Genomic DNA, 71584 nt, shown 5'->3' with positions numbered 1-71584 from the left:
TACAATATTATCGTAACACACAAATTTACATTTGTTTTTCAACACTCTGACTGAAATAATAATAAAAAAAAAAATAGATTTAACTGTATATTATTTTTAAAAAATTAAATGTGTTGAAAATTAGATTTAATGGTATTAAAAAATCTTTCACCACTAGTGGCAGTACCAAAATTATATTGGGTACAATTATGAAAGTGAAAATACAAAGTTAGGTAGGAGGGGGAGGGGACCACTTAAAATGAAATGATAATTGTGTCCGTACGTAGGTAGACCATCTGGATTAACGGATGGACATCAGGCAATCACCTTTATAGGGTGTGTGATTAGTAGTGTTGAAATGAGGTGGCAAGAAATGTGGGTTATTGGAACCTATTCTTCTTGTCCACTCATTTCTCCTTCTGTCTTTATTCCCTTGAGAAACTGCGATGAAGTTGCCGTCATGTACTTCCATTTTCATCCATCACAATTGCCTTTATATACTTCCATGCACGTCCCATGCATATCATATGCATATATAAATACAAAACATATCATGCTCATGCCCCTCTCTCTCTCTCTCTCTCTCTGTCTCTCTATGTGTGTGTTTTAGCATATATATCTATTGTAATACTGTATGTGTGTGTGTGTGTGTGTGTTTTAGCATATATATATCTGTTGTAATACTGCTAAATAATTAAAAAGCTCGCATCTACAAACCAATGAATATTACTACACTTCATGAGTATGGCATGCAAGTGGAAACCACCTTAGAAAAATTGACAACGATTACACAAAAAGGTTCAGAGAAATATCCAACATCCGAAGTACGTAGGTGGCACTTTGCCGACAATTAAAAATGAGGACTAGCTTGTACAGAAATCAAAGGTTGTGTAGCTTTGTGCTACTTACTCGCCATATATGTAAGTGTATTTTTTGTTATGAAAATAAAAAAATAAATAAAAATTATGATCAATATGAGGTGCAATGAAGCTCTCCACTGAGCAAATAAATTCTTTCAATTTATTAAAAATATAATCGTTGTATAAGAGGCTGGTTCCATCCCATGCTATATATATGTGTGTGTGTGTGTATTTTTCTTCATCCTCTTCATTGATCAAATGATCGATCGAGCAATAAAATTAACTTTTGAGAAAGTTTGAACCATTAACTCAGAAGTCAAAACCCATGGAGATAGAGAATCTTTTGATGCATAGTAATGTAACAACGCCAACTCAAGTGAACCTTTTGCGTACATTTTCTTAAATATTAAAAGCAATATATATATATATATATACCCCAATGCATGCATATATATTCTATTCAAAGAGCGACTCAATCTATGTACACCCCCACAACAAATATAAGGAAGTTTCTGTTGCAATATATATACAAATTACAAACACGTACTTGAGTGTTTTCTTGTATATAAGAACAACAAAAGAAATGCAACCTATATACTATAAATTTCTACAGTCAAAATTGTTGCGTCTGCAGCCCATAACGCACGGAAAATGGGAACCACAGAAGCAGCTATTTTGATAGCAGATCGAAGTTCCTAAACGAAAATATACAAACTATAAATTAACAAAAAAAATAATAAGAATAGACACTTCGAAGAAGATCGATGATTTTGATGCAGGATGCATTTGCTTTGGGCCTATGATTCCCCTTCTATTTGTCAGTAGAGAAGATGAGCCTTTCTTGATGTTTTCTTTTTTCTCTCCTTGTTCTCCTTTCTTTTCCCTTCTTTCTTTATTTCTTCCAACGTGGGTTGTTGTACATGTACAGTTAGAAGAAAACATAGAAGAAGAACTGACCACAGAATATTGTTTCTTGGCCTCTAGCTGCTTGTTGAAAACAACTTCAGCAAGACTAGCTTCAAGTACTAATGCTGTATAATTGTTTATGTATATATGTCTTTTCATTTTCTTTTATTCTTTTTTTTTTTTTTTTTTTTTTTAAAAAAAAAATTTCACTCCTACCCATGATGATCCGGGTGGTTGTCAGGATCAGCCCAGAAGGTGGAGTACTTCAACCAGTCTGCCTCTTGTGGGTTTGTGATGGATGACTCCTGCAATAACAATGCAACCATATATATATGTGAATTTTATGTCTAATTAGCTAGGATTCAAAAGCACATCAATGAAAAACCACATCAAAGGAACTGCATGTCCCTTGTGCTTTTGTCTTTTATTAGGTATCTAGGAAGCCAAACACTATATATAAAAAAAGGTATCCGGTTGCTATCTTCCTTTTATTTGTAAGGAAAAAAATCATTACCAAAGAATGAGTATTAGTTTAAATGGTATGATCTCGGTAAATGGAGGTTTAGAGTTCGAACCCCTATTGTAAGGATGTGTATTTGTTTGAACTTTCACATGATTAAACTCACACTATAACTCACGTATTCTTGATCCAACTACCGAGGGCAAACTTAATTTCCCGAAAAATAATTAAAAACATTACTGAGGGCAAACTGACTATTTATTATTATTACTATTATTATTTTATTTTGAGAAGTTAAAGCAAACACACACCTATATCCACATGTCCCTAATTTTTGCAGACTTACTCTTCTTTGTAAACACAGCATTTTTGTGTTTCACTAATTCTTATGTTGTCTATGGTCATATGACATCATAAATATGAGAAAGGAAAATCTTTTTCTAATACCTTATAATTTTCTGTGTGTTATTAAAAGAAACCCTTTTAGGACGCTTCTATTATTAGCAACAAACTCAAATTGAATAGTAAATTAACCTTAAAAAATGTTTCAGCTCCATATATATATATATATATATATATATATATATATATATATATATATATCCCCCAACTTTTCTTGTTCAAAGGAACAGTAAAGAAAGTTCTGGTTACAACTTCCCACAGTTGACTGGATCTGGTTTCATATTTTGTGCTTTTTTAACTTTTAAAGAAATATATTTATATGGTCGGTAAAAATAAAAATAAAAAAGAAAAAATGTATCATAATTAGGGAAAGCACTTGTCCTATCATCATGTACCCTAAACTTTTTAACTATAGTAAAATGGTCCCTTTAATTTTAATAGCTTGTGTAAGAGAATTTAAAATTTCTATTCTAACTAATGTTCACAAACTATGACGGTTTTCTAATATGGAAAACAGAAAAGAAATAAAGAGAAAAAGAAAAGGCTTCTAGTGTTTCTCTCTTTAGTTTAAAATAATAGTAATAAAGTGGTATAAATTATCTTTGTTTACCCTAATTTCAAATGTCTTGTTACCTTTTCTTTTATCTATGCTTTATAAATAGTTAATTGATATCATGACACAGAAAGCTCATAAATTTCAGGGTCAAAAAGTTCATACTCACATCTTTGGTATGATCAGATGAAGTGCAGCCCATTATGAGTTCCTCCAAACCAGATGCAGACCTGCCTCCAAGTTTATGATGTTGCTGCTGCTGCTGCTGCTGTTGCTGCCCAAAAGCAACATAGTCATTTAAATTAGAACAAAAGAAAGCATAATCATTAACATGATCATGTTTTGTCTACAAAACAAGAATAAGAAAGTGAAACTATAATTTATTTGTTAGAACAAATGTTGTACGTTCATTCTAACTTTCTCCCACTTCACCGGTCATCAAATAATTAAGATCACAAGTGAAATTTCTTTTTAATCCTACTCGGCTAACTCACTCGAGCTATTCAATAAAGTGATTAAAACCATAAGTGATTCATCAGTAACTCCAGCAAATTCATCATGACATTGTGGTTTTAAGGTTGACTAGCTCTTGCATTGTTTAGATGGTTTACCTGCTGGAAGTTTTGGTTTTGGAGCATTAGTCTGGAGACATGGAAAGAGTCCTCATGATCAAGAATGATGGAGGTGTGATGGAGGGGTACTGGCGAAGAGATGATTGTAGATATAGGGTGTGAAGGCGTGTTGATGTGGAAGACCTGATGATGGTCATGGCTCATCTGATGTGGCCTTTGGAGCTCGCGGATGTCATGCTCTTCGCACGTGCCTGGTGCAATATTGGCCTCCCTTGAAGTTGAAACCTCTCCTATTATTCCCACCTGCAATCCACACCCATAAAACAGTTTAGCTACACACACACACATATATATATAAGCCAGTCCATTTTCAAGCCCTTTACTCTTTCCTTTTCTTTTTCTTTACCCTAGCTATTTCCCTAAAAATTATCGTTTGGCACAATAATTAGCTAGTTTGAAGGGACAGTGAGAATGCTTTGAAAATAGTATCAAAAGTTCCTACTTGGTAAGTTTTCTGAGAACAATTTTCTTTGAGAACTACTTTAGTGATAAACCAAGCAAGCCTAGATCTTTCTCGAAATTTATCTTTTCAAGGTATAGGCATACACTGGATACTAGTACTCTTATTATTTTATTATTTTTTGTTCCGGTAGATGAAGAACAAAGGACACATGACAGTTACCATCAAAGTGAGGTCTAAAGGTTCTCTTGCTGTGTGTGCAAGCAAGAAATATGAAAAAATAAAAGCAATTGTTGAACATTTTTTGTCATTCCCTTTTATCATATGTCACTCAAAACATGACTCGCCAACTGGAGCATATATATATAGCTACATATAGAACAGTAACAACATTTACCAAAAAAAGAATGGGAGATACAGCAAAATGAAATAAGTACGTACAAAGATTTTATTCATCAAATTTTGTTAAGTTATATAAATTAATAACCATAAATTTGTCATTTTAAAATTTTTTGAATATCAGCTACCTAGTGTTTGAATATGTAAAAAAAAGGATTGAATTAAGTTCATGTGCAGGAAATTAACATTGATGAATGGATGAACAAACAAGCATATGATATACCTCATCAAAGGTTTTCCTAAATGGGGCAATATTGCTAAAATTGTCATCCTTGAGTTGTTGAATATCAATGGCAGTACTGTAACTTGAAATAGCAGCACCAACCACAGCTGCACACAGTTCATCGCTCTGCTGGACAACTACTACTTCCTTGGAAGAACAGCTTGCGTTGCCGCTATCTCTTCTGCTATTAGGGTCACCAGTACTTCCTTCACCGACCACTGCAGTACTCCGGTCAGACCAGTTGCATTGCCTCGGCTGAGTTTGATAGAATATCTTTGATACCACAAGCTCTCCTTCTTTCTCTTCTTCATGTTGACCCAAGTGGTATTGGTGCATCACCCAATTGGTTTTTTCGGGTTTTCTATTCTTGCCAAAGTTTGTGTAGAGAACTAGGATTTTCTTACACCCTTTCTGTTTACCAATAACCATTACCGGCCTGGTCTTGCCGGTTTTGTGCCACCGGGTTTCTCCACCTTGCAAGTCACATTCGGTTTGAATTTTTCTTCTCTTTCTTGTACCAGTTGTGTAAGCTTTGGAAGGTCTGTGGAAGAAATGCCTACTCAAACCATCCCTTGTAACTCCTGAAAGAAAAAAGTTAATTGTTAACAAAAACCAAAGTTAGGTTCACTTAGGTGTAACAAATTGAGAGACAAAGAAGAGATAATTAATAAAAACAGACCCTAAAAGACCATGAAGTTAATTATATATATATCTCAGTTTTCAAATGTAGAGAGAAACATAGTAAAACCTAACTCATCAAATTAATTGAAGGTTGAACCAACTATTTTGAGAGAGAGATCTAGATAGGGAGAGAACAAATTAATTAATTAAATATATATTTACCTGGAAGTTTTTCAGGATGAGTGTAACAAATCCCATCTTCACCTTCAATAGTAGGAATGAACTCATCTATCAGAGGGTGAGATTTGGAGTCTTTAGCTTCTACCTTTGCTTCAAGATGTTCAATCAATTCTTGGTCTGTTGGATCAAATTTCACACCTGCAGGTAGACCTACCCAGTCCTGCAAAATCCAGTACTGAAATTCAATTTATAAAAATGAAATCAAATTTTAAGGGAAATTTTATATAAAAAAAAAAAAAAAAAAGAAGAAAGAAGAAACCCTTTAGTTTAAAAAATATTACTCACATAGAATTAAACAGCAAGCATAATTCTTATCTTGTTTGATTCTTCTTTTGTAAAAATCTTATTGTTGAAGCAAGGAATATTTTTTGTAAAAAAAAAATATCAAATCCGTACCGGCTTTCCTTCGAGCTTGTGTCCGCAGCCGGGGCACTGCTTGGATCCACACAGCTGATGCTCTTCAATCTTTGCATCAATGAGATCAGAGCTGCTGATTGAATTTGATCCCAACTGACTCTTATTCATGACTCTTTCAAACACACCTTCTTTCTATCAACTTAATTAATTCTGATATATCAAAATCCACTTCTCATATCACAATTAAGCTCTCTATTTTTGATGTTGAACTTTGATATCATGGATCGAATACACTTCTGCAAGAGTTCCCCCTCTATTTTGAAAGAGATCTGATGTTGTGTCAACTAAAGAGAAACAAAGATCAAACATAAATTGATGGGTATGTTTGGATGGTCAAAAAATCATGAATTTTTAATAATTTAAAAACAAATATACATCATTAAGGAGGATTTGGAAGTGAACAGATAATCATCTGGTTATAGAAACAGAAAAAACAACATAAAATTTTGAAAAGACATTTTATAAGTAAGAATAACCTTGTATTTTCTAGGAAATTAACTTGAATTTAAAACAAGAAATTGAAGAAAACCCCTATGAAATATATACTCAAAAGATGAAGTAGTATCCTCTAAGGAATTAAAACTGTCAAGTCCAAGAAGAAGAAGAAGAAGAAGAAGAAGAAGAAGAAGAAAAAGAGAAGAATCTGTGAGAGTAAGGGAATGAGCTATAAAACCTGCTTTAACCATGAAAATCACCAGAATTCCCTCTACTTTAACTGAAGCCAGAGAGATAAAGAAAAAGGTGCCTCATACCTTATATACTACTACACCTTTTAACTCTTTGTTAATTTAAGTAGCTAGAACAACATGTAGACGGTTTAGGGAGAGAGAGAGAGAAAACAGGATAGAGAAAGAAAGCAGTTGTTTCAAGTAGTCTTGACTAGTAAAGCAAAAGCTAAGAAACGGCCTTCAATTTGCAGCAGTTAGTGAGCCACAGACACACTCATCAAAAGCACAGCAACCCATCTGTATTATATATATCTAATTTTATCCAAACATATTATATATAATATATATAACTGTATTGTTTGCTTTCCCATAGTAAAAGGGATATATCAATATCAATAAAGTCACATGAAAATATTTGCCAAAGATTAAACCACAAAATTTTCAGCATATATATGTGTATATACATGACACATGACTAACCAATACCAATTAAAATAGGAAATTCTTACAATTAGGTTGAATTAGATGAGCACATTTATTTTTTACTCATTCTATTAATCCATGACCCCTTTAAAATTTGTTAATTAAAAATGGAGAGACTTACACACCATAATTAAAAATGAACGGATTTTGAGTTAATATATAAAAACAGAAGAAAGATGATAGGAACTCACATGGGTTTTGAGCTAGAGTGCTGATCATGATTCTTTTGCCATGAATATATGTAGAGAGAGAGATACAAGATGTATTGCTTGATATGCAAGGCAAATGAGCAGTGTACTTGATGGACCACCACCACTTCTTTCAATTAATTTTTATATTTTATATATCGACAAAAATCAACAAAACTTTCTACCCAAAAAATATATAGAAACAAAAAAACAAAACTTGAGAAAGAAGCATCACCAAATAAATTAAGCTAATCTAAACCAAATTCAGGACCAAAAATTAAATTTATATATTGTCAATATCTGGATGCATTAATTTATGTACGGGTCATTCTGGTTTCTCCTTTTGGTCTTGGCCTTTGTCTTTATTTACTAATTTTGGGACATCTAATGTATTTTGTATTCACACACATAAAATCACCGTAATGCACATATAATATACTATAATTAAGAAGCAGGACCACCAGTCAGTGTCGGCCCACCTTGGAGATCTTATATCCCAAAAGTAATCTCATCAGATGATGGTTAAGCATTTAGCTTTCTGCCATTCTTTTTTAAAAGACCAGAACAATTGATGAATGGTCCAAAAACATTTGTAGAAACAGATGACCATCATTGCTTAATGCTCATGTGTATGATATTTTCTTTTGGCAATTATGGAATATGATTCACAGAAATTAATTAATAATATATATATATATATATATATATATATATATATATATATATTTTCCTAGCCTAGGAGGACCATTTTATGTGCTACATATGACTTGAATCATATGTCCAAAAAGAATCAACTTGCTTCACTCTTTTTGTCCATAGTAACGAGAAAAACAAATTCGTTGAGAGTAGCCATTAGGGTTGGCTCATGACTAGTGCAGTCCCGGAGCCCACATACCCTAGCATTGTTTACATGGTCTGGATTATCCCACATGTGCAACTATTATTTTGGTATTTTGAGCACGGACTTAATTGTTGATGCATATTTTGAATTTTATATTTTATTTATTTGTTATTATTTATTAACATCAAACCTTTTGGTATCCCATTCTTCCTTTTATATGGCATACTAGCACTTACTAAAATGACAATAATGTTATTGAGCAAGGTAAATTAAGGGGGGGAAATGTGTCAATTTAAGGTACATTTCCTTCAATTTTATTTATTTATTATCAAATTAAAACTATATTTGAGGCAAATTATATGGGGACATATGTTTTAGTTTACAGATTTAACTAATGTTAGTTAGGTCTGGATTAATTGGTAATTTGCTGATACATTGGTCCAACGTATGCCCACAAACGGACAAGTTTTATATCATATCATATAATTTAGAAAGGACATTTGAAGGCCCCCGGAAATTTACCTTAGCATTCAATGCAATAATGTTAGTACTATTACTACTATATGGACAGGAACATTTCATTAAGCATTACAAAACGATAATTGCTTTGTACTTTAACAAATGTGACCATACTTGGACATGTTTTATTCCATTTGACCTACATTTATTGTAAGCTTGTGATAATCTCAAAATAGTTCATTTTCTAGGTAAATCTGGGTGCCCACATTTAAATATTTTGATAACCAACTAACTTATGCCAAGAATCTACCAGGAATAGATGCACAATATATGTGTGTGTGTGTGTGTGTATTATTGTATTATACTGTCAGAATACATCAATACATGTGGGACAAACAGTGTGTGAATGATATAAAATAAAGGAAAAGGAGCTGATGGAAATGGTTTATCTGTTCTATAAATATGGATACCTATACTATGCGTAATTTACAAATTGAATTTAGTTGATGATTAAAAATAAATAAATAAATAGGGAGGGGGAGTGAAGAAAGGCAAAGCAAACATAGGATAGGAAAAGTTGAAATCAATCAAAAGTGGGTGACGTAGAAGTTTGGATTTATAGGTATTGTCATGTGAGTTGGGTATGACTGAAATCCAGATGCTATTGGAGGAGGGGTTATCAGTATCACGAGGTTAGGTTCATCTAATTTTTGGCCCATTCTATCGCTCTGCTTTCTTCTCTTTTACTCCATTTTTTCAGTTTTGACTTGTGCTTCCATCCTTGTTTCTCCCCACTTCTATCCATAACAAGTCGAACCGAATTCTAATATAATTATAAATTTACGTATATTATATTTTTATATATTTTTTTCTTCTTTCTGTTATGTTTATAATTTTTCATTTATTTACATTTTAATAATTATTTTTTGTTTGCAAATGATTAATTCAACATGGGACAAACGAAGATCAACCCGATTTTCAGCTCCATTTTTCTAACTACTAAACTTCAATAATATAAACTCTTAAAAAAATATTTCACTTCCAGTACCTTATTATTTGCAACGAGCATCTACAGAGAAGCATATGAAGGCCTGGGCCCAAAGGTTAGCTTTATCATGTTCACGTTTAAGTTTCCGCCATTACCACAAACTTGATTTTAATTCCAATAAAAAAAAAGATGGCAAATGACACACAGTATATAAAAAATTCCTGAGTGACATGGAAAGTCAAAACAGGGTCCATTTTTCAGAACCAGAAAAAAACTGACACCATGAAAACAAAAGGGGGCAAGAATACAGTGATACAAGAATAAATAGAGCGTGTAGCTGCTGCAGCTCGCCAAAGGATAAACAAATTATTATCAAAACCGAAGCAACCAACTTCCTTATTTTCCACATCTACTGGGTGTAAGAAACTCGGAAACTTGCATATCCCCAAAGAATTAATGACAATGACAGGCAACGTGTTCAACCTGTTAGTTACACGTTCCAATTTCATTTTGAATGGAAGTTGCGACTCACTGCCTCATAGCTTGGGACAAAAACAACTGCCAGACATGAAAAAAGATGAGAGGAAAAAATTACCACCAAATGCTCATGAAATAAAATGCATTAAAGTATTCTCTAGAGGAAAATCGGAAACTACCATCTCCATAAGATGCCATCGTAAGGGGGGAAGAAATAAGCTTTTGTGAAATGGAAGTGATGTCCTTTAACGTAACTTCATCCACAGCCTTCAGGAAATGCTCCACAGGTTTCCTGAGAATATGAAATGACAAGCACTTGAACAAAGAAAAAGGTAAAAAAAATGGGCCAAGCTCTCGGTACAACAAAAGCTGTTACACAAGTAACATCAGGGATTGGTACTTATACCAAGTTTCAAATGTACTATAAAATGAAAATAACTGTAAGGAATGAAAGTTGTGATGCTCTGAACAATCAGTCACATTACACTTGGAAGAACCATATATAGGCCAACTAAGCCAGAGAATGTTCTACTGGGGAAAAAATATAAAATAAAAAGAATCACATTTCTAATTTCCAAAATACAGAAACTTTATATCTTTAAATCTCTGATTTTCTATCCATTACAACCATTGCAATCATGATTTATGTTGATCCAATTAAAGTGGCCAACAATCTCTTCCATCTTTCTGATCAAAGCCAAATCATAATTCCATTATTAATTGTCACCAGAAACTGCAAGAAATACTATATCTAAAACGAACTTCCAGATGGCAGTTTAATATCTAACAGCGATAATTGTTAAATAATAGAATCTGAATCCATTGTATGAAATGACAAGGAAATTATAATCAAACACGCAATTTGTGATGTGAATGTATCATTCGTCTCTCTGGCCTGGGTAGGAATTCTCAAGTGGCAGGCATTTTGGCTAATGAAAAATGGTGTTAGCCTTAATCCATCCTATATGTTTTTGCATTCATAGCTCTGTTGATTTTTCTCAAATGATATTTCTCCTGGAAATGACTTGTTTTTGGCAGATCGCAGGGATTGTTTGAGTTTGGACCAGCATCTTTTGTCTGTGATTTTTGCAAGATCCCCCTTACTGTAAATGGTTAAACAATTGAACTAGATAGTGTATGACCTCTCTCCAATATCATATACTCTTAACTACAGATTCCATTAAAGAAGTTTTCAGCAAGCTGTATTATTGGAGCTAATTAAAGATTTGAATAACTAAAATCCGTATTTTACTTATCAATACATTTTACTTATAGGATTTTTTAACGCTTTTCAATACATTTTACTTATCAAAAAAAAAAAAAAAAATCCGGATTTGAAGTAGCATTTAGGAGACCCATTCCAATTATGATCGATCAGACCTATTTATATAATCTATTATCCCCTTTAATCTGGTTCAGTTCCCATACAAGATCATCATCCTTGCCCTTTTCCCCCAAAAGAATGGGGTCGGCTACATGAATTCTCATTTTCCATTCTATTCTATCATTTAATTACTTCATCCCATACATTTACCGGCGAAATGCATCTTCAAAAGTGTTACTCGGATGAAAAAATACTTAAAAGAAAACATTAAAAAGTTTTTGGTAGATTACGTGTCGTTCCACGTGTTAAAACATGTTCTATTTTTAATAGAAGAACTGAAAAGAAAGAATGGGAACATGTCACCTTCAGATCTTTCCAAGGGAAGCAAGGCAATAATGCATTTGAATTGTAATTATTGTAATAATGAATGGGTGGTAGTGGTACTATTTGAATGAAACATCGTTTAGTTGAAACACACCGAAATGTTTCTGATTGTTCTATCAAATGCTTTAAAAAATTAAAGGAAATGGAAAAATAGAAGGGTAATTTTGAGTGATATCAGAATGTTAGTGCAAGAAAAGGGAAAAAATGGATGCATACGTTGCAACAGAAAGAAAATTTGAAATGGGTGAACAAAGCTTCAAAAAAGAAAGTAAATATGTAGGAATATATACTAATAAAAGGTCTGAAAAATTGTTGGAAAGATTCTATTGGAAATTATTTGAAATTAAATCAAAAGCCATTTTTTCCCGTTTGCTTAGATAACTAAATGAGTTAGTAAATGCCTTCTTATATCTTGAGATGAGACCAGGTCATACACCTCACCACTAGATCAGATCACTCACTGACTGAAAAATTAATATATTCCTCAATCCTACATTGTAAAAATATAGTTTTGAATTTTTTTTTTTTTTTTTTTTTGGTTTTAAAAAAAAAAATTAAAAATATGAATCTATTATATGACAACTATGCACATAACGAGAAAGCAATTCCAGCAGCATATGTGTTCTTGAAAATGCATTTCATGTCTATATCTCAAGTGAAAGAGCAGGCCCACAATCAGCATCAAAATACACAAAATGTTTTGTTCAAATTTTGCAGTTCAAATATAATTTACCTAGTACCCAGATATAGAGATACAATTAAATATCTCAGATTCATGCAGACAAACAAATGCCCTATAAGATTGTTGTTTGAAGATGCATACTGTTATATAAATGCAATCAAATAGTCGACAAAGAAAGATAAATACTCCCTCTGTCCCAAAATAGTTGGGTAAGGAGTACTCATTACTCAAGCCTTACCTCTCGCCATATGTCAATACTTGTCTACCAATATCTTCCGATGCAACCATCTGCAAGATACACCTCAACAGTGAGCACGTTGGATAAATATGCTTGATGCGGAAAAAAGAACACAGTTCTGAATAGAAAAACCAATGCAAATCAAAGTTCGCAAAATGGAGGAAATTTGCATACTCTGGATTCCAGGTTCATAAGAATCGCAGACCTCGTCGACTGTTTGGCACGATCTAGCTGTACCTGGTCAACTGCAGGGCATAAAAAGGAAGGGAAAAAGAGGGAATCAGAGTTGGGAGTGATGAGAAGCTTGAACCCGTAACAAACTATTGAGTACAATGAAATTACTAGCTACTCTTGTTTTAAGTTTTGTAAATACCACGATTCATCTTGGGTGAATAATTGAATAACTATAGAAATATGCAGAAAGGTTTAGGATGAGGAATCCCCAAAAAACAAATAGAAAAAGGACGGGTAAAAAGGCAAACCTTGTCCAGGTGTTGCGACTGCAATAAGTTCTTTAACTGCTAAATCAATGGCTTTTGCTACAAAATCAGAGCCCTGAATCCAGAAATTTTGAGCATCCTCAGTTTTAAAGGGCATTATTATACAAACAGAACAAAAAATAAGATCCAAAGTAAGCAAATATCTTTCAAAATGATTGCAAGCCTATGATACAGCTTCCTGTGCCAAGATATATCCCAAGCTTTATAGGATTAAATTTTCTTTGTAAAGCTCCAAAAAAGACAATAGATAAAGAGGTGTAAAGTGTTTATCTTAACATAAAAACTTGAGGAATCATCACCATGATCTCCACTTATACACCCAATTTAATCAAGTATTTGCCTTCCACAGTTAGCGTCATATAAATCAAGAAACTGTCAGAAAGCAAAAATATTTAGTCAATTTGACAGATTTTGCCTTTGACAAATGCAACAGGCTGCTCGAGCTGAATTTTATTTCAATTTTTTATTTGTTTAAGGTACAGATCATGTTTGTGATCAACTAGAAGTCCAAATATACAGCACTAACAGGAGGAAAAAGAAACAGAATTGCAGACGTGGAGTATGTGTACTTGTTTTCAGAATTTCTTTTATAGTGCTGGTACATTAACCTGTTTCATTTTGCTTCATCATCCTTCTAAATACTCATGATTCAGTCAAGCAACTCGAGCATGTAAGGGGCATAGCATTACCCATAAATGTGATTCATAACTAAAGTCTCACACCCCAGACAACGAATTCATTTGTGACTGTTGAAGCAAATGACAGAGGCAATAGTTCAACATGTAAAGATTTGTAAAATTAAAGGTTTTTTAATACATGAGAGAACTTTTGTTTTAAAAAAAAAAAAAAAACATATCTATCCAAATTATAGGAGTTCAAAAGAGTTGGCTTACAGTGGTAGCTTGAATTCCGAATATTCCAGTGTTATTGTAAATGCTGTTGAATGCAGAAAATGAAAGAATTTGTGGATACTCATTCAAGACGCGTAGATCTGCTTTGCACAAATATTTAAATCTAGGTCAGAAAACCAGGAAAAAGAAAGCAGACAAAATATAACTGAAACATGAGTGAGAAGACTGGAGATAAAGAATGATAATATTTAAGATGTGTTATGACAATAAAAATTAATGATAACATAGGTATGCAACTGTGTCCTATAAATACAATAACAACTAATTATGTTTCTGTACTATGAAGTAATATATAGACATGGATTTGTAAGTATATCAAACCGTGAGTACATTCTTGATTACCATGTATATGTACAACTTACATAGCCGTGAGTACATTCCTTTTCCAGGACCTCCAGCAGAGAAAGACCCGCCTCCTCCCATTAGCATCTGCAATAAATTATTATTATTATTATTACTTCCTCAGTAGGCACTATGATAAAAGGCCCTAGAAGGAAAGTGATGTGGCAAAGGAACCAGAAATATATGCAATCCTATTTATTTATTAATGTATTTAAAAAAGGAGCAAAGATTTGAAGCAAATAGAATCAACATAGAATCCTGATAAAAGAATAAAATACCTGAAGAACAGTCAATGTCATAGCTTCCTTGTCCTTATGCCAGCCACCGGGAGCTTCAAAGGCAAGGGCAAAGTGTGTTTTCTGCAACATAGGAAAAAATAAAAATAAAATAAAAATTCAGAAATTCAGACCAACAAAACCCTAAAAAGGCGTAGAATGGAGAATGAAAAGGTTTTACACTGAATTGCTACATACCCCTGGATCAGCTTGACAACGAAAATCACCACCAACGTAGGCTGATTTTGGCTCCCCGGGACGAGGCACACTCGGCAGGTCAGACAGAAGGGGTTCCGCAATTTTTAACAGCTCCTCGTGTTCAACACCAGAAGCCGCAAGTACCATCCGAGGAGCAGTATAGTTTTCCTGAAATTATTATAGAAAGCTGCAGTAAATTAATGGAAAACACCCAGAAAAGAAACTAAAACATAATAATAACAAAAGTTTCTTTGGGCAGTAATTGCAATTATACTATGAGAACACCTAAAGTATAAATATAAAGATCCTTTAAACTCACAGCAACAAATTCCTCCAAAATTGTACTATTCAATCTGTTTATTGCAGACTCGGGTGCCAAAACAGGATTTGCCAATGCACCGGAATAACCAGCAGAGTGAAGTGCCTCTAACAGCAAGCCTTGAGGATTGTTGGAAACTTCTGCAATCTCAGATTTCACCTTTTGAAGCTGTAGAAGGGAGAATATCACCTCAATACAGGGGTACAAACTTACATGGCATGACGATGATAGCAGATGCATAACAAGATAAAAAGGATACCTGTTCGTTGACTTCCCAATCCAGGAACACAGGGTTCCTCACAGAGTCAATTAGCAGCTCTACCATTTCAGGAACGTAAGTCTTCAGAGCATCATAGGTGTACCCCATCTGCTCTCGAGAAGCTGAGGCTGTTACATTGCCACCGATTGCCTCCACTTCACGAACAATGCGCAAGTGGCTCCGGTTTACTGTGCTCTTAAAGGCCATACGTTCCAAGAGGTGTGTGGCCCCGGATGAGATTGGTGTCTCATAGATTGAGCCACAATCAACATATAAACCAATTGAGGCCCCAGGATTCTGTCCAACCGACCAACGTAAACAACTTGTTACGACACAAAATACTTGAAGTGGAAGTATCAAGAAGGAGAACGTAAGACCCATACGTACCGCAGATGTTTCTGAGGCTATTTTGATGCCATTTGGGAGAGTTGTTATCTTGGTCTTACCAGGTTCGACATGATCGGGAAGTGGTGGTGGGAGTGCAACATCTTTTAGTGGAAGATCTAGTGGAGGGAGTTTACTGGAACGTTCCCCAGTAAGCCAGCTAAAGAGGCCTCCTGAAGAGGATGACTTTATGGCAACAGCACTTGAACTTGCAAACCTTGCTAGCGTCCTATTGCCCACACGGCCCTAGTCTCATAGTTCAATACCAAGAGTCAAAACATAACACATTTCCACTATCAGACCATTCGTACATAATTAATGACAATGATAAAATACAGATGCTCTACCACAAAGTTACAAGTTAAACGAAAGTATTAAATGCTAATGTCATCAGAAAACCATATACAAAAATTTTCAATAGCAATGGACATCTTATCCACAAAATTTTCCTTCTGCCAAAAATACTGCAATTTTGCAGTATTGCAAAAATCTGAACTGTTATAACAATGCAATGCTAGATAAGCAAACCATCTAAACTCCCAGGATTCTCTTCAAATACTATTTTGTTGCCAACCAAATGGAGAAGAAATGATTTTTTTATTTTTTTTTTATTTTTTTTCATTATATGGTTTTTTATGTTTCTTAATTCTAAAAAATGAAAAAACTTGGTCGTACTTTTTTGAGTAGCGGACTTACTCTTTCATGCCAGTAAAAGTTAACTAGATTAAACTATTAACACTATCAACGTTTCCGAAATAACCAAAGAGAGCTATGATGCATAATACACCTCCACTAAAACAACCGTATAATTTGCCATTGAACTGTGACCAAAGTGTAAATCCATCAGCTTTTTTCCAGCATTTTCTTAGGAACCAAAGGAGTGTTATTTAATGGTATAAAGAGTCAATAGAACAAGCACATATATTTACAGTAAACAAAATTTTCAATTATTTGTTTTACAACATTTTTGCAGCTAAAAATTGGAGTTTATTACATAAATATAGCAGTCGTCAGAACAAGTAGAATCGTTGCCACTGAACATCGATCAGATCTATAAACTAAAAGGATAGGCGAGTACTCGGTTCAAACGAATAGGACATACCTGAGTACCAAATATCAATTAAAACATTAACTATACATACATATATATATGCATCCATATATACACATACATATACGAAAAATATTTGGAACTAGGGCTACGGAGTTGATATTGTTCTGACCTTGAGAGCCATAAGTCGTGAAGATGCAGTCCTGTACATGATGATGATGATCTATCACTCCAGTCAAAATGTTTGATTTGTTTCTCTCTCTAGATCGCAGTTGTGGCTGACTGGGGAGATTATCTGCAGAAGACGACTGGTGTTGGGGCGCTATTGTGGTTTGCTGGAGAACCGAGAACGGCCGAAAGAGGATCCAAACACGTGTCGGATTATGGCACGTGAGAGTTTTCATCAACCAGTTAGTGCACGTTCGAGATTATGGCACGTGCGAAGAATCCGTTTCGTGCGAACTTTTTCTTCTTTTTTATTTATTTATTTATTTTTGTGAAATGAAATAGTTTTGTTATGAACTTAGTCAAATAATTTTGTCCACGTATGTAAGACAGGAGGAAGCAGGTGGGACCTAGAAATTTGTTCAGGGGGACTTTGAATATTAATGTGGTAAAAAAATTATAAAATAATATTAATTAAAATAATATTTAATTTAATTAAAAATTGATAATATCTTCATTCAATACATTTATAATTATTCTCAATTAAAATAATATTTAATTTAATTAAAAATTAATAATATTTTCATTCAATACATTTATAATTATTCTCAATTAGTTTTCATGTGAAAAATACCTAACTCAGTAATATCATTGACAAGTCTTTATAAAAGTAAAATTTTATCTTATTTTTTTGAAAAATAATTATAATCATCCCACTAATTTTGTATTTCTCAATCTCTACAACGAGAGTTCTAACTATCACTCATGGACCTAATGTAGGTTGCAATTAATTTTTTTCATTTTGTATTATATACTTACTTTTTTTTTTTTTTTTTTTTGACAATTATTTTTTTTGAATTGTATGCCTATAAAATATTAAATTTGCCCTCACTAAAATTATAAAAATAAAATAAAAAATTCACTATTGCCTCCAACCTTCTTCTTCTTTTCTTTTTTTTTTCTTATTATTATTATTTTTTTAACCCGTTCTTTCTCACAGGCTTTGGTTCTTTAATTGCTAACAAATACTGATTGGTAGCAAGGTCACAAACAAATAAATTAATATATATTCCTAGCTTATTTCAAAGAAGAAAAAAAAGACCAACAAAAGATAAAAGTTATGAGGACATTTGTATGATTATTTGAATAATTTATAGGTATGAATACAATTATAAAAAAATTCAATGGAAGCAACCAACTAGCTATTATTAGAACAGTTTTTTTTTTCTATTACTGAAGATGCAAGAAACTCCTTCTATTCTTTCTCTCTCTAGAATTCTTACACCTCAACCCGAAAAAGATCCCTCTCCTCTTCATTCCAACTCCTATTTATAGATATTTACAAGATATTTACAAGATATTTACTAATTGCTGGACCTGGGCCTATTCCTCTGTAAGCCCTGGTCACCCTTGATGGGCTTACTCCCGCTCGGCCCATATGGCAGTGTCTTTCTATGGGCTGACCCAGCTGTTCGGACTGAAGGTTGTGTTTTGCGAGTCGGACCTGGCCCATGTCATCCGGGGCCTCCTCAACTGCCCCCATAATTGCCCCTTATTTAATAAGGGGTAATTATTGATGGCGTCTCATCATGACGCTGACGGCTCGAGATAACCACGTGGGGGAGCGAACGGTCAGATCCAGAATCAATGTTCCGGGGCTCGAGGGATTTCTTGCCTTCCCGACGCTTCGGCCCTCGGGTCCCCTTGCCTTTATAATGCTCTAGAGTTCCACTTCACTTCCCTTTACCGTCTCCATCATCAGCCAAATCTCCCTCTTTCTAGAACTGTGCTAAGCCTTTTCCGGTGAAATCCTTCGAGAGTCATTCTCCCAGCGATCTTGCAGTCCTCCGAGGTTAGTTTCGTTCTTTTTACTTTCGGCAGGCTCCCATTTTCCCTCTTTTAGATTCTTCTTGCACTTCCACCATGGTTGTAGATCTGGGTGTTCTTCGTATGAGACTTAGACTTCCTGACAACATCGAAGTTAGGGTTTGCCCCCAAGACGTTAATATTACGACCGGCGCCGGCCTCCTGCCCGGCGAAGTCTTATTCACGAACCTTCAACTGAATGTTGTTAGGTTCCCTCTGCACCCTTTCTTTAGTTATGTCTTCAATAGATTGGGGATATCCCCTCTGCAGGTCAACCCCAACTTCTTTAGGATCATATCTGTTATGCTCTTATTGATGCGTGACAGAAATCTGGACCTTCACCTCATAGACCTCCTTCTGTGCTATAAGGTCAGTAAGATCCGTACTAACGAGCCCTTCTACCACCTCTACCCGTTCGAGAAAATGTCCATATGCACTGACACAATAAAATCTGAAAAGGGTTGGAGGGATAGCATAGTGGGCATTAGTGGGGCTTGGTCTTCGCCGGCTGCAGAGGATTACCCAATCCCGAGCGCCTTTGGTGTCTGCTCTGTCTCCTCCTATAAAAAATTCAAATCCCATAAACATGACTGCCCCTGTGAAACATGCGTTCCTCGTTTTTGCACTTACTTATGCCGCTCCTTGGGAATACCTTGTGATGACTTGAGCTATAGTGTTTGCAGGGATAGGAGTAACTACTTGAAGAGATACGTTCTGAACGATATTCCTTCCTGCTCAGATCTCCTCACTTCAGACAACCTCTTTGCGCTCTCATCACTCGGCTACAATATGAGCAGACTGCAGATTCCCTCTTTTGGCAGGAGGAAAAGTACTCCCCCAGCCACTCCTGCTGCTGGGGCGACCTCCTCTCCAGCGTCGGCTTCTTCTTCAGCCACCATATCTGACACTGTCCCGAGCGCAGTGGCTACTAACCCTGTTGCCAGCGCCCCTGCTGCCAACCAGAACGCGCCCTCCCCAGCTACCATAGCTCCTGCTGCTGCGGGGGGCGGTCGGGACAAAGAGCGAGGCAAAAGGCCTCATCCTGACAGTGAAATCGATCCTGAGGAGGAGCCTCTCATTAGAAGGACCCGAGTCTCTGGGCCGGGTACTCTCTTGCACCGAGCGATCAGAGCTCCTTCTCCCTCTGGGCCTCCTGTAGCTGGTGGCTCTGCTTCTGCTTCAGGCCCCCCTTCTATCCCCAGCTTACCGCCATGGGCCCCTCGGTACACCCGAACGGATGGGACGTTCGTGAAACCGAACGAGACCATGCTGAAGGATGGCCAGACCGCTATGGCCTACTACAGGAGCATGTGGACTCCGAAGGACATTGAGGCGGCAAAGGGCCTTTCCCAGAAGGACGTGTTCAGTCGTTTTCCCCAATCTGCTATGGAGGTGACTTTTATTTTCTAACTCATGAATTCTCTTATATTACTTGGTCTTGCCTTCGCCTGTTCTGACTATTGGTTTAACCGTTCTTATTGTGCACCTATGCAGACATTGTTCGGGATGATGGCCATGCAGAAGCAGGTGGAGATGGGGAACGCCAGGGCCCGAAAGTATTCTGACAGCCTGGAGGTGGCTAATAAAGAAAACGACCTCCTTGCCATGAAGAATACCGAGGTGCTGGTTCGGCTTGACAAAGCCGAGCAAGAGAGAGATGTCCTGAAAAAGGAGAATGATTCCCTTCAGGATGAGAAGGACGCCCTCCAGCTTGAGAAGAGCGTCTGGCAGACTGAGCAGGAATCACTCAGAGAAGAGAAGGCAGAACTCCAACGCCTTCTAGCTGATGAACAGTCTGCTCGGATGGCTTTTGAAAAAAGAGCTCTGGACGAGCGTACCGCTCTGATCGACGTTATCAGCAGAGTGGGTGGTGGGATGCTGGCCCTTCACGCTCGGTTCTCCAGGGTCGGTGCTCTTCGGTATGCTCAAGGATTCCGGGAAGGTTTCGCCGACCGGGTTCCGGATGAGGGACAGACCAGCTCCACTCCGGATGAGGTAGACAAGGATCTGGGGATCGAACCTCTGGGGGTCTATGTCGACCCAGAACCCACCGAAGCGGAACGTATATTTGATGAGTGCCAGGACATCGCATCCTCAAGGATCATCACAGCTCCTCCTACCGCTCTGCCACTGACCGCTCCCCAATCGTCAACCGTGGCTCCCTCTGTAGCCACTGCTGACGCTGAACCCCAGCCGAACGACTCAGTTATTCACCTGGATTCCCCACCTCATGAAGGTGAGGCGGCTGATGGGGCCGAGGAGGCGAGTCGGCAAGACCAGGATGCTGTTGGTACTGAGGCGTCTAGCTAGGGCTCCTTCGAATTCTTCCAGTTCATATCTTCTTGTAATGATGGACATCTCTCTTTTGTAAACTAAATGTTCAATATTAATGAAATGGCCGAACTCTTTTTCTCTATGTGTTGTGCTCTGTTCAACTTATCTTCAGTACATACATATCTTTTCTCTCTTTTTCTTTTTATATTAGCTTCGCTGTGTGTTTGTACGGCAAGTGCCTGGCGCTCGGCTAGAATGCCACTTGCCACTTGGCTTTAAATTTTTAGCAAGTGTCTGGCGTTCGGCTTATAGTGCCAGCTGCCACTTATCTTGCTTAAGTGCCTGGCGCTCGGCTAGAATGCCACTTGCCACTTGGCTTTAAATTTTTAGCAAGTGTCTGGCGTTCGGCTTATAGTGCCAGCTGCCACTTATCTTGCTTAAGTGCCTGGCGCTCGGCTAGAATGCCACTTGCCACTTGGCTTTAAATTTTTAGCAAGTGTCTGGCGTTCGGCTTATAGTGCCAGCTGCCACTTATCTTGCTTAAGTGCCTGGCGCTCGGCTAGAATGCCACTTGCCACTTGGCTTTAAATTTTTAGCAAGTGTCTGGCGTTCGGCTTATAGTGCCAGCTGCCACTTATCTTGCTTAAGTGCCTGGCGCTCGGCTAGAATGCCACTTGCCACTTGGCTTTAAATTTTTAGCAAGTGTCTGGCGTTCGGCTTATAGTGCCAGCTGCCACTTATCTTGCTTAAGTGCCTGGCGCTCGGCTAGAATGCCACTTGCCACTTGGCTTTAAATTTTTAGCAAGTGTCTGGCGTTCGGCTTATAGTGCCAGCTGCCACTTATCTTGCTTAAGTGCCTGGCGCTCGGCTAGAATGCCACTTGCCACTTTGCTTTAAATTTTTAGCAAGTGTCTGGCGTTCGGCTTATAGTGCCAGCTGCCACTTATCTTGCTTAAGTGCCTGGCGCTCGGCTAGAATGCCACTTGCCACTTGGCTTTAAATTTTTAGCAAGTGTCTGGCGTTCGGCTTATAGTGCCAGCTGTCACTTATCTTGCTTAAGTGCCTGGCGCTCGGCTAGAATGCCACTTGCCACTTGTCTTTAAATTTTTATAGTAGACCATTGGAAAAGAAAATTCTTTTTTTGTAAATTCCAGTAACTTGCTCATTCATACGTATTTGATTGACAACAAATAACATCCAATTAAAGCCAGAACTTAGCTTCTATTGGTAGTACCTCTTCAGAGACGTGGCGTTCCAGGGCTTGCTGACCAACTTTCCCGCCATGGTTTCCAACGTATATGCCCCTTTGCCAATGACTTCTGCAATTCTGTATGGGCCTTCCCAGGGTGGCATCATTTTTTTGACCATCCCCACCTTTCTTTTCAGAACCAGATCGCCCGGGGCAAAATCCCTGTGTTTTACTCTCTTATTGTGACTATTCGCCAGCACTTGCTGATACGATGCTAGCCTTATAGCCGCTGCGTCCCTCCTTTCGTCTATCATGTCGAGGTTCAATCTTAACATCTTGTCGTTCTGATCTCGACTCCATGCTAAGCTTCTGATAGTGGGGACTAAATGCTCAACCGGTATAACTGCTTCGGTACCATACGCCATTGCGAACGGGCTCTCCCCAGTCGGCCGCCTTGGGGTGGTTCTGTAAGCCCATAGAACGTTCGGGAGTTCATCCAACCACTTCCCCTTATGATCTTCCAGCTTCTTCTTAATGCAGGCGAAAATGGTTCTGTTTGTGATTTCTGCTTGTCCGTTAGCCTGAGGATGACTTACTGCAGCCAACTTCTGGTTGATTCCATACTCCTCCAGCAGCTTTCTTACTTGCCTGCTGTCGAGGTTTGTGCCATTGTCCATGACTATTGTTCTGGGAACACCGAAGCGGCAGATAATGTTGTTCCAGATAAATCGTCTCACCTGAGTCTGAGTCACGCTAGGATACGGTTCTGCCTCCACCCATTTAGTGAAATAATCCGTGGCCAGTAACACATACTTGTTCTGAGCTCTTGCAGTTGGCAGAGGACCGACCACATCCATCCCCCATTGCGCGAAAGGCCACGGCGAGGCCATTACGTGCAATTCCTCAGGTGGTTGGTGGATCATTGGTCCATATCGTTGGCACTTATCGCACCTTCGAGAGAACTCCTCCGCATCTCTTGACATGTTTGGCCAGAAATACCCTTGTGTCATTGCTTTATGCGCTAACGATCTTCCCCCAGAATGATTGCCACACACACCCTCATGAATAGCTCGCAACACCTGCTGCGACTCTGCGGGGGTGACACATTTCAAGTAGGGGCCAGAATAGGACCTTCTGTACAGCTGGTTCCGCACGATGGCGTACTTGGCAGCATTCTTTTTGAGTTTCCTAGCTTCATCCCTTTGCATAGGCAAAACGCCATCTCGAATATAGGTAATGATTGGGTCAATCCAACTCGGTTCATACGGTATGACGTTGACTTGCCAAGGGTCCGAGTCCATCGGTTCTTCGAAAATGGACGGCTGGGTCATTATTCCCACTGGAATCACCCTCGCCAATGTTTCACCGCAACTCGAAGCACTGCATGCTAAACGGTCTGCATCTGTATTCTGTTCCCTCGGCAACTGTATGAATTCAATCTTTGCAAAGTCCTTGGCTCTACGCAGAACGGCAGAACGATATGCCCCCATCATGTCATCCTTGGTTGCATACTCACCATTTACCTGCCGAACAATCAGCTGCGAGTCACTATACACTGTCAAACTTTTGATCTGTAGCTCTCTGGCCAACTTTAATCCATTTAGCAACGCCTCGTATTCCGCTTCATTATTGGTGGCTCGGAACTCAAGTCTGAGTGCTTGGCTCAAGGAAGTACCCTCTGGGGTTTGCAGTTTGATCCCAATCCCAGCCCCCATCTGGTTAGAGGAGCCATCCACAAAAAGTTTCCAAGAGCCGCTTCTAAGGTCCTCTTTCGTATCTTCGGCATCACATTCTAGTAGGAAATCGGCCACCGCTTGCCCTTTAATAGCTGTTCTCGGCTCGTACGTTATGTCAAATGAACTCAACTCTATGGCCCACTTTGTCATTCTGCCCGAGAGCTCTGGCTTGTGCATGAGCGTTCTGATTGGGAAAGTTGTTAGAACAGCTATGGGGTGGGATTCAAAATAATGCCTTAACTTTCTTTTTGCATTTACAAGTGCAAGTACCACCCGTTCGGCCTTTGAGTATCTTTTTTCTGCCTCCATCAGTGTTTTGCTTACATAAAATACCGGGTATTGCACCCCTTCCTTGCAACGAATCAGAACGGCACTCGTCGCGACACCAGATACTCCAAGATATAGAAATAACTTTTCTTCCGGTTCTAGGGCTGACAGGACTGGTGGATTCTGCATATATTGCTTCAAATGAGTCAATGCCTGTCGTTGCTCATCCCCCCAGACCTGCCTTCCATGGCTCCGAATCGTGTCAAAGAATGGTTTGCAGTGGTCTGACAACTTTGAAATAAATCGACTTAATGCAGCTATTCGTCCTGTTAGGGCTTGCACCTCTCTGATCGTCTTTGGCTCGGCATTCTTAATCAAAGCCTCTGCTTGAGCGGGGCTAACTTCGATGCCCCTGCGGTTGACCACGTGTCCCAGAAACTGCCCGGAACTCACACCGAACGAGCACTTGGTCGGATTGAGCCTCATCCCATATCGCTTTAGTACATCAAATACCTCTTGCAGATGCTTCAGATGATCATCCTTTTTCCTACTCTTTACCACCATATCATCAATATAGGCTTCGACAGTCTTACCCATTTGATTCTTGAAAACTTTGCTAACAAGTCGTTGATAAGTTGCTCCCGCATTCTTTAATCCAAAAGGCATAACTTTGTAGCAGTATGTTCCTCGCTCGGTGACAAAAGAAGTTTTTTCTTCATCTGCGGGGTCCATAGGAATCTGATTATAACCTGAATATGCGTCCAGAAAGGTTAAACGCTCATACCCAGTGGTGGCATCCACCATTTGATCAATCTTAGGCAACGGGAAGCTGTCCTTCGGACAGGCTTTGTTCAAATTGGTGAAATCAATGCATACTCGCCATTTCCCATTTTTCTTCTGCACCACAACGACGTTGGACAACCACTCAGGGTAGTGCACCTCTCTGATAAATCCCGCATCAAGCAGCCTATCGACTTCTTCCGTTATGATCTGATTACGTTCTGGAGCAAATCTTCGCTGCTTCTGTTTCACTGGTTTGAAATTAGGATTGACATTCAGGGAATGACAGGATACGGAAGGACTAATTCCAGGCATGTCGAGGTGACTCCATGCAAATACGTCGACATTGTGGGACAGGAAATCCACTAGCTCTTGCTGCTCTTCTCTGGTCAGTCTTATACCCACTCTGGTAGTTCGTTCTGGCCTGGACTGATCGATCTGCACATCCAGAAGGGGCTCCTCGGTCAAGTCGGCTGACTCCTCCACCCTATTCTGCTCGAGTGGAGGTTCCTGTAATTGCTATCTGGGGCTTGTCGACCGGACGGGCGCCTTTCCTTTCCCAGCATGCTTTAGTGTGACGGAATAACACTCTTTGGCTGCGACCTGATCCCCCCGAATGTCTATCACTTTATCTCCATCGGGCCCGAGGCACCTCATGACCTGATGCAGAGTTGAGGGTACACCTCGGACTCTGTGAATCCATCCTCTTCCCATCAGGAGATTATACGAGGGGTGAATTTCCACAACCACAAAAGTTTCCATAAGAGCTCGCTCTGCAGCTTGAACTTCTACTTCCACCATCCCGACGGGTTCCACCCTCTTCCCATCGAACCCTAATAAGGGATTTCCGGTGGGCTTGAGCCTCTCTGGTTTAATGTCGAGCCTGTCAAATGTGTCCCTCGGCATAACATTCGCACTGCTCCCGGGATCGATCAGAACTCTGCGCACCAAGCAATCTGCCACTGTCAAACTGACTACCAACGGGTCGTCATGAGGCAGTTGAACACGCTGCAGGTCTGTCCAGTCGAACTTTATCTGCATTGACGGGCTCTGCTGGTGTAGAGTGGTCACATTGCCGACCCTTTTCTTCATCTGCGCCTGCCGCAGGCGCACCCGTAGCAGCTCATCTGACTCTTCACTAGGCTCGGGTCGACCATGGATAGCATTGATTATACGAACTGGTTGCGAATTGTGGGAGCTTTGTTTATGACTCCTTTTTATTTGTTCCACTGGTCGATTCTGCTCCATCGCCGAGCCTTGAACATAACTCGCAAACTCCCCTCTAGCTATCAACATCTCCACTTGCCTCCTCAGGTTCCTGCATTCGTTAGTCTGATGTCCGAAATCAGAATGAAAAGCACAATGTTTAGTTTGATCCCTCTGTTCGAGGGGTTGTCTAATTGGCAGTGGTGGATGAAACTTGTCCTTGTTCTCCTGATACAACCTCGCCAGAGTGACCTTCAGCGGAGTAATCAACTCTTCCTCCCTGGACCTTTTTTCGGCCTTCCAAGTGGTCTGACGTTGCGGCTGAGCCTGCTTCTGCCTGATCTTTGCCTTGGACTTTTCCTCGGTCGACACAAGCGACGTTGTCCGAGCATTAGCTGCCTCCTCTTCTTCGAGGCGTACAAAGCCATCGGCTCTCTCATTGAGTTCATCCATGGTAGCTGGCGTATTCACTACCAGACTGGTGTGAAACGGAGTTCCGCGTGTCATGGCTAACTTGAAGGCTTGAACTGCCGTAGAAGGATGGCATTCGATTACCATACTCTTAGTGAGATTAAACCTGGTAAGAAAGGCCTGGAGCCGTTCATCCTTGTGTTGCCGCATCGTGAACAGGCTCGAGATGTCCTTCGGCGGGCGTTTGTTCCCATGGTACTGGCTTATGAACCGATCGCACAGGTCCCTGAAACTGCCAATGGAGCTCCTAGGCAAGTTTTTGAACCAGCTGAGCGCCGGTCCGGCCAGGCTTGTAGGGAAACATTTGCACATTAAAGAGTCGTTTTCCGTATTCAGGGCCATTTTCAACTGGATATGATACACATGATCGATCGGATCGGTTGTTCCGTCAAACAGAATAAAGACTGGCATAGCAAACTTCCTTGGATGCGGCGCATTCAAGATCTCGTCGGTGAATGGTGAATCCACCGTCCGAGCTGCGGATCGGAGAGCTTCATTCTCTCTCTGGAGTCCAGCGGTAGCTCTGTGAGTTACGGTTCTGCCCTCCGAACCGTGATGAGTGACAGTAACCATGGAGGGCCGGTAAGACGGATCGAACGACCGTTCCTCTATGAACTCTCTCTGCCAAGGCGACGCTACTCGACGGCGATCTACCTCCATCACTTCCTCTCGGTCAAACCTTTCCCGCTGCGGATCAACGTGAGTCGATCCTTCGTGATCTTCAACTCGACGAACATTTGGCGGCAAATTGTCCATCATCCTTTCATCACGGTGGTGAGCTGACTGATTGTTCTCGTTCTGATCGCCTTGATGCGCGATACTAGATGGAACACCTCCTTCTCCGACCGGAAGCGGATGCGAAACTGCAGGTATTTGCCGATGCTGCAGTCCAGCTTTCAATTCTGCATTTTCTTTTCTGAGAGCTTCAATCAAGTTCATCAACTCTTCAAGCTTTGTTTGCTGGACAGCCTCCATCGGATTGGAGCTTTCACCTATCATTATTCCCGAACGGAGTAAAGGCATTAATCTCAAGTTCGCGAGTAGATCTGAGCTTCGTGAGTAGGAATTTTTAGATCTGGCTTCTAATTCTCCGAATTATGCTCACTGTTTACAAGATCTGAATTGTCTGAACTCTAAATCCGTCAGATCCTGCCACAATCGAGCAACTCGTGGTTGCGTAGATCTGAAGTCACTCCTGCCAAAGCTTCAAGAATCGTAATTCCTCCAGAGTAGGTCACAATCGCTCAGATCTGGATTCAAATCCGCAAGATCGAGTCTCGATCAACCGAATTGGTTTGAATCCATTCGATACTCCTCATTGATCAACCAAACTTTCATGCGTTTCCCACAGACGGCGCCAATTGAAGATGCAAGAAACTCCTTCTATTCTTTCTCTCTCTAGAATTCTTACACCTCAACCCGAAAAAGATCCCTCTCCTCTTCATTCCAACTCCTATTTATAGATACTTACAAGATATTTACAAGATATTTACAAGATATTTACTAATTGCTGGACCTGGGCCTATTCCTCTGTAAGCCCTGGTCACCCTTGATGGGCTTACTCCCGCTCGGCCCATATGGCAGTGTCTTTCTATGGGCTGACCCAGCTGTTCGGACTGAAGGTTGTGTTTTGCGAGTCGGACCTGGCCCATGTCATCCGGGGCCTCCTCAATTACGGTCCAACAGCGTGGTAGAAAACTCACTTTCTACTACAGTGTAGAACTATAGTAGAAAATTGTCAATTTACTATCACGGTCGTTACCACTACGGTTCAAAATCGTGATTTAAAACGTTTTCAGCCATGATAAAAAACTGTTTTTTTTTTTGTAGTGACATAAGTATACACTGAGAAGGTAGGGTGCTCTATGAATCCCCACATCATCATCTATCATCAAACAAAAAAAATAAATAAATGAAAATACTCTGACCTTTACTTAATTATATTTTTAAAAAACTTTCATTTATATATAAAAAATAAAAATAAATAAAATAAAATAAACTCTCAAAACTCCACGAAGGAATGAATGCTGTTATACTCCAATAATTTTATTTTTTTACCCTAGCAAGGAATTTAAAATCCATAGTACAATAGTGGATTGTGAATCACAATTTTTTTATTCTCAATTTTATTACACAAGAGTCATGCAAAATAATATATATATATATATATATATAATGTCACATTCTCACTACAGAAAGTAAGTGCTTAATAGATGAGTCCACCAACCATGGTATGAATCTCGTGGCTCATGTCTGTTTTAAGTTTTGACTTTGAATTTCTTTTATTTTACACCTCACGTAATGCCTGTGAGTTTTTACCTTCTCCATGTCTTCACGATTTTCCTTTTAGGAATAAAGAAAGAAAGGGACTCATGGCTTCCTCTGTGCTACGCGTGTTGGTTGAGCAAAACATTCAACATGTCAAATTAAAAAACACAAAGCCCATTAATTAGACTCATTTGGGCTTTTCATGTCTAAGTTGGGTTGATAATACACGTATATAATGAACACATGATGTGACATGCAACTCGTTAATTTACGTATGATAGTGAACTATAATTTAACTTTTGCCGTTCTCTCTTTTAAAATTAATTTAACCTTTGACCTTAACTCTATTATTATTATTATTTTATTTTATATTATTTATCATGACAAATAACCTTCACAATTCACTTGGAGAGACTCAACCTTTAATTTTAAGAGAAAAAAATACACCATAGACTTTGACTATACTTTAATTATATTTTTTATAGCAAGTCCTTAATTTATCCAAAAACAAATTTATTTTTATTTTCCAGACAAGAGGAAGGAAGGTAAAGAGGGAAAAAAAAAAAACTTTTTAAGACACTGTTAGAGATGTTCTTACTTGCGAATTAATAATTTTTTTCTATAAATTGCATTTAAACTCATTCTTATAAATAACTTCTGACTTACTCAGTTAATTCATTTCTATTTCTGATTTGGACCAATCAAAAGAGAAAGAAAATCAAAACAAAATCAATAAATAAAAAATAAAAAAGAATAAAAACCACGGAACCAAGAATATTCCAATCAACTACAATTATTTCATTGCTGAAAAATGGAAAGTAGTATTAAATTCCAAACAGGTGACCATGCTTATTGGGCCATTGTCATGGGGTGTCACTCGATCATGCGTGAATTTGTCAACTCATTTTTTTTAGCCACCACGTGAGAGTATCAATGACCTCATAACAAACATTTTAATTGTATACGTATTTTACATAATACCAAAAAATACAAAAAGCAAAACCCCTATCAATTTTTCTTACCATTTTGAAAATTTAAAAAGCAATTGTTTTTTTCAAAACCTTTATAAAAATAAGAAAAATTGTTATTTTTTTTACTTTTATACTATTACTATTTATAGTGAAAAACTTCAAGTGATTACGTTAAACAAATCTAAATTTGAGATTCATGTTAACATTATAAATCTGTTATTTATGAAAGAGGTTAAATTGGATATATAATTTTCAAAGATTGTAATTTTATTTTGATATCACTTGACTAATATAATTGGGGCAACTAAGTTTTTCTCCTTCTTTAAGGACAAATTTAAAAATAATAATAACAAATTTGGTATATAGCTTTACAATTTACTTTATTTTCATCGAACTTTTATATGGATTTCAAGCTTTCAATTATTTTATTTTATTTATTTATTTGGGGTAAATTTCTTCTCCAAGTTTCTGTGAACTGTTGTGCCAAAATTTTCTAACGTCGCTATCCATCAAGAACTAGAAAGCAAAAGCAAGAAAATTCACGCCAGCTGTTTATATATATATACATATACAACCCAACAAATTTAAGAAAAACTTGGGCAAGGGGTAACTTTTTACTTCAGTACTGCATCGTCTTGTCATGCTCTATATTTAGAAACAGTACACATACATACATATATATATATATATATATATATATATATATAATGGCTATATATCTGAATATATCGTCAATTTCTTAAACCAACTCATGTTGTATTGTCGAGTTTGATTCAATATGTATAGTTCGTCTTCAACTTGTGCTTTGAATTTGCTTGGCTCAGATCCTTCTGATCCCAAGCCAATGACTTGGAATTATTAGTTCTAGTAACTGTTTTATTTGCGAGGTTCTTCTCTTCACGAAACGCGATGGCACTCTCCGGCAACTCTCAGCAAAAGATCGTCACCGGCGATGCTGGTTACGTCCTCGAAGACGTCCCTCATTTGTCTGATTACATTCCTGATCTTTCTGTAAGCGGGCTTTTTCTGTGTGTGTGTGTGTGTGTTTTTTGGTATAAAGCTGACAGCTTCAATGTATATACATACGTATATATGTGTCTGTGTTGAATCATACCTATCTTTGATTGTAAACCCAGAAACTGCTTTGATTTTTGCGATTCCACAGTAGTTTTCCTCTTTTATGGAGATTAAGGTTACTTTGGCGTGTTGTAATTAGGAGCAATGAATTTTCACCCATTGTTTGGCTGCTTAAAAACTGCGAAAAGGAAAGGAAATGTTTTCAATGTCCTGTTCCGTGTTATTTTATTTTTCATAGAATTGCCCAGCGTCTTGCTATTAGTAGAAAGGAATTTGACCTCTGTTTGGCTGCCGAGTAAACTCAGGAAACTGAAGGAAATTTTTAATCTTCTGTTACGTGTTGTTTTAGTTTCCATCGGATTGTGAAGACTCTCCTCCCCCAATAATTGTATTAGGCACTGTTTGTTGAATTGGTTTGTGTGAATCGGCCAGGTGGAGCATTAAAGTCCGTATGTTTACCGACCATGATTTTATAAATTATTACTGCTTTCCTATCCAAAATTGGGTCAGACAAATCTGGTCACAATTAAATAAAAGTAACTTTAATAGGATTACTTGATTGAGTTGATTTTGTATTTTTAAATGAATGTTTGCTGACGTAAAGAAAATTTATTGCTAGTGATATGAGAATTGTTTGAAGTGGTTGTCCCTGATTTGCCTCTTTTGCAGACTTATCCAAACCCGTTGCAAGACAATCCTGCATACTCAGTTGTCAAGTAAGTGATTTAGTTTCTCTTACAGTGGTTTCACATGCTTTAAAGTATTTTCGTTTTCATTGATGAACAAATTTCTGCTTCTCCAGGCAATATTTTGTCCATGACGACGACACTGTTGCACAAAAGGTCTTTTCTTTTCCCTTTCTTTTTTAAGGACTTGGGTTTTATTTGTTATTTTTCCCCTAGGCTCATCAGGTAAAAAGAGATCTTATTGTAATTACTTTCATTTTAGATTTATGTTTGAGAGTAATTGTGCCTGGTGAGGGTCTGCCTGGACATTTATGCTACTGTAGTCATTTGAATATGGAGAGTGATACCAAAACATTAGTCTTAATGGCCAATTTTTACCTAAAGATGTTGGTGCCTGCATTTCCAAGGCCAGGTTTGAGTGCCCTCTCGTTCCGGAAATTATCAAAAGATGAACTTCAACCACCACATTTTATCATTTGTTGGAGGTAGCAGGGTGTATGGGCTCTTATTGACACGAAAAGCTACCATAATCTATGTTTCTAAGTTTTGGTTCCTTCATTTGTAGGTTGTTGTTCACAAGAACAGTCCAAGAGGGACACATTTCCGACGCGCTGGACCACGTCAAAAGGTAAGCATAAGCATGTTATGTGCCTTATGCGTAACATTTAAATGGGAAAACCTACAATAAAGGTGCTGTCTTTGGGCTCATGCCCTTATGAATTATGATAGACTTGCTCTGTTCAGAATTACGAGACACCAAGTGGCTGATATTGACACTCATTCATGTTTTCTCAGGTGTATTTTGAGTCGGATGAAGTACACGCATGCATTGTTACATGTGGGGGCTTATGCCCTGGTCTCAACACAGTGATTAGGGAGTTAGTATGCGGCCTTTTCCACATGTATGGTGTAAAGAAGGTTCTGGGAATAGATGTAAGTGTAACGTATTACAACCTCCAATTCAATGCCTTTTCATGCAGTTTATTTTCAAAATAATCTACTTAATGGTAGACTTCCCTTGATCTAAAAATTGTACTTATGGGTATACTTCCCTTGGTTGGCATTTGGATACTGTTCTTGCTTTTCAAAGCAAACGGCAAGTGAATTTGCTGTGAAAAACAAAAAATCAATGTGAGGCTTCCAGGATCCTGCAAATCCAAAGATCATCTGCATTTTTCTCTCTACTTAAAACAAGTCTTGAACATATGTTGTTGATCTTGAACCAACATTTCCCTAGATAACCATTCATAGATATGTACAAGCGTTACTTTTAAGACAAATGTGTGATGTTTTTTTATTGGATTTCATTACACAATCATTTTAACACTAAATGTGGGAACTGCAAGTTCTTTAGATTTTGTTATGCTGTCTGCTTTTCTAAATTTTATTCTACTTCAAGTTTGATTTTTCTAAATGACTCTATCTTAAGACAGAGTTGTGGATGGGTTCATCCATATTGTCTTCCTTCAAGAAGAAATGCACAAATAAGTCTCTACAACATAATGTGGTGACATCACCAAGTAATAAAAGTGCTTCATCTGTAGGGAGGATATAAGGGTTTCTATTCTCGAAATACAATCCCTTTAACACCCAAGGTTGTAAATGATATCCATAAACGCGGTGGAACCATTCTTGGGACTTCAAGAGGTGGCTATGATACTACAAAGATAGTCGACAGCATTCAGGACCGCGGTATAAATCAGGTACATTGAGGATATGAGTTTACTGTTTCTAATTTGTAATGACTGAATCATTGGTCAAGATTTATTTATTTGCATTTGTTATAACCAAAACAAACCCCACCTTCGGATTAATTTTTGGATTCTATATAAATCAGGTTTACATTATTGGAGGAGATGGAACTCAGCAAGGGGCATCTGTTATTTATGAGGTATATTTAATTTTAAAAAATTCCACTCATTGCTAGCGAGATATGCTGCATAACAATCTTTTATTTCCTTGAGTTTCCCATTCTTTGAGATCTTAATTTGTAGAATTAATTGTCTTCTTGTTCTCTATCATGCAGGAAATTAGAAGGCGTGAGCTCAAAGTTGTAGTTGCTGGTATTCCCAAAACCATTGATAATGACATTCCGGTATGTCTCATGGCAGGCATAATGATAGATTGTTACCGAGTTCAATATCACCCTTAATTATTACAAAAGCCAACCCAATTCTCAAATTCGTTAAACATAAATTGTGTCTCTTGTTGTTACAGGTTATTGACAAGTCATTCGGCTTTGATACTGCTGTCGAGGAAGCTCAACGTGCCATTGCCGCTGCACATGTTGAATCTGAAAGCATTGAGAATGGCATTGGTCTTGTGAAATTAATGGGTCGCTACAGTGGTAAAAGCTTGACACCAATATATATGCTATCCTCTGTTTTGTCCACCTCCTAAACGTGATTTCTCTACTCTCCAGCATGTCATTCCTTGATATATTTTGTTAGACTTGATAGAATAGTAGAGAAGGCCAGGATAGCTATAATTTGAGCTGGAAAATTGCTTCAAAATTCGTGGATACAAATTGCAGGATCTATGTCACTGACAAAATATAATCGATTGCAATTTTTCTATTCATAATTACTGTTCTAAATTTACCCTGATCTTTTAACAATTCATATTGGACTTGATTTTGCAGGGTTTATTGCAATGTATGCTACTCTTGGCAGCCGGGATGTTGACTGTTGCTTGATTCCGGAGTCACCCTTTTATCTGGAAGGAGCAGGTGGACTTTTTGAATATATAGAGAAACGACTCAAAGAACATGGGCACATGGTTATTGTCATAGCTGAAGGTGCAGGGCAAGAGATGCTTTCTGAGAGTTTGCGTCATAGTGATCAGAAGGATGCTTCAGGAAACAAGCTTCTCCATGATGTTGGGCTGTGGATATCTCACAGGATCAAGGTATGGATTCCAATCTACCTTCTTAAGTGAATGCGTTTGCTTGATATGCTGGTGCGTGCAAGTACTTGTTTGAACACGGGAGCTCATGCGTGTGCACACAAACATGTAGTGTCCAGATTTGTGCCTTGAAACTAAGTTTAGAAAGTTTTATCCATGTTGCATAATCTTGCTGAAATTAACAGATTTGTAGTTGTTAAACATTCTAAATAATTACTATCAGTTAACAGACTTAGGGTGGGAAAGGACATTGCAATGTTTTATTACTATTTTCTATTCATGATTGAAGAAGTTAATTCCCTGAAGAATCATATCACACAACATCCACCAAACCCTCAGACTCCCTAATGATTAAATTCCCGCCAATTACATGTTACTCTTAGGTAACTTCAAGTCTCTTCGAGATGAATCAATGGTTTTAATTTGCAGGATCATTTCTCAAAACAAAAGAAGATGGTCATCAATCTCAAATATATAGGTTTGTAATATTAAAGTTTTCTTACACAATTTTTCATAAGAAGATTCTCTCATACATGGCTATGAGAAACTGGGAAATGGCTGATCCAAACAAGTTCTGTACATTGCTGTTTGGCAGATCCTACATACATGATCCGTGCTATTCCAAGTAATGCATCTGATAACGTTTGCTGCACACTTCTTGCTCAAAGTGCTGTGCATGGAGCAATGGCTGGGTACACAGGCTCTACAGTTGGACTTGTCAATGGCAGACATTCTTACATACCCTTCTATGTAAGTTGATATTTGGGATTTGTTTTCCGGTTTTGCTAATATTTGAATTTTTATTTCACATGAGTGCATCAAATTGATCCCTTTATTGTCTAATTTTTCAATGTCATAAAAAGTTCTGAGTGATTTATGATGATCATGCAACAATTTTGATTAGTTGTCATCTTAACGCTAGAAATTCATGATTAATTTTACCTTTCAAGAAAGAAAAAAATTAAGAAATTTATGATTAATTTTAGTTATGTGACCGGGGCTGCTTTTTGATGGTGTATGTGCAGCGAATTAATGAGAGACAGAACAAGGTTGTGATAACGGACAGGATGTGGGCTAGGCTCCTTTCATCTACTAATCAGCCGAGCTTTTTGACTGCAAAAGATGTCATCGATACCGATAGAGAGGAAGTACCCCCTACTCAGTCTTTGGAGGATAATAATTGTTCGGATGACAAATTGGTTAACAAAGAGATTTTGTGCTGAGAATTTGACATTGTAATGCTCAGTAAATTGCTTCTGTTACTGCAATCTGGTCATTAGCTCACTTAAGTTCCTTTCCACGTGATTGATCTTCTTGTATTGTTATATTTAAGGAAATACGAAGTTTTTATGTGTCCTTTTTAAGTTTATGTAGAAAGCAATACTAAGTTTTTATGTATCCTTTTTAAGTTTATGCAGAAAGCAATACTAAGTTTTTATGTGTCCTTTTTAAGTTTATGCAGAAAACAAGCTCATTATATTGGACACTTACTATGTTGTGGACAGGGTGTATGATTTTTAATGCTTAAGCGTGGCATAAAAACAATCAAATTGTTTGTACTATGTATTTTATACTTACCTATGTTATGCAGTTCAAGTGTCTTGGCTTCGAGTAGGTAATGGTGAGCCAGGCATACCACTGTCATTAGTATTGTCTGGCCGGCGAAAATCTAACAATTCAAGTTGTGGATAACAGTTGTGTATGCATAGTGAATTTTTATTAGTTGAGTATATCAATCATATGGCATGTCTAAGTCACTCAATATCGCTTGACTTGGCACTGAGATACAGAAGAGGTCAAAATATAGAATTAAGTACAGTAATTGATATGAAATTGTGCAAAGACACAGACGATATTTCATAACATTACTCACTTCAATCCACAAAAAATGGATGATTTGGGCACTTTTAATAAAGAAAAATCAAAAAATAACTAGCCATTATTGTAAGTAATCACAACATTTAGGTGGATATATAGTTATTTGTATCGTTAATAATATTTGATCTCAAATTTGAATTATATAGCTCGCGTTCAAATTTGAGATCAAAATTAATAAATAAGTATGTTATGTTTGGTGTGCATGAATGAAATAAAATACAAGTGAGAATAGAATGAAAATGAATTATTTGGTTACAAATATGAAATGTGTAGAAATGAAATGATAATAACCACTCTAGTATTTGGTTGGATCAATTTAAAATTTAGAATAAAATAAATTTCAAATTGAATTCTCCAAAATACCACTATTAGTGAAAAATAAATTACATTAACAAAATAACATTATTGTGTAATTTTTTTTTTTTTTTTAAATAGCGGCAGTGGTGGAGGTGGAAAATGGTAGTGGTGTAGGTGGTGACAATGGAAGGTAGTAGTGGTACTATTGGTGGAAGGCAGTAGCAGTGGTGGTGGTGGTAGTAGTGGTGGTAGTGGTGTCAGTGATGATGGTAGAAGGCATTGACAATGTTGGTGGTGGAATGCGATAGTAGTGTAGGTGGTAATGGTGGAAGGTTGTAGTGGTGGTGGAAGACAATGGAGGTGGTGGTTGTGGCAGTAGTGGTGGAGGTGGAGGTGGTGGCAGTTATGGAGGCGACAATGGTGTAAGTGGTGCTGGTGGACGGTGGCAATGGTAGAAGTAATAGTGACAGTGGTGGTGGCAATGATGGCGGTAGAAGGCCATGGAAGTGGTCGTGGTCGAAAGTGGTCGTGGTGGAAGACGGTGGTGGTGGTGGTGGTGGTGGTTGGTGATGGTAGAGGTGGCGGTGGTGTGGTGGTTGAAAGCGGCAACAATGGTGGCGGTGGTTGTGGTGGAAGGTGGTGGTGGTGGTGGAAGACAGTGGTAGTAGTTTTTGAACTTAGAACGTAAGGGTTTTTTGGGAACTTGTTTTTTTAAAAAAAATTACTTGTAAATGGAATTGTCATTTCATAAGTTTAGTTGTGTAATATATTTTTATTCTAATAAAATAGTCATTCACCAAACAATTGAAACAAATAAATAATTGAAATGAACATTCCATTTCTACATACCAAAAACAGCAGTAAAATTGAGCTTGAACTCAAAAATTCAACAATAAGTTTGTTTGCGGTCATAAGGAAGACTTATTATTATTATTTTTCTTGACAAATAACTTTTACTATATTATTACTTTATTAGACTTCACCCTCTAAAATGATTAAATACAACTTGACAGTGTATTATGGTGAATTATTTCTTGAATTAATGCTTAGTTTGTTTAGATATAGAATATTTTTTTATTTTGTTTTGGTGTTAGTTTATTTTAAAATATTTATAAAAAAATATATTAAAATCTATTTAAAATAATTTATTCATAAATTTGATCAAATTATTTTTACACATCACATGAATTTCACCTTCACCTAAATCTTTATCAAATACTGAAACATATAAAAAATAAAAATAAAAATAAAAATAAAAATTTCAACCAAGACAATGTCACAATGGTAGCCTAAATATTTAGCGTTACTTAAATTAGTCATGGATCAATGTAGGTTTGTAACACGCTGTCAGCCTAACCATAAACCAATAGGGGTAGGTCCTCCATTCTGCCGGTTCGGCTCTAGTAAAATTCCCGTGAACGATTCGAAGTATTTTCTCTCTCTAACTCTGTCTGTTTCTCTCACTAGATCAGTCGATCAAAGATGGGGATCAGATTCGTATTGATGGTGAACAAGCAAGGGCAAACCCGCCTTGCCCAATACTACGAATACCTTACTATTGAAGAAAGACGAGCCCTCGAAGGCGAAATCGTTCGCAAATGCCTCGCCCGAACAGAGCAACAGGTTTCCCAATTTTCACTCTCTCTATTATATATGTATACATATCGTATGTTTTGTATGTGTATATGCCTATGCGTTTGTTATTATGTTGTCATAGATTTTCAATTTGAGTTCGTCAAATCCGAAGATTGATGCACCAACCAGTTGACTAAATAGCCCTAAATCAAGATTTGGGGAAATTGTTTTAAAGATCTTTGCTCTTAATTTGAATTGATGTAAATTGCTCCAATTGCATTGTCTAATACAATGGACTATTTCAATTACCATGCCAAGAGTTAACACAAACACAATTTTTGTTAGTGTGATATGAGCCTCAGATTGATACGCATTTTATAAGTTCAAATGGGAATAGATTCTTCCCAATTTGAGCAAGTATATAATATTCTCACGTATCAGGAAAAGAGACCCCAAAACTACACAGGCAAATTTTAATAAGAATCAGTTATGGTCTCTGAAGAAGTCCCAGGAGAAGTATAAATATAGGAATACTGAAAAGAGATCGACTTGGGTATTATGGAATAAATGGTGTAAATTGAAGTGTCCGACTCCTGTATGGTCTTACTCTTTTTTATTTTATTTTTACTTTTTATATGCACCATAGTATAGAAGATAGAGAATCCAAACACAATACTTGTGATTTGGAACCTTGCACTTTAGCATGCCTATTTTCATTAGAGAACCCATATGCGGAGTATGGCTACTGTCTAAGATGAAATTTATAAAATGTGGACACATTCAAAGTGATTTTTTGAAAGTGAATTTCATTAAGATCAATAGGAGCTCCCTTATCCACTGGATTCACATTATTTTGATACTGTTGTTTTTCATGGTTATAAGCATTCAGTTGTTATGCTCAATTTTGGCCGAGGAAACCAAAGTGGATGGACCTAAACTAGCCATGCCCCCTATTTTTCCTTCCTCTCTGTCTAATTCAAGTTCAGTTCTTTGTCTGTATAAATAAGGTTCATCCATTCATCCTTATTTTAAAGTTGAGGTTAGGGAATGACTTGAATGAGGAACACCAGACTCCTCGATCGCCAAATGAAACAGTGTCACCAAATCGAATAGCTTTTGTTCGAGTTGACTTCTTTTGTAGTTGACCTAGCCTTCAGATGTCAGAGATGAGTTGGAAAAGTAATCAAGCTATCCTTTATGATATTTGCTTCAACTCCTCAATTAGAAATTTTAGTTTTTTTTTTTACTTTTAACCATGTATGCAATAAATGAAGATACCTTATTCTTTAATGAGGTGTTAGAACATAATGATGTAAACATCAAGTTTTAATTTTAACCATATATGCAATAAATGAAGATACCTTATGCTTTAATGAGGTGTTAGAACATAATGATGTAAACATCAAGTTGCAGATATATCGAAATCTGAGTTTTTTCTTCTTCTCCAAATCATGAAATGTGAAGGATTGGGGTGTCTGAATTGGGTTTGTGTGTCGGACAAATATCTTGTACCGACACCCATATCGTGTTGTGTCGACGTAGGTACGTGAAGGGAAATAGGAGAATCCATTTAACATAGGAGCTACCTAGGTAACAACTACACTGTGCATCATCGATTACCCATAACATTTTAAGTTCTTCATGTTTGTTTATTGCCTTGCTTAATTTAAATCCTTTGAAGTTTGTCTGCTACAATGTTACATTTTTTCTTTGCTTGTAATCATCTGAATTATATTTTCCCTAAAACCTAGGTGACAGCCTCCTGCTAAACATAACAATATTAAGTTCTTCATTTATTATTAACGTTTTATTTTTTTGGTTGGTAAATTTCACACACAGCGCCCATTATTATCCCATTGGGACTCAAACTCTCAACCTTCCATTTGGAAGGAGGATGAGATACCACTTGGGCTAGGTCCTAGCCTCCTTGGTATTTGTTTATTCTTTTTTCTTTTTTTTTTTTACCTGGCAAGGAGGGGGGGAGGGGGAGGTTGAGGTGAGTCGAACCTGGGCTCCCACATGAGACTCAGGCTAGTGCCTCTACCAACTAGGCTACCCAACTCACTCCCCTTGGTATTTGTTTATTGCCTTATTTAATTTTAGTCCGTAGAAGTTTGTTTATCATTTTTTTTTCTTTCTTTTAATCACCGGAGTTCCCTATATAATTTTGAAGTGTTGGTGAATCTTTTTGTTGTTGTTTTATGATGTTTTCTGTTATATGACAACAGTGTTCATTCGTCGAGCATCGGAACTACAAAATTGTATATAGGCGCTATGCATCATTATTTTTCTTGGTTGGAGTTGACAATGATGAAGTAAGTATTTTGTTCTCTCTCTCATCTTGAAATGGTGCTGTTTGCAGAAAGATCAAACATGATACAGAAATTTAAAATGTTTATTCTTCTAGGATGTCTATGTTGTGTGCAATGTGATGGAAATAAGATTTTGTGTGCATAAAGGATTGTGTACTTGACATGCCTCTAAAGTTGGTATCCCTCCAATGACAAGGACCAAGTATCTATTCAAGTGACCTGCCTGACAAAGATGTTTATCATCTGTCCTTGACTGTGTTTCAGACATGCTTTAAGTGAGTGTGAATTAGCATCTTCACCTTGATAAAGTAAAATTAAGATGTAACATTTCTGTGAAAGTTGGATGATATAGACTCTTGTTTTTCTTGAGGACCTTTTTTTCTAAATGACTTGGATCCCAAGGGAGTCCTGCTAAATATTTTCAATACACGGAGTATTCACTTTCTGACCGAAAATTTAGTGTATGCTTATATTGGTGCCAATATGGTGTCTCTCTTTTAGAGTAATTTTACCTTTTTCCTCTCATCTTCCATTCTGCAGAATGAGCTTGCAATTCTGGAATTCATACATCTGTTAGTAGAAACGATGGACCGCCATTTTGGTAATGTGGTAAGTCTTCTGACATGTTGGCAACCGAAAATCTGATCAATATACTATTAGTTAATAAAATATTAATTTAATAGCCCGTACACATAATTTTGCAGTGTGAGCTCGACATCATGTTCCATCTAGAGAAAGCACATTTTATGCTGGAGGAAATGGTGATGAATGGGTGTGTTGTCGAGACAAGCAAGTCTAACATTCTAGCTCCAATACAATTAATGGACAAAGCATCATAAGTGGTTCAATACAATGTTTCGAAGATTGATAGGTTCCACTGGGACTTTTTCAGAGACGAGACTCAGCAAGGTTGCATCACCTATTATAAATTAGTGTGATTTTATTTTATATATTTGTGACTGTTGATTTTGGACTGTGTTTCTTGGTCAATCGCTTTCTTTCTTTCTTTCTCTCTCTCTCCTCTTTCTTAGGCTTCGTTTGGATACACAGGAGGGAAAAAAAAGGAAAGGATTATAAGAGAAAAGAAAAGAAAAGAAAGAAAAGAAAGAAAAGGAAAGGATAGTTATAATTTATATTCATATTTGGATAAATAGGAGAGAAAAGAAAAGAATTGGTAATATTGTTGTTTGGATAGCACAATGGAGAGAAAAGAAGGGAAAGGATAATAATAAAATTATCATTTTACCGTTTTTGGTATTTTTAGTAGGGCAAAATCATTTTAGCCTCCCTAATTCGCCTCCATCGTTCTCACAGATCCTCTCTCTCCCCCCAACTGCATACAACAAAATCTACAACAATCAGAAGATCAAAACCTATAACTATCAGTTTCCATCATCAGATGTTCCAAAAATCAAAACCAAACTACATATATGTATTTATATATATCGGCATATACATATATATATATGTATATATATATATATATATATATATATCTCCATCTCTCTATTCTCTGGATTTCTTCAAATCCATCTTATTAGACGATCTTGACCCTCCAGTGCTCGAAAAGCCCCAAAGTTTGGAGAACGAAAACCCATCTTGAGACAACAAAGAAGGAGAAGTCGATGACGACTCAGATCAGAGCTTCCACACTTCGTCGTCATTGACAGCTGGACGATAACTGTTGGCTTGGAGTTGGTGAGAACAGCTTTTTGGGTCCTGAATTTATTAAGGACACGTCAGAAAATATCGCTATCATTAGGGATCGGATGCGTACAGCTCAAAGCAGACAGAAAAGTTATGCTGACCGTCGAACTCGTGCTTTGGAGTTTAAGGTTGGTGATCAGGTTTTGCTTAAGGTTTCTCCTATGAAGGGAGTAATGCGGTTTGGGTTAAAGGGTAAGTTATCGCCTCGTTTTGTGGGTCCTTTTATGATTACAGATCGGATTGGGGCAGTAGCTTATCGTCTGGCTCTACCAGATAATCTTCATAGAGTACATAATGTTTTTCATGTATCTATGCTGCGAAAATTTCTACGGGATGAAGATCGATACCAACACATTGATGTGGGTGAGATTGAGTTGCAACCCGATGCAACCTATTTGGAACAACCTTACTGTATTCTCGATCGTAGGAATCAGATACTGCGCACGAAGACTATTCCATTAGTACGTGTACAGTGGAGCCATCATAGTGCTACAGAGTCTACTTGGGAACGGGAAGATATTATCCGTGCCAAGTATCCAGAACTTTTTAATACAGGTATGTAGTGAATTTCGGGGACGAAATTCCTTTATTAGGGGGGGAGAATGTAATACCCCGAAATTTTAAAGAATGTATTTAAATTAATTTTGTGTTAGGTTAATTAATTTTATTTATTTGTGCATACTACATTATTATATTAGGTTCATTTAATTGTGCATGTAAATTAATTGTGTATGTTAAAATAGTAAATTTGTTCATGTAAATATGCATGTATTATTATTAATAATTTTATTTGTTGGTTATGCTTATATTAATCATTATTAGTTAAGTAAAGTATTATATTTGTGTTATATAGTATTATGATGATATAATGTATTATTTTGTAATAATAATAATTATATTAGTTTAATAATAATAATAATATTAATAATAATATAATAATAATAATTATAAAAGTTTTATTAATAATAATATTAGTAATAATAATATTAGTATTAAATCAAGGTAATGATGAAAAATTAAATACTAGGATAGAATTTCATTTACTATGGTAGAATGGTGGATCAAATATTTGATTAAAGATAGCATTGTCTTAAAGCCATATAGGTAGGAGTATAAGAAATGGGTGAGAAGTTATTATAAATTAGATATTTGTATTATATATATTATATAAGTTTGCATATATATATTAGTAGCCAACTTACTCTAAAGGCAACTTACTTAAGTTAGAAAGCTTAAACATTCTAGTGAGCTATTTTATAAGAGTGAAAGGAAAAGAGAAAGAGAAAGAAGCTTGGACCGGTGTAGGCGATTTTACCCGACTACGCGCAGACCGGCGGATTTATTTTAAATCCAAAAAGGCAAGTTATTATCTATTTTTCCCCTTTGAATTAATAAATTAATTGTTTAGCTTATTTTTATGCATAGAGCCAAGGTTTGGAGGTTAATAAATTATTAATTTTATTTTATTAAATTAATGGAATTTTAATTATATAGGATGGTATATATTTATTTAATGTCCTATGAAATTAATAATGGCTAAAAATAATTAAATAAGACTTTAGGGATTTTTCTAGAATTTTCTAGATTTTTCCGGGCATTTTCTGCAATTTCCGGCGACCTTCCGGCGAGTTTTCCGGTCGCCGGCAGTGGGGGAGACGACCGGAGTGATCCGGTGCAACGCGGCGCACCATAGGAGGGTGTACGCGCGCATCCTGGCCATTAGTGGAGTCTGATTGATCCGGTGCATCGCGGTCCATGATACCGCGGTACACCCGGATCTGTGGGCGTTGGATGGAGGGAAGATAGGGTGAGATGATCCGGTGTGGCGCGCATGTAGGAAAGATGATGCAGCCAACCAACCGGAGAACGCCACATCAGCAGGAAGCCATCAACGCGCGCGTGGCAGCGCGTGCGCGCGCGTGGGACTCTCCAGACGCGCGTGGGAGCGCGTGGCTAATGCCAGACGCGCGTGGAGGCGCGTGGGAGAGTGGGGAAGGTTGGGCTGCGCGTGGGGAGGCGCGTGAGGGCGCGTGTGTGGTCCCTACAGCTGCTGGAAATTACCAAAATACCCCTAGGGCCTGTTTTGTAAATTCCAGAACCTTAAACTTGGATTTTTAGGTACTGTGTTGGTAATTACGGGTTTAACGGGCCACGAAATTATTATTTTAACACCCGTTACTTATTCTTATGACCGATTAATCTTTTCTAAGCATTTATTGGCTCGTTCACAGTACAGATACTAATGTGATTTATTTAACGACATTGTTAAATATAAATAGTGTTATTATCTTATTAAATGGTATCAACCATTACTGATAAATTAAATAAGGCCATGGTTTTAGTCAGATAAATTATCCATGATATCTTATGGGATGTTTATACTGTTAATCGTATATAAACCATGATTATTATGCTGTGTGCATTTCAGGGAATAAATGGACTGTTTATTATGTCGCATTTATATTATATGGATGTGTTGCCATATAGAACCATGTGAGCTGACTAATAAGTTTAGACTCATTTATACCTTATGCATTCGTTGCGATAGACAGATGTGTGGCTGTCGGGGTATGTGGTTTAATATTATGGGCATGTGTTGCCTAATTGACATTCTCGGTATATTTATTAATATTGTTGGCATGTGTTGCCTAATTTATATGCTCAGTATATTCATCAGTACTTTGCGAGGTGTTATCACTGTGTAGTTCGTTATAGTCTGTGTTGTCAGTACCGTGCACCATGTATAATAGCTGATTTTCCGGGTAGGGAAAGGCGACACTTAACCACCTAGTGTGAGTCTAAGTGATCACCGTCTATTCTGGTTGAGGTCATGTTATACATTGGATAGTTCCCGTAGGATGTATACAGATATAGTACTCAACCGATTCATAATGATTAATTTATTTGATTCTCTGATTTGGGTCATAGTAGAGAGGACTTGCTCGTGGGGTTGACCCACCATTGTTGTTATTTCAGGATACGGTCAGTATCCGTTTCAAGGCTGAGGTTAGCAGTGTGGGACCATCATCCGAACTCATCTACTCTTACGATCCAGTGCAGGGTAGAAGTTTTATGTAATACTTCAGTTTCAGTTTTTAATTACTTTTGACGTTGAACTCTCAGGGTTATATTTAGGGATCCCTGACGTAGGATTTCCAAGTTGTAATGAAGTACTGTATGAAATAAAGGATGGATGGATGTTGTATTATTTAATGTTCCTTTCCTGTCTAAATTCTTTTATTTCCATCATTTTGTATTCCATGCTTGTATATTGCCAATTGTTTTTGATATCCCTCGTTTTTCGTGTATAAGCCTGATCAACTTATGCGGGGAAAATGTGGGGGTGTTACAGGATAGTTATAATTTATATTCATATTTGGATAAATAGGAGAGAAAAGAAAAGAATTGGTAATATTGTTGTTTGGATAGCACAATGGAGAGAAAAGAAGGGAAAGGATAATAATAAAATTATCATTTTACCGTTTTTGGTATTTTTAGTAGGGCAAAATCATTTTAGCCTCCCTAATTCGCCTCCATCGTTCTCACAGATCCTCTCTCTCCCCCCAACTGCATACAACAAAATCTACAACAATCAGAAGATCAAAACCTATATCTATCAGTTTCCATCATCAGATGTTCCAAAAATCAAAACCAAACTACATATATGTATTTATATATATCGGCATATACATATATATATATATATATATATATATATATATATATATCCATCTCTCTATTCTCTGGATTTCTTCAAATCCATCTTATTAGACGATCTTGACCCTCCAGTGCTCGAAAAGCCCCAAAGTTTGGAGAACGAAAATCCATCTTGAGACAACAAAGAAGGAGAAGTCGATGACGACTCAGATCAGAGCTTCCACACTTCGTCGTCATTGACAGCTGGATGATAACTTACAGAAATCATAATTCATAAAGAGTTCAGGGCTTACCCATGTATGTGACTGAAGAAAAGCTACGAAGGCTGCTACTTTGCTCTCCTCGAAACAAAGAAGGAGAAGTCGATGACGACGAAGTGTGGAAATCGATAGCCGATATTTCAGCTGGTTGTCTTTCTCTGCAACTGCCAATTTGTAAAAGAAGCTTGTGTATATATGTATATTTGTATGTATGTGTATATATATATATATATATACATATAAAGAAAGCAAATCATTTCAGCCTCCATCTGTCTCTCGTTCTCAACTCTGAACTTGCCCTCTCTCTCTCTCTCTCTATGCAACTGCAAACTGAAACTACACGAGGCTAATTTTGTCTCTCTTTCACTTGCTTCATTTCCCCTCAAATCTTCTCAAAGTTGAGGGGATTTGATTTCACTGTGCAGGAGGGATTTGGAGGGATAGCCTATCCCTCCAAATCCTTCCCAATCATTTCTTTTCTTCTCAATTTCCTCCACCCAAACACACTAAACTCTATCCTTCCCTTTCTTTTCTCTCCAAATCTCTCCGATTCCCTCAATCCAAACGAGGCCTTAAGGCTGGGAGAGCTAAAGAAATTTGAGTTGACCCACCCATGCCGTGGCTTAGATAAATGAGGCATGCATGCATATAGTAAGAGAAAGAGATGGGTCTCTCATTCATGTAACGTAAAATTCATGGTAATGAAAATTTTGGACGCTCATCCATATATATGTTGTTGCAACTTGTAACTTCTTTGATACAATTGTTTGCTATTAATGGGTGGTTTGTTTTCAAGCATTAAGATTTTATATATGGAGCACAATACACGGGATAAGTAAAATCAGACATCATATATTGAGAATGAGAATGCTTGCCAAGTGTTAAAAAGAAAAAAAAAATTGTGTGACTTATTTAGGTTGTGATTACCTAGGCTTTAGAGCAGCTTTCTTCTATGATTATAAGATGGATCTCAAGAGGAAGATTTGCAACTCATTTTTTCTATGCTTTTCCCTTTAAGGCGCGCAGGGAAGCAAAACAATGCATTTTGTTCACCCCATTTGAAGAAAGATTTGACAAACAAAATTATCATCGCCCAGCAATGGACCCGCTTGCTACAAGATAATCCACTCCACTGAGCAAGGGTTCATATTTCTTCGATTCTGTTGGTAATTATGGAACACTTCTCTTCTTCTGGGAACAAAGAGAAGCAGTGCCAGATTTTCATGATAGAAGATATTTCAGTACCTGGGGTCCAAAAGACTCAAAATGGGAATCAGATTTTTGAAAACTATATCATCAGAGTGATTCAAATTCAAAAGAGTTGATTAACATTAGTAATTCTGAACCACCCCTTAGGTGATGATCTGGTATTAAAATTTAATACATTTGATGATGGAGCCATGTGCATTTTTGATGAACAAATTCATCATCTCATTTTGTTTTTTTGCAGTTATAATAATAATAATAATAAAATTAATTGGATCATCTTTTATTAAGACTTTTAAGCAAACCATAGGAGCTTTCTCAGCTCAATACAGTTAGCTAAAGCTGAAAGAATGCCAAAGCAATGAAATTAAATACTATTACAATAATACAGACTCAATTTTGTTGTAATACATTTGTGGAGAAACTAGATGATTGAGACACACTTCCATTGAATGAGTGCAAGAAGCCAAACGCCAAATTGATTGCCTTTTCATGACCACCCAAAATGTAGGGTTCACCATCTGAGCTTTGCTGGAAAATACTGCAACAAAAAATTTCTAATTTAGCAAGAGAGAAAGAAATCAAATTACAAGAATACCCCACACTACAGAATTACTCACCTTTTCAATAAGAGATAGATAGTATGGCTTCACCTTTTCAACATCAACGCGAACTTTGCTCTTACTGTAAAGGTCATATTTGCTGCACACAATTTAAGAATTATAATTCAAATTGTTAAATTCTAATAATGATATTATAACACACACATATATACATATATATGAATTCATGAAGAAACAAAAAGCTTAATTACTTGAATATCTTGAGCCACTTCATATTCTCAGTATCCTCCTCATTCATCAAGTGTTCATAAGCCCCACACTTGTGTAAAGCTGCAGATGATAAATCCAAATCAATTAGTCAAATGCATTTAAAAAATTAAATATGCTCATTCTCATATTTAGAAAACATCATTTTTTTTTTTTTTTTCTTTCTTTCTATAAAAATTGTTTTTAACACTGAAAGCTTACGGTAAAATGAGTGGTAGCGGATGATGAACAATCCAGCTGAAGGCAGAGTGGTTCCATTTTCCTTTGCCACCTGCAAATTCAAAAATGCAATGATATCTTTAAATTATCTCTGAAAATAAAATTAATGGTGATTATAATAGGTAAAATAAAATATAAAAAAATGATCAAAGTGTTAAAGATTTATACCAAGTACATATAGTCATCATGCCCCCATGATATCATTACATTATTAAGTCCACATCCTTCAGAATAAATTCCATTCTTAGTATTGTAAGCAGGATTTTTTGAATCCGGATTGTCCTTGAAATACTACAACAAAAATATATTTAGAAATTTATCAGATTTAAATGACTAGTCTAATCATGCATACAAAATGCAAATATAGATTAAGTGTTAATTTGAAGAAGTACCTTATGATGAACATTAGATTCATCAAAAGCACATCCTAGAGGGAATGTGTCACCTGCAATGTCACATGGTTTTAACTTAAAAGATATAAAAATTAGTAATGAAATTATTTTTTTATGATCAAAACTAAATGAATACTCACCAACAACAGCCCATTGAGGAAGCCCTCCAAAGCTAGGATGAGCAAGAACTTTACCAAGATCTGAAAAATACCCATGCAAAAGAATTATAAATTAAACAAAATGCTTAATCATGTATGTATAACATAAAATTGGTTCTATATTTATATATATTATACCATGAATAAGGCCAGTCAAGTGTAGCCAATCTTCATTAGGATGGTCTTTTCTAATGGCTTCAGCTGTCTGCAACAAATGCTCAATCTGAGGTTCATCCAAATCAGGATCGCTTTCGTCCACCATATTGTTGAGAAGTTCACAACATTCCCATATGCTCATCTCCACTTTATCCAACTTCCCATAATTTTCCCTCATTTTCTTCACCTGCATTTTGCATTATCAATATATATACACACACACATATATAGGCTTTTCATTTGAAAAACTAGGCATTTTATGGTAATTTTAATTTGGACATGTAATTAAATTGGAAAACAAAATTGCACTTACAAAGTCGTATGTTTGGTTAATGTGTTGCAACCTATAAAATTCCTCAACCCTCTTTTGCCTTTCACTTTTTGCATCATAGTCCCTGCCAACATTTTCAATATATGTTCAGATTCTTTCAATGGAAACTAATCAACTATATATATATATATATAATGTATGATTATGAATCAAATTAATCGGTACTTAAAAAGATGGAGACCTGAATACTTGGCCGAATGCGTTGGTTTCAGGCACTTCAAATCCATCATTTGGTTTGGTTTTTGGCACCACAAACCCTCCATCCAATATCAATTCATTCGTATCATCAGAAACAGCATTCCTCTCCTCTGTTTGTAAAACTGATTGAGAAAAACCAATCAATAATTAATAAAAACATATTATATATATATATATAACTTGAAACCAAAATGATAATTACCATTCTCAGGTTGGTCAATGAGGATGGTCATCTTCACACCAATTAAGATTTAAGATCAAAACAATGAAATGAAAGAACTAAAAGGAAATATCACAGAAACAGAACCGCTTGTGTTTATTTCCTTTTAGCCAATGGTTGACGGTGAAAGCCAAATGGACGCAAAGTATTTATAGGGACAGCATGATTGAAGTCCTTCCTTGATATTTGGAAAGTTTGGAGTCCTTGACTGAAAATATCATTGTTATCCAACTATTTTAAACATAGAAAACGTTACAAAACTAGCAGACACGTGATTGCCAATATACACACCCATCGCAAAGGCGCGTGGTATTACGATACATCATTCCATTGAACTTTCTCTCAAACCTGATCAGCCGTACCAGGCACGCGCTATATAGGGAGTACTGAAATATGTGGTGATATGGTAATGAGTCAGCTCTGCGTGTATATCACATCTAATTCGGCTCGAAATTTACGTAGCTATGAAGGGTATATGGGACCTACTGACGCGGCGTCCAGTCACAGCCGGCTAACGTTGACATTTTTTTATTTGGAGGCGAAATATACGGACGGCTTGAGCTGTTATCTACAAGGCGTAACAGAGTGCTTTAATTGTCCAGAGCTGGAGTTGGTAACGGTACAATAATAAAACAACGTTTCATATTTTGCCACATCAAAACAATTAAAAGTTAATGGTAGCCCGGTACTGGTAGCAGTAATTTTATCGTAACTGACTTTAATATATATAGTATATGCATATGTATGCTGGTTTATTTATTTGAGTATACATATTTAGTTATTAAAGGAATAAAACGGGTGTGTGCTGATTTATTTATTACAGTATATATATTTAGTTATTAAATGGATATGTATGTGGTATGTGATTCTTGCCAGTTGCCATTGTTAAATGGGATGAAATTGTACAGGCTATATTTAGTGTTGGTTACATAAACAAGTATAAGGCGAAAATTAGCTTTTGAGAGTCTTCTCCGCAAAATGACTACTGTTCATTTCTCAGGGGTGAAGGGATTAAGACAAGGGGACCTCATCCCCCCCCCCCCCCCCCCCCCCCCCCCCGCCCCCGCGTGGCTCTTTGTAGTTGCGATGGAGGTGTTCACATCTATCATAAAAACATGTATTGCTGACAGTCCCTTTTTTAAGTTTCACTCAAGATGCAGAAATTTGGCTATCTCTCAGCTCATTTTTTCAGACAACTTGCTTCTATTCTCACATGGGGACCTGGCCTCAATTGGGGACACTAAAGAGGGCTCTTGACCAATTCACTCTACTCTCTGGGCTCTGTATCAACTACTCGAAAAGCAACTTCTTTGTGTTTGGAGTCAGCTCTGAGCTTACTAATGAAATTGAGAATTTATTGGGTTTTGCATGTGGGGAGCAGCCTATGAGATATCTTGGGGTTCCCCTAATCTCTTCATCACTTACAACAGCTGACTGTAGACCCCTGGTGGAAAAGGTTACTAGAAGAATCACTCATTGGTCATCATGCTTTCTCTCCTATGCGGGCAGAATTCAACTAATCCATTCGGTGCTTTACAGCATGATCAACTACTGGCTATACATCTTCATCTTGCCTAAGTCAATTTTATCTGAGATTAATGGGTTTCTAAGGAACTTCCTATGGAAAAGGAATGAGCTCTCATTTACAGGGGCAAAAATTGTTTAGCATACTGTTTGTCAGCCCAAAAACTGTAGGGGTTTGGGGTTTCGAAACCTTAAGGTCTACAGCAATACTGCTTGTCTTAAACTTCTTTGGAATGTCGTGTCTGAATGCAAGGATAATTTGTGGACTCAATGGGTTAGGACACAACTCTTTCGAGGAAGATGTTTCTGGACTATGAATACTCCACATGCATGTTCAAGTAACTGGAAAAAGCTTATGCAGCTTCGAGGTACTACTTATTCTATGATTAGAATGAAGGTAGGAGATGGAAATCGAACTTACTTTAGGGAGGATAACTGGCTTCCTAATGGGCCACTCGCCTACCAAACCTCCCCTGACCTATTACACAACTCGTTTGTTATGCCGGGACAGCGTCTATCCTCACTAATTGGGAACAAGGGCTAGAATTTTCCACCTTTACTTACCTTGCAATTCCAGAACCTTCTTCTGATCAACCCTCCATCTCCCTCTCCGGATGCCACCATCTGGATCCCTTCACCTTCGGGTGACTTCTCTCTCAGGCATACCATTGATTGGCTTGCACCTCACCACCAACCAAGGCAATGGTAACACCTAGTATGGCATTCGTTCTCTATTCCGCACTGCAGAGTCACACTTTGGCTGGCTATTCCGAATCGCCTCTCCACGTATGATAGAAAATGTATGCGATCTTTCACCGGATCTAGATTATGCCCTTTTTGCTACTCTGCTGATGAAACCCATGATCACATCTTCTTTTCCTGCGCTTTCATCAACCCAATTTGGAGATTTTTGCACACTTTATGTCGAATTCGTGCCCTGCCCTCTTCTTGGGAAGATCTCATTGATTGGGCATCATATAGACGGAGGGGGGCGAAACCTGCAAAACTCGATCAACAAGCTTGTCCTCTCCACCTTTGTTAATCAGATCTGGACGGATCGCAATGAAAGAGCCTTCAAAAACAAAAAACAAACACAAACAAGGTTGTTGCATCGCACCATGGATTTAGTGAAACAAAGGCTTAGTTTCTTCACTGTAAGAGACTCACCCATGGCAAAGAGGATCATTCTAGAATGGGATCTCCCTCAGTATTTAAACTCCCCCTCTCTCTCTATCTCTCTCTCTACAATTGCAAACTAGAAAATCTACAAGAATCAGAAGTTGAAAACCCATATATTTCAATTTATCTATCTGTCTGCAAGAATCAAAAGATCAAAACCCATATCGGCATATCATTTCAGATTGTTCAAAAACCCATATATTTCAATTTACATCGCCTGTTGTTCCAGTTCGGGTTCGTCATTCGCAAGCTTCAGCGCTCTCTCAACTCTCAAGCTTGGCCTCTCTTTCTCTCTGCAATTGCTAAATTGTATGTATAGGTTTTGTTTTAATTTTTTTCCTAAATCAACTAATCAAGGTCTGTAATTCTTGTTTTGCAAAATATATATTATTTGGTGAAATTTTTTATGATCTTTTATATATATATATATATATAGACAAATTTGGGTTGAAATTATATGTGTGTGGGGGGGGGGGGGGGGGGGGTTGGTGTTAGAGAGCTGGCAAAAAAATTTGGTAGCTCTTATATTTGAGATAAATTTTGAGATTTTTAAATTTTGAGAGGCCAAATGAAAGGTCATTGGAGTAGCTTTTTTTACCCATCTCTCAAATTATGAGTTTGAGAGCTCAAAATGAAAGAGCATTGAAAATGCTCTAATATATACATATCAATCAAATGAATATACATATATACATATATATAATATTATTATTTATGATTATTCCAATAACTATCAATAATATAGTTATTTATATATATAGTACTTTCGACCTAAAATATTCTTTTTAAAATTTTTTTTTTTCATCTAAAATATTTTTTTATTTTTACTTTGTCAATATTTGGCAAAGGACTACGTTGAGATTGAAGTTGAGTCCATCGAACGAGGCATATAAAATAACTTGTCAAAAATTTATGAATAAATGATTTTTGTTAAATTTTAATATTTTTTTCGTAAATATTTTACTACAACCAAAGAAAATTTTAAAAAATATTTTCTGAAAAATATTTTACGTCCAAACAAACGGAACCTAAATGTATTAAAAAATTTCTAAAACAAAAGCATCTTATGAAATGTTGGATTCAACAATACCAGGTAATTGAAATAAATATATATATATATATATGGGTTAAGTGTAAAAAAAAATACCCTTAAAGTTTTAATTTGGTACAAATAATTCTTTTGACAAATTTAAACTCTAAGTTGATTAGATTATCCTTACTTAACCATTTTATAAAAAATATAAAAATAAATAATTTTGTAAAATGACTGAAAATGACACTATTGGAAGACACCCTCACATTAAAAAAAACACACCTAAAGTTTTAATTTGGTGCAAATAGGTCCTTCTGACAAGTTTAAATTTTAAGTTGATTAAATTACCCTTACTGAATCATTTTATAAAATATATAAAAAATAAAAAAAAAAATTGTAAAATGATCTAAAAGGACATTATTAGAGGACGTGGGTAATGGACAAATAAAGATAAAAATATTAAAAAAATAAAAATAAAAATAAAAATAAAATAAAGATAAAAATAAAAAATAAAGTGTAAACAAAACAAAACAAATCTATTCACACTGATAGTAGAAGTGTTTTCTACAATTGCACCATTTCATTCCCTTCCTCCAACCACTAACTCCTAACATCTAACGCCTAACATTATTGCAATGAAAAAAAAATAAAAAATTAACTCGTTCTTTTTGGTCAATGCAAATTGTCCTCTTTGGGAATGAAGTATAATTGGCCTGAGTTGTAATTTGGGCGTATGTTACGGGGCCTTTATGTTAGAAGTCCATCCACTAAGAATTAGCTGCCTATAAATAGTCCCATCTTTGTGTGCACTCACCGCACCCTTTTCCCATCATCGCCTCACTTTCACTCTCTCGCCCTCACTTTCACTATCTTGGTGCTAACATTTTGTCTCTACCACCATGACTGTGATCGTTCCTGGTACAATTCTTATATGTATTTTCTTGTTTTATCATATAGGTACGTATGTGTATAAATATATATATATATATATAAAGCTTTTCTTGTTTGTATATATAACTTAGTTGTTAATTGCTACTATATGCAGAACCAGTTCTTAACAATGATGGCAATGGCAATGACAATAGCAACGATAACAACAGCAACAGCAATACCACCAGCAACGACAACGTTGTGAAGGAACAAGAAAATCATGACCTGAAGTTTGATGGAGACTTTGTCGTCCCAGAAAGCAACGCCTTCGGACATTCCTTCAGGTTTCTTGCTTCTTTAAATATCTCTATAAACATATACAGTATAATGTTGTAATTACGATATGTACAACAAATATATCTGTTTCAATGGGTACCAGGGATTACGATAAAGAGAGCCAAAGAAAAGCCATCGTCGAGGAATTCTACAAGAAAAATCATATGTACCAGACATATGAATTCGTAAGCATTTATTTACTCTTAACAACTCATTCTAATTAAATTAACATTTTTCTTATCGACTAATGTGATTATTATATATTGTGATACACACTCACAGTAGGAAAGAAATTCCATTCTTATGGAATAACGATAGGAGTCCTGTTGGACATTATTAATGGGAGGACTCCAGTATTTTAATATAACAATCATTGAGATCAGGAAAGGAGGCAGTGTAGGACCCGGCCCCCCTCTAGAATTTTTTCTTTCCTTATTTTTTATATATATTTTTCTATAATATGTATATATTTTTTAGAATGCTTAAAAATGTCCCACTAAATTTTTTTTTTTTTTCTATATATATTCACCTATGTTTCTCTTTTTATATATACTCCATAAACACTAATTTATATGTATATAGATTATTATACTATATATGTAGTCCCCTGAAAATAAATATTTTGAGAGAATTATATTTTCTTTCCATACTCACAAACATTTTTGTTGAACATTAATAATTAATTATTTATTAGCGATAATTAATTAGAGTAGCACAAGATCGAAATTATTTGTTTTTTTTTTTTTTTTTTGAAGCATTACTCTTGGTAAAGTTTAGTGTACATTAACTTTTAAAAATAAGAATATATATATATATATTTAAAAAAAAAAGTTTAGATTTCATTTATAGTGTGGTACCATCATCATCATCATCATAAATTCAGGTTTATCATGATTAAGTAGGTTAAGAAGAAAACAAATAAGATTTGCATGCATGCTAACCGTAGGTTAAATACGTGAACTAACAATAAAGACAGACACGCCCATCCCCAAAGTCAGCCTTTTGCGTGTCTGAAGCAGAAAGTCCCATTCTGGTTCCAATCAAATCACCTAGAGCTACCAAAATTTGTTAAAGCTTATTAATGATTAAAATTAATTAGATTTACTGACGTGACAATCAGGCTGAGAAAAAGAAAGAGTACTATGGAAAACTGGACAAGTCTGTGATGAGCATATGGGAATGCTGTGAACTCCTGAACGAGTTCGTGGATGAGAGCGATCCGGACCTGGATGAGCCTCAGATTGAACATCTCCTCCAGACAGCAGAAGCCATCAGAAGAGACTACCCACATCAAGATTGGCTGCATCTCACTGCACTCATCCATGGTACGTACCTACATTCTTATATATTTTAAGTAGTGTGTATTCGATTCCATCATCACATCATACCATATATCATCATCAATACACATGCACTGCAGATTTAGGGAAGGTTATGCTGCATCGTGCATTTGGTGAGCAACCCCAGTGGTGTGTTGTGGGTATGTATTTTCTTTTAATTCCAATGTAATAATGTTATAAAATTACTCAATTAATTCATGAGGATGGTGGTCTAACGTTAAAAACAACATTTTATCGATCAGGTGACACATTTCCACTGGGATGTGCTTTTAATGAATGCATTGTTCATCACCAGGTATTTTAATTTGTACATACATGACTACTAAAATAATCTTATGTATTCATTCCACTAATTAATTATGAACCTCTTTATTGGCAGTTTTTTAAGGACAACCCAGACTCTACCAACCTCAATTTCAACACCAAGTTGGGTATTTATACTGAGAACTGTGGACTTGATAAAGTCACTATGTCCTGGGGCCATGATGAGTACATGTACTTGGTATGCCACATCACTCTTCCACGTCAGTGCCCCATGCGGCAAATTATAATATTACTATACTATATATATTGTTTTCCTATAATATGTTGACAAATAAACAATTTTGACAGGTGGCTAAGGGTAATAACACCACCCTCCCACCAGCTGGTCTCTTCATCATCAGGTTCCATTCCTTCTACGGTGAGTCGCCTCTACACCAGCCCACCTAGCTAGTACCGTTTTCTATATATAGTATAAATCTTTGTGTAACTCGATCTCAATATTTGTAAAATTAAAAAACCATTTATTTATAGTATGGTTTGTTTGATGGATTATGGACAGCATTGCACCGAGTTGGCGCTTATACGTATTTGATGAATGATGAGGACAAGGAGATGCTGAAGTGGCTTCATGTGTTCAAGTATGTACTTTTCTACTAAAATCTTCCCATAAATTATATATATACACTACGAACTACGTTGATTGAGCTTATGTGTGTACATTAATTTGTGGTGGTGAAGCAAATACGATCTTTACAGCAAAAGTAAAGTTCGGATTAACCAGGAAGAAGTGAAGCCTTATTATCTGTCCCTCATCGAAAAGGTTTGTAATCGATTGCCTCTCCTCAACAACAGTAAATTAATAGTAGTAGTAGTAGTAGTAGTTTCCTAATTACCGTTGTTTGGCATTTACAGTACTTCCCAGCCAAGCTAAGGTGGTGATCATGGATGGGTGAAGAAATTAAAGAGGGGTGGCTTTGACTTGGAAAAAAACAGCGGTTATGTAGCAGTAGTAGATCAACAATAATGTAGTATAAATAAGTTTATAATGTCCCCGGTCTACCTACTAGTTTATGTTTGCAACGAATCAACAGTACTGAACCTAACTAATATACTATGTATCTATTCTGCATATCCTTCCACATCAAGGCTCAAGCCCACCTAGCTTCAGAATTCACGACCCAACTAAGGCCCCGTAGTGGGCCTTCAGTCGAACAACTGAAATTCTTCAACCCGTTTTGAATTACTTGTTGCTAATCTTTTTATTTCTTGGTAGTTGTTACTGAAATTGGGCCAAACCCAATACTGAGTTAAAACCTTCCAAATGGGCTGATCGTTAATCTGTCCAGCTCTGTCTCTTAAACCCCAGCTCTAAAATCTAACGGATGAGACAAGTAAGATTGGCACCATCAACACGTCACACCAGAGGTCTAGGTTGATATGACCCACCATCTTTTGGGTCCATTGTCATTTAGATAAGGGTATGGACCCCTCACCCAAATAGTCCACACACTCGCAACTTTCTTCTTTCCACAAATTGACAAACAAAAAGATGTTGCAGACTAATTACCGTCAAATTCCTACTCTAATCTTCCAAAACAGACAACCTTAAATATATCTGTCACATTATTAAACATGAAGTTGTATATATTCCAAGCTTTACATACTAAGTTACTTATACAAACCCATAAACTATACTAAATTTCATCTAAAATAACTTATCCCCTACTCTATCTAAAACTTGTAAACCATCCTCATTGCTATTAACACCACTCGATGCAATGTTCTCTCATTGACCGTGTTTAAATTTTGTTACTATCAGAGACTTACTTAAACATTACAAAAATTCAATCCCAAAGGTCTAAACTTGAGTCCTTCCTATTCCTTTATAATAAATAACAAGGATTGACAAAATAAGCCAACTCAATATATAACATACATAGACAAAAAATTTCAACTTTTCTGTTAGGAAAGCAACCAGGCCTACAGAAGGTACATGCCTACCCAAATGAATGAGAATATAGAATCTATATATATATATATATATATATATGTTGGTTATGTATGGACACACACATTAAACTATATATATATTTTTTATCGTGACATTCAACGGTGGCAATCCATCAAACATGTTAGAGCATCAATTGCTTTTGTCACTTCAACATATGTCCTATTTTATCTGAACCCCTTAACTTTAGCATAAATCCTAATTAAGTATATAGTTCGTAGTACCTATTTGTGTATTATTGAAGGAGGACGTGACAAGACATTTCAAGCATTTTTAGGTTAAATTTCCTATATTTGTCCTGCTTCTATAATTACTCGCGCACATCAGATTGTAAATATCATTGCCCACTCTTGATATTCAATAATTGACGGTAGTGGAAGGATTGGATTTTATGAGTGTACCAAGCATGAACGATATTCTGTTTCTAATATTCTTATTACACCATTTTAAAGATGGTGTATACACTACTTTTGTTATTGCTAACGAATCTTATTGATTTCTATTACTACTACTAAAATAAGAATCTCTGTTCAACTATGTTGTATATGTAAAAGTCAATTCATAGTACGTCTTGTCTTTTACCACATTATGAAATACTATTAATCAAGTGTTTAACATACTAATATATAAGGGCATCTTTCAAAGTAGTTTCCAAAACTAAAACCTTGGAATCAATATTAGGCTAAGAGAGACCTTATACTTTTCGGTATCAAGTTGAAGAGGCTTCATTCTCTTTTGAAAATTAACTAATAATGACAATTTGTACCTCTTTTTTAAAAATTCAAAATATATTGATTAAATAGAGAAATTACATATAAAATTTTGTAGGTGGGCCAATTTTCATAAAAAATTCCAAGTGTCTACTTTTTTTTATTTATTATAACTACAAAATCAAGAAGTAGGTTTTCTTTTCTTTTTTCTTTGTGAGTCATGAGTTGATTTAACTCTCCCAAAGAAAGCCTTCTTTGCTTACGTTGCTACGTGATTGATAATGATACATACTAATTTATTAATAACAAAAAAATGCTATCACGAAGTGAATTTGAGCCACATTTGGGAAAAATTCAAGGTTTCCAATTTTTTCCACAATTGTCCAAACACCCTCTTGATTGTGGGGTCCAATTGAACCGTAGCAGTTCTCAAACCCGTGACATGAGCTCAATTTTTTAAAGCTGATTAACGGATCCAAATCCCCTCTAATACAACCCTGTTCCTAATCTAAGAAATATTTTTTTTTTTTTTTTTTTTTTGTTTGCACCAGGAACTCACCTAGGCATGACCCTCCGAAGGGGTCCATCCTAGACTACAAATCTGAAATGCTATCGACGGCTCCACACCTCAATACTAATTTCAGTCAACGAATATAATAAAAATGAACGGACTCGAACTTGGGACATATGACACCCTAAACTGTTTCCTTACCAATTCTACCAAGTCCAAACACCTAAGAAACATTTGAGTAAACATAAAAGTACTAAAAATGTGTAATGAGGTTAAAATTTATTTTAAATGGAGATTAGCTTTCACTTTCAGTTGACATGTGACTAGATTTTCCAAATCCCACTAAAATAGACAGCCCAATATAAAGATGTTGCTATCATGATAGAGAGGATAAATATCCCCAGAGGTGTAATAGTATATATATATATATGTGAAGCTCACCCACAAACGTTTATTGGCCAAAAATGGACTAGCCATAATTTAGAGCCTTATCACATAATCTCTGGTAATGTGCAAAGATAAGGGAGGTTATTATTATTATTATCATCATCATTATTATTATTATTATTTAAATTTTTTTATTTTTGGGTCACTCTTTCATTATCAATCACTTAATCCTCCTTTACCTAAGAACCGAGGACTTTGAATAGTCTTCCATAAATAATGGAATGGCAACATCTTCCACTCCCTCGGTAACTATTCGCTAGATGTTGAAAGTGATATTCGGATATATCCATAACAAATCTTTTTTTCATTTTGTGGTTGGTTTATGTAATTAGTAATTATAAATCTTTGACCAACTAAAAACAAAAAATTATTATTTTCTTATATCATATCATATATATATATATATATAGAAAGTTCCTTTCCAAAATTGATCAAACAAATTTTTATTATTATTTTTAAAAATAATAAACAAAAATAATAATTAAGTATGATAGGAATGCCAGACACTGAATGAACTATCACACTGTTAATTAAAAGTGTTATGACTTTACATTGCCCCGGAAGAAGTGATGTGATATATGTAAATTTAAATACTCTTTTACGATATAACACATTTTAAAGTGTTCATTGTGAACTTAGCAAAATTTTAGAATAATAATAGAATAGCTGATTTATTCGAAAAAATAAAAAAAAATAGATGATATTATATCCGAATAGGATAAGAATGATTACTTAAAGCATTAGCCTTCCGAAAGAAGAAAGAAGCAGAGAATGCTATATCTGAATAGGGTAAGAATTGTAATACAAGGCAAGCAACACCCGCCACCACACCTGTATTCCTTCTGTATCTACTTCAAGAATTGTTCTACTAAATGGACGACAATTATCCACTGATAGCCCAGTTTACGATCTTCTGAATCGTACGCTATAGAATTTGATAGTGATAATATCAAAGTGGCGATGAAAAAATAAAGGAAAATAAATAAAATAAAATGAAAAAGAAAGAGAGATAAAGATAAAGATAAAGGAGGAGGGACAAAGACATGCGAATCCCGAGGCAAGACAGTGAGATAGTACATGCAAATCCTGCCACGCATAAAATGGCAGGTGGAAGGAGATATGATGTGTCAACGACAAGTGATTAAAAAAGGGGACACGTGTACCGTGGAGGACAAGCATGGTCCGAGGTCAACTGTAGGGACGACACGTGGGAGGTGGTACACCTTCACATTCAGATTTTTCTTGTACGGCGAGCCCCAAGCCTGATCTGTTTTTGTCGGATTGCGGAATGAAGGTGTACGTGGCCATGTGTCCCCTGATATGGTGCCACCTTATGAGACATTCCTCGTGCCAAGGTCACGTGATAGCGCCAGACCCACCAACTACATTTTGACCGGGAGAGAGATATCCTTACCCTCGCTACTGTTTGGGATGTACCCAAATTTAATGCTTTTTTTCCAACTAAATAAAATTTTATAAGGAGGAGTATTAAAAGGTTCCCCTCTTTATTTATTTTAATTTTTATAATTATAAATCCATTAAGGAGATGTCGTTTATTTTTATAAAAATTATTTTTTAATCTTTTCTTTTTTCTCCTCTTTTATTATCTCTTCAAAACGTAAATCACGCCGATTACAACTGTATACAAAAACGTCACCATCGTCCCTACTTTAAATTATAAAATTTTATTCTGATAAAATTTTAATTATATTTGATGAAGTCGGTATAAAGTAATGTAATGCGAAAAAAAAGAAGGAAAACTGAAAAAGCTTTTGAATTTACAATAATAATCCAAAGAAAAAAAAAATTTTTGATTAAGTGGAGTAAGAGCATCTCCAGCAATTTATTAAAAAAAAAAAAATGTGTAAAATATACCATCTTTTATGATTTATAAATATACATTGTCACATCACCAATGTGTAAAAAGAATTGTGTATTCACACAATCTTTTTACACATTCACGTAAGCATATTTTCTACATGCCATAAAGAAAAATCTGTAACTGACGGCAAAATAAAAATTGTTCGACCATCTTTTATATTTTTTAAAAAAAAATTTATCTTTTTACATTCTATTCTAATGAAATAAATGTGTATTAACCAAATATTAGATATATATATATATATATATATATATATATATATATATAATATATATATTTTAATTACGATTTTATATAATTGTTGTTAGATACAGTTATACAAATTATTAATTTTTTTTTTTTTTTTTTTTTGTAATTAGTCTATTCAATCGCAATTGTTGTTGCATATTTTTTATTTCTGTACAAAGTGAAATATATAGGAAAATTATTATTTTTTTCCTAATTGAGGAGGATTGCCACGTGAGGTTTAATCGCAAAAAAGTAAATGAATTAAGTAAGTTTGTAAAAGTTATGTAGGACTTTAGGTATGACACGCGTGGTTGGTTGTTATTGGGTTAGAACTAAAAATACATATTACAAAATTTTTGTGTAAATCTACTTTAACACATCAGATTTTTACAAAAATATATACACAACAGTTGGAGATGCTCTAAAGTTAAATAATGTCAAATATTTTCTTTACTAAAATAAAAAAACAAAAAATGTTATTAATAAATATTTTTATATTTTGAAAGCTGCATGATAATTTCTTTTGGTAATCAAAGCCGGCGTGCTTTACGTTTGGAAGTTCTGCAAATTCCTGCTGCTACTAAATTGCAATATTTTATTGTAATATTTAAGTATTTAAAACCACAAAAAGAAGTTTTAAAAGATCTTATCCATTATACTATTTTGTATTCGGAAATTAAATTTGGTTAAAATGAGGGGTTTTTTAAATGAATTAGGGTGGACTAATTAGATTTTCTATTTTAATTTTGATTAATGTGAAAGAAAAATAACAACTAATAACAAAAAACTGTCGAACGATCAAGACTGAAGATTTAATGTCAATCACCTAACAGTTGATATAAAGATTGTAACACCTGACCTGTCCTTGTTTAATGGAAATTGGCCCAATTTATTAAGGATTTAGTTCAATTGTGTAAAAGCTGGGAAACATAATTTTTACTTCTTTTTTTTTTTTCTTCTATTTTTTACTCGCAAAGTGTTAAAAATTCACACTAACCGGATTACAAAGAGCGGTCTATTCTTATTTCATAGTAGTAACAAGCAAAAACTGATAAATAAGAAGAAGCATTTAAAAAATAAATAATACACTTTATATTAGCTCTTGTAATTTGGAAAAAAAATATACTATATAGAACTAAGGTGACAGACAAATAAATGATATGGATAGGACCAGGGAAGGAGTCAGAATTTTTTTTAGGTAGGACAGTTGTACACTAAATATATATTTACATAATAATGTGTATATGTATGTGTATATATATATATATATATATATATATATATATATATATTAGGAAAAGGTACGTGTGATACACGTGGTGAATATTTTGTAACTTATAAAATATTTGTTCATATTGATTAATCAAAATTTATTTTATATTAATAAATAAATACTGAAATATTTTGAAATTGGAGTTTAAGTTTCGTAAATTAATAAATTCTTTTATGTTTTTATATTAATATTGCAATATGTATATTTTATTTTTTATTAAATAATAATTTTTTATTTTAATAGTGAAATATTTGAGTTTTGCAAAGTAACAAATTTTTTTTAGGTAATTTGAATTTTACATTACATTATATTAATGTAATTTGAATTTTTTAGGTAATTTGTAATTTGAATTTTATTAGATAATTTGAAATTTAGTATAATTTTTAATTTACAATAGAAATTCAATTATATTAATTTTTAATTAAATTGTAAAATAGAAATTCAATTATACTAATTATACATTACATTGAAATTGATATAAAAATTTATTATATGGAGTTTGTGGTTTTCGGAAGACTCTAGGTTATATTTTATTTTCTTTAAATATGTAATTTGTGGTAGAATTTTATAAAAATTATTTTATTTTATTAAGATATATCTTTGTAAAATTAGATTTTCTTTTCTTAAAAAACTCATAAAAAATAGATAAATACAAGGGTTATATACTTATATGCGATAGAGTTCTCTTTTTGTATTAATTAATAAATATTTTTTATATTAAAAAATAAATACTGAAATGTTCAAATTCTTTAACATTTATATTTTATTTATATGTATTATTATATTATTATATATTTTCTTTAAATATATCATTGTCTAATGTGATAGAGTTATAGAAATTGTATTATTTTCTTTAAATATATCCTTATTTAATTAGATTTTATTTTATTAGAAAACTTATAATAAATAGATAAATACAGGTTATATGTGATAGAGTTTTAAAGAAAATAAAATACTTAATTTGTGATAAAGTTTTGGTAATTTGTGTTAAAGTTTTATAAAAACTATTTAAATATATCCTTATCTAGTGTGATAGAGTTTCATTGCAAATAAAATAGATAATTTACAATTTTATATAAATTATTTATTTTCTTTAAATAAATATATCCATGTTTAATTATATTTTTTTATTAAAAAAATTCATAAAAAAAGATAATTTGAGGTAGAGTTTTAGAAAAATTATTTTATTTTTTATACAAATTATTAAATATTTTTTATATTAATAATTCTTGTCTAGTTATATTATATTTTATTAAAAAATTCATAATAAATACATAAATAGGTAATTTTTATTAGAATTTTATATAAACTCTTTACAAAAAATATTTTATTTTTTTTAAATATATCGTTGTCTAATTAGATTTCCTTCATAAAAAAACTCACAATAAATAGATAAAAACAAGTTATATGTGATAAAGTTTTAAAGAAAATAAAATAGATAATTTGTGGTAGAGTTTTATATAAATTATTATATTTTTTGGAAATCTATTTATAATAAATAAATTAAAAGGTAATTTGTGTTACAGTTCAATAGAAATTCTTTAAAAAAACACTTTTTATATCAATTAATAAATATTTTTTTATGTTAATAATTCTTGTCTAATTAGATTTCATTTTATTAAAAAACTCATAATAAATAGATAAATAATTAATTTGTGTTAGAGTTTTATAGAAACTCTTTTCAAACCTCTTTTTATATTAATTAATAAATATTTTTTTATCTTAATAATGCTTGTCTAATTAAATTTTCTTTTATTAAAAAAACTCATAATAAATAGATAAATAGGTAATTTGTGATATAGTTTTATAGAAACTATTTTAATAACTCTTTTTAGATCAATTAATAAATAATTATTTATATTAATAATACTTGTCGAATTAGATCTCCTTTTATTAAAAAAAAAACACTTAATAAATATTTAAATAGAAAATTTAAGTTAAAATTTTATAGAAACTCTTTAAATATTATCTCTTTGTCCATTGGGATAGAGTTTTATTGAAAATAAAATTTGTGATTTGTGATAGAGTTTTATAAAAATTATTTTATTTTCTTTAAATATATCCTTTTTTAATTAGATTTAATTTTATTAAGAAACTCATAATAAAAGTTAATTTATGGTAGAGTTTTAGAAAAATTATTTTATTTTATATATCAATTAATAAATATTTTTTATATTAATAATTCTAGTCTGATTAGATTTTCTATTATTAAAAAATTCATAATAATAAATAGATAAATAGATTAACTTAAATTTTATTAGATAGATTTTAGAGTTTGATTGACATTTTTTTTTTTTTTTTATAAAAACTTTTTGCATATCAATTAATAAATATTTCTTTTTATAAAAATAGATAGTTAAATACTGAAACTATTTGCACATGTAATATACTATAAATAAAAACTTTTTTTATATCAATTAATAAATATTTTTTTATATAAATAAATAATTACTTAAACATATTGGCACAACTTCTGTATTTTACTCAAAAAATTAGGTTTTGTTTTATTAAAAAATTCATAATAATAAATAGGTTAATTTGAATTTTATTAGGTAGATTTTTGAGTTTTATAGAAGTTTTTTTCTATAAAAACTCCTTTCATATCAATTAATAAATATTTTTTTATATAAATAAATAAATACTGAAACTTTAGATTTACTTTTATTAAAAAATTCATAATAATAAATAGATAAATAGGTTAATTTGAATTTTATTAGGTAGATTTTAGAGTTTTATAGAGTTTTTTTTTCTTTTATTTATTTTTTTATAAAAACTCTTTTCATATCAATTAATAAATATTTTTTATATAAATAAATAAATACTGAAATACTGAAACTCTTTGCACATTTAATATTTTATTTTCTTTAAATATATCCTTGTCTAATTAAATTTATTTTTATCAAGAAACTCATAATAAAAGTTAATTTGTGGTAAAGTTTTAGAAAATTTATTTTATTTTATATATCAATTAATAAGTATTTTTTATATTAATAATTCTTGTCTAATTCAATTATCTTTTACTAAAAAATTCATAATAATAAATAGATAAATAGGTTAATTTAAATTTTATTAAATAGACCTACCCTACCCTCGATATAAACCTACCCTACCCTCGATATAAACCTACCCTACCCTCAATAAGATTGATTATATATCATTATCAAGGATAATGAAATCAAATCTGACGTGGTTCAACAGGTAAGAATAATCCTACTATAACTGGAGGAGGTCAAAAAAGTTATAACATATCATATCCCCAACAAATCTGGTAATAAATCTCCTATGATTTCGCACAAGCGGAAGATAAGATCGACCATCGACATCAGCGAAACGATTTTGATTCCAATCGACAGCCATAAATAGGGCACCAAGACATTAAAGAAGGTACGACGGAAAAACTATTATTAATCCCTACCTTCTTTTTAGACCTCCGTGACTAATTTGATCGTCGGAGAGCTCTTTGCAGGCACCACACCAGTGCCGTCAATGTTCATCGATCTTCTCCTCTCTTCCTTGCAGGAAAACGGTATCATATCGGACTGCGCAAATTTTAGCTTCAACAGTTGGCGCCGTCTGTGGGAACAACGATTCCCTTGAATCAATTAATTACTCGTTGGGTATATACGTTTGCAGTCTGGTATGGTTACCGAACGAACACCGTCGCAGGGATCTAGTCAAAGGGTAGAGTCGGGTGAAAACCTGGACGTCCCAAACGACCAGGCACGGCTTACAGCGTTGGAACTGCAGGTTCAAACTCTGAGTCAGGGTATGAACCAGTTGATCCAGCAAAATGCAACGCTCTTGCAACACCTTGTTCCACCAGTTCAACAAAACTTTCCAGGACAAGATCTCTCAAGTCCAAACGGAGGTAATGGGAATCTTGAAGAGAGGGATAATCATTCCCCCCAAAATGAGACTGAAGTGGAACAAAGCCAGGTGGGAACCCGACATAGAGAGGTGGTTCACCCATCTCTCCTACGGAGTTCCCGTCCTCCTGAAAAGCATAGCCTTCTGTCTTAAGGAAAAGATAAAGAAAGTTACCCATCTCGACTTGCAGATCAAGGATCTCAAGGGGAAAATGAAATATGTAATGCAGGCTATGAAAGGGAAAGGTCCTGCCGCCGTAGATGACCTGGTACAAAGGACCAACCGGCTTTTCAGTCCCGCCGTTACGAAATGTCCACTACCTAGCAAGTTCAGGATGCCCTCGTTCGAAAGCTTCGATGGAACCAAAGATCCCCTCGATCACTTGGAAACTTTTCAAGCTCTTATGCATTTACACGCTGTGCCAGATAAAATCATGTGCCGAGCTTTTCCCACTACACTTAAGGGATTAACGAGAGTTTGGTTCAACAAGTTGAAGCCAGGAACCATCAACACCTTCGAAGAATTGAGTAAGCAGTTTGTAAGCCACTTCATTGCAGGTCAGAGGCATAAGAGGCTGACTACCTACCTGTTTACCGTGGAGCAACAAAAGGAAGAGTCGATTCGGGAATAGATCACTCGATTCAATGCAGAGATGTTGCAGATAGAAGAGGCGGACGACAAGGTAGCTTTGACCGCTTTCATAGGAGGACTCCAAACCTCCAGATTTTTGTTCTCCTTATCAAAATAACCTCCCACCAGCATGATAGAGTTGCTGGTCAGAGCGCAAAAATACATTAACGCTGAAGACACTATGAGTGCACGGAAGGAATGAGAGGACAAAAAGAGGCCAGCCCCTCTCGCCGGGGATGAAAATAATACCAAATATAAGAAATCGTTCTTCAGCCAAAGCGACAGCACATATCATGAGAATGACTCAGATGAGTATACCGACTATAAATTGTCTCACGGCTGGAATTAGCCTTATCAAGTCATTCACAATAAAGACTGGGGGCATCTTAGTTAATCATTTAAATGGAAGGTAGCTCCATCACATGTTATTTTGTTTTTAATAAGCCTTGAGAAAATGATGGTCTTTAATAAAATTCCTTTTAGTTTATACGTGCAGTATCTCCGTACTATAAGGGATAGTAAATGAGTGTCCTGTATTACAAGGATCCGGGCTGAGTGAATCCCGTAATCCGTATCCCCGTACTATAAAGGATAATAAATAAGTGTCATGTATTACAAGGACTCAGGCTGAGTAAATTCCGTAATCCGTACCCCCGTACTATAAGGGAATAGTAAATGAGTGTCCTGTATTACAAGGACCCGGGCTGAATGAATCTCGTCATCTATATCCCCGGACTATAGGGGATAAATATCCTATATTATCAGGACCCGGGCTGAATGAATCCCGTAATCCATATCCCCATAATATAAGGGATAATAAATTAATGTACTGTACTACAAGGACCCGGGTTGGATGAATCCCGTAATTAATATCCCCTTACAATAAGGGATAGTAAATAAAAATCCTTTATTAAAGAGGTGAGCTGAGTAAAACTCGTAAAATTCAATTCCCTTACTAAAGGGATGAGTTGAGTAAAACTCATAAAGTTCAATTCCCTTATTAAGGAGTGAAACTCATATAATTTATTCCCTTATCAAAGGAAGAGTACTATTCCCTCGAGTGCAAAAATAAAATAAAAAATAAAAAAATCATGAACAGTACCCTCGGGTGAAAAAAAAAAAAAAAAAAAATCCTAAGTTACTATTCACGTGAATAGTGCCTGAAGGTACTGTTCACAGTGGTATTAAAAAAATTCCCTATGTTACTATTCACATGAATAGTAACCGCGGTACTATTCACAGGGGTTGGAAAAAAATCCTGAGTTACTATTTACGTGAATAGTACCCGTGGGTACTGTTCACAGGGGATTGAAAAAAAAAAAATCCTTAGTTACTATTTGCGTGAATAGTACCTGCGGGAATAGTACCTGCGGGTACTGTTCACCGGGGTTGGAAAAAAATAAAAATAAATTATTATTATTATTATTTATTACATTCCCAAAGCTAGATTTGCAAGCTTGGGAATGGGAGGCAACTGATAGGGAAAATATAAACCTACCCTACTCTGGATAAGATTGATTAGATTTCATTAGTAAGGATAATGAAATCAAATCTGACGTGGTTCAACAGGTAAGAATAATCCTACTATAATTGGCAAAGGATTAAATCATATCCCTGACAAATCTAGTAATAAATCTCCTATGATTTCGCACAAGCGGAAGATAAGATCAACCATCGACATCGGCGGAACGATTTTGATTTCAATCGACAGCCATAAATAGGACACCAAGCCATTAAAAAAGGTACGACGTAAAAATTATTATTAATCCCTGCCTTCTTTTTAGATCTCCGTGACTAATTTGATCATCGGAGAGCTCTTGGCAGGTACCACACCGGTGCCGTCAAGGTTCATCGATCTTTTCCTCTCTTCTTTGCAAGAAAACGGTATCGTTTCGGACTACGCGAATTTCAGCCTCAACAAGGTAAATTAGATTTTCTTTTATTAAATAACTTGTAATAAATAAATAAACTGTTAATTTGTGTTAGAGTTTAATATAAATTCTTTTAAAAACTTTTTTTATATCAATTAATAAATATTTTTTATTTTAATAATTCTTGTCTAATTAGATTTACTTTTAGTAAAAAAACTCAGAATAAATAGATAAATAGGTAATTTGTGTTTTAAAAACTCTTTAAAAACCTCCTTTTGTATCAGTTAATAAATAATTTTTTTATATTAATAATACTTGTCCAATTTGGTTTCCTTTTATTAAAAAACTCATGATAAAGTGATAAATTGGTAATTTGTGTTAGAGTTTTATACAAATTCTTTAAATATATCTTTGTTGATAGAGTTTTATTGATAATAAAATAGGTAATTTGTAATAGAGTTTTATTGAAATTATTTTATTTTCTTTAAATATATACTTGTCTAATTAATTTTAATTTTATTAAGATACTCATAATAAAAGCTAATTTGTGGTAGAGTTTTATAAAAATTATTTTATTTTATATATCAATTAATAAATATTTTTTATATTAATAAATCTTGTATAATTAGATTTTCTTTTATTAAAAATGGATAATAATAAATAGATAAATATGTTAATTTAAATTTTATTATGTAGATTTTACTGTTTTATAGATTTTTTTTTTTTTTTTTTTTTTTTAGTAAAAACTCTTTTCATATCATTTAATAAATATTTTTTTTATATAAATAAATAATGAAACTCTTTACACATCTAATAATAATATAGATAAAAACTGTTTTTATATCAATTAGTAAATATTTTTTATATAAATAAATAAATACTGAAAACTCTTGACAGAGCTTTTGTATTTTACTCTGAAATTCAACTCAATTAATAAATATTTTTTATATAAATAAATAAATACTGAAATACTGAAACTCTTTGGCAGAGTTTCTGTATTTTACTCTGGAATTCTGAATTTCTAGAATTCTCAATTTCTATACCCCTTCCTCCTTCCTCCATGCCTCTATTTATAGGCTTCTTGGATGAATTGGATGATGACATGTGTCATTTTCTGATAATGACATAATCATAATTGGCCCGGGCAGGTTATATTGTGATAATTATTTATAAAAAATAACTAAAAATAAGAGTTTTATATAGAATGTGATTGATTTTATTAGATAATTTTTAAAATTTTATAGAAACTATTTTTACAAAAACTATTTTTATATCAATTAATAAATATTTTT

General features: G+C 35.2%; 6 protein-coding genes across 7 annotated transcripts; 3 read left to right on the top strand and 3 right to left on the bottom strand.

Annotated features, from left to right (window-relative positions):
- Positions 1 to 1340: 1340 nt before the first annotated feature.
- Positions 1341 to 7049, bottom strand: LOC132277144 (NAC domain-containing protein 75-like). Of its 2 annotated transcripts, none has more exons than XM_059778893.1 (6): positions 6072 to 7049; positions 5658 to 5850; positions 4815 to 5395; positions 3772 to 4035; positions 3330 to 3434; positions 1341 to 2050 (listed from the first exon to the last, which is right to left on the bottom strand). In XM_059778893.1, the coding sequence occupies exons 1-6, from the start codon at positions 6198 to 6200 to the stop codon at positions 1958 to 1960; spliced, it is 1365 nt and encodes a 454-aa protein (XP_059634876.1). In that variant the 5' UTR covers positions 6201 to 7049; the 3' UTR covers positions 1341 to 1957. The 2 variants fall into 2 exon arrangements, with proteins under 2 accessions (XP_059634876.1, XP_059634877.1); XM_059778894.1 differs by having other exon boundaries at positions 5658 to 5835; positions 6072 to 7048.
- A 2860-nt stretch (positions 7050 to 9909) lies between these two features.
- LOC132277143 (mitochondrial-processing peptidase subunit alpha-like) lies at positions 9910 to 17416 on the bottom strand. The gene is made up of 13 exons (XM_059778892.1): positions 17236 to 17416; positions 16016 to 16258; positions 15629 to 15925; positions 15370 to 15537; positions 15051 to 15218; positions 14856 to 14936; positions 14598 to 14664; positions 14218 to 14315; positions 13307 to 13379; positions 12999 to 13069; positions 12825 to 12874; positions 10376 to 10488; positions 9910 to 10277 (listed from the first exon to the last, which is right to left on the bottom strand). Exons 1-13 carry the CDS (start codon positions 17272 to 17274, stop codon positions 10225 to 10227), a joined length of 1521 nt encoding a protein of 506 aa, XP_059634875.1. The 5' UTR covers positions 17275 to 17416; the 3' UTR covers positions 9910 to 10224.
- Positions 17417 to 30860: 13444 nt separating this feature from the next.
- On the top strand, positions 30861 to 36367 carry LOC132277142 (ATP-dependent 6-phosphofructokinase 3-like). The gene is made up of 13 exons (XM_059778891.1): positions 30861 to 31267; positions 32003 to 32049; positions 32136 to 32175; positions 32585 to 32647; positions 32815 to 32952; positions 33564 to 33722; positions 33857 to 33910; positions 34046 to 34114; positions 34237 to 34366; positions 34661 to 34926; positions 35353 to 35401; positions 35519 to 35673; positions 35949 to 36367. The coding sequence occupies exons 1-13, from the start codon at positions 31166 to 31168 to the stop codon at positions 36144 to 36146; spliced, it is 1470 nt and encodes a 489-aa protein (XP_059634874.1). The 5' UTR covers positions 30861 to 31165; the 3' UTR covers positions 36147 to 36367.
- Positions 36368 to 38468: 2101 nt separating this feature from the next.
- Positions 38469 to 41991, top strand: LOC132277141 (AP-4 complex subunit sigma). The gene is made up of 4 exons (XM_059778890.1): positions 38469 to 38721; positions 40902 to 40988; positions 41526 to 41594; positions 41690 to 41991. Exons 1-4 carry the CDS (start codon positions 38581 to 38583, stop codon positions 41822 to 41824), a joined length of 432 nt encoding a protein of 143 aa, XP_059634873.1. The 5' UTR covers positions 38469 to 38580; the 3' UTR covers positions 41825 to 41991.
- A 6086-nt stretch (positions 41992 to 48077) lies between these two features.
- LOC132277140 (inositol oxygenase 4) lies at positions 48078 to 51349 on the bottom strand. The gene is made up of 11 exons (XM_059778889.1): positions 50302 to 51349; positions 50083 to 50221; positions 49884 to 49965; positions 49553 to 49757; positions 49397 to 49456; positions 49257 to 49309; positions 49033 to 49155; positions 48847 to 48916; positions 48630 to 48708; positions 48436 to 48517; positions 48078 to 48356 (listed from the first exon to the last, which is right to left on the bottom strand). The coding sequence occupies exons 1-11, from the start codon at positions 50330 to 50332 to the stop codon at positions 48330 to 48332; spliced, it is 951 nt and encodes a 316-aa protein (XP_059634872.1). The 5' UTR covers positions 50333 to 51349; the 3' UTR covers positions 48078 to 48329.
- A 3605-nt stretch (positions 51350 to 54954) lies between these two features.
- On the top strand, positions 54955 to 57804 carry LOC132278401 (inositol oxygenase 1-like). The gene is made up of 11 exons (XM_059780193.1): positions 54955 to 54973; positions 55101 to 55269; positions 55365 to 55446; positions 56382 to 56586; positions 56682 to 56741; positions 56844 to 56896; positions 56981 to 57103; positions 57214 to 57283; positions 57425 to 57503; positions 57604 to 57685; positions 57778 to 57804. The coding sequence occupies exons 1-11, from the start codon at positions 54955 to 54957 to the stop codon at positions 57802 to 57804; spliced, it is 969 nt and encodes a 322-aa protein (XP_059636176.1).
- Positions 57805 to 71584: the final 13780 nt, after the last annotated feature.

Source organism: Cornus florida, unplaced genomic scaffold (assembly GCF_030987335.1).
Source record: "Cornus florida cultivar Cherokee Brave unplaced genomic scaffold, ASM3098733v1 CherokeeBrave_3.0.0_Hap2_Chr10, whole genome shotgun sequence".
NCBI lineage: Eukaryota > Viridiplantae > Streptophyta > Magnoliopsida > Cornales > Cornaceae > Cornus > Cornus florida.
This window is presented reverse-complemented; position numbering and strand designations above follow the sequence as displayed.

Excerpts from the sequence above, each read along its gene's own strand:
- LOC132277142 (XM_059778891.1), top strand. The coding sequence starts at position 31,166 with ATGGCACTCTCCGGCAACTCTCAGCAAAAGATCGTCACCGGCGATGCT. Across the intron at positions 33,723-33,856 it reads AGGACCGCGGTATAAATCAG|GTTTACATTATTGGAGGAGA; the intron begins GTACATTGAGGA and ends TATATAAATCAG. Across the intron at positions 33,911-34,045 it reads GGGCATCTGTTATTTATGAG|GAAATTAGAAGGCGTGAGCT; the intron begins GTATATTTAATT and ends TCTATCATGCAG.
- LOC132277144 (XM_059778893.1), bottom strand. The coding sequence starts at position 6,200 with ATGAATAAGAGTCAGTTGGGATCAAATTCAATCAGCAGCTCTGATCTC. Across the intron at positions 5,851-6,071 it reads ACAAGCTCGAAGGAAAGCCG|TACTGGATTTTGCAGGACTG; the intron begins GTACGGATTTGA and ends ATTGAATTTCAG. Across the intron at positions 4,036-4,814 it reads TTAGGAAAACCTTTGATGAG|GTGGGAATAATAGGAGAGGT; the intron begins GTATATCATATG and ends TGTGGATTGCAG.
- LOC132277140 (XM_059778889.1), bottom strand. The coding sequence starts at position 50,332 with ATGACCATCCTCATTGACCAACCTGAGAATG. Across the intron at positions 49,758-49,883 it reads TTAACCAAACATACGACTTT|GTGAAGAAAATGAGGGAAAA; the intron begins GTAAGTGCAATT and ends TGCAAAATGCAG. Across the intron at positions 48,917-49,032 it reads ATGATGACTATATGTACTTG|GTGGCAAAGGAAAATGGAAC; the intron begins GTATAAATCTTT and ends TTGAATTTGCAG.
- LOC132278401 (XM_059780193.1), top strand. Across the intron at positions 55,447-56,381 it reads TGTACCAGACATATGAATTC|GCTGAGAAAAAGAAAGAGTA; the intron begins GTAAGCATTTAT and ends CGTGACAATCAG. Across the intron at positions 56,587-56,681 it reads TCTCACTGCACTCATCCATG|ATTTAGGGAAGGTTATGCTG; the intron begins GTACGTACCTAC and ends CATGCACTGCAG.
- LOC132277143 (XM_059778892.1), bottom strand. The coding sequence starts at position 17,274 with ATGTACAGGACTGCATCTTCACGACTTATGGCTCTCAAG. Across the intron at positions 14,937-15,050 it reads GTTGTCAAGCTGATCCAGGG|AAAACACACTTTGCCCTTGC; the intron begins GTATGTAGCAAT and ends CCTATGTTGCAG. Across the intron at positions 13,380-14,217 it reads TCGGAATTCAAGCTACCACT|GGCTCTGATTTTGTAGCAAA; the intron begins GTAAGCCAACTC and ends TTCTGGATTCAG.
- LOC132277141 (XM_059778890.1), top strand. The coding sequence starts at position 38,581 with ATGGGGATCAGATTCGTATTGATGGTGAACAAGCAAGGGCAAACCCGC. Across the intron at positions 38,722-40,901 it reads TCGCCCGAACAGAGCAACAG|TGTTCATTCGTCGAGCATCG; the intron begins GTTTCCCAATTT and ends ATATGACAACAG. Across the intron at positions 41,595-41,689 it reads ACCGCCATTTTGGTAATGTG|TGTGAGCTCGACATCATGTT; the intron begins GTAAGTCTTCTG and ends ATAATTTTGCAG.